At 43.8% G+C, this 72,089-nt stretch overlaps 1 protein-coding gene across 1 annotated transcript; it reads right to left on the bottom strand.

Moving 5' to 3' along the window:
• Positions 1 to 23,579: 23,579 nt before the first annotated feature.
• Positions 23,580 to 57,866, bottom strand: LOC146188661 (cardioacceleratory peptide receptor-like). Its single transcript, XM_084603167.1, has 6 exons — positions 57,743 to 57,866; positions 47,489 to 47,592; positions 30,101 to 30,194; positions 27,991 to 28,242; positions 24,527 to 24,628; positions 23,580 to 23,812 (listed from the first exon to the last, which is right to left on the bottom strand). The coding sequence occupies exons 1-6, from the start codon at positions 57,774 to 57,776 to the stop codon at positions 23,580 to 23,582; spliced, it is 819 nt and encodes a 272-aa protein (XP_084459293.1). The 5' UTR covers positions 57,777 to 57,866.
• Between the last annotated feature and the right edge of the window lie 14,223 nt (positions 57,867 to 72,089).

Consider the following 72,089-nt stretch of genomic DNA (forward strand, 5'->3'; position numbering starts at 1 on the left):
ATTCAGCAAGACCCTCATTGTTAGAGTGAGAAGACTCTCACTAGGGAGTCACATTGCCGTCGTGGACTCCTTTGACAGTGGCTGCATTGCCTCCTTCAGGGTAGTCACCTGGCTGCTTCTCAGAGGATCAGCAGGACGCTCATTTTTAGAGTGAGAAGACTCTCACTAGAGAGTCACATTACAATCGTCGACTCCTCTGAGAGTTGTTGTCTTGCCTCCTTCAGGGTGGTCAACTGGCTGCTTCCCAGAGGTTCAGCGTGACGCTTATTGTTAGAATGAGAAGACTCGCATTATGGAGGCACATTGCATTCACTGAGCGTCGGATAGCTCATGTGAAACTGCTAAAGGCAATCCTTATTCAGAGCTTTTTGCTAAACCCCTAGGAAGTGTTTGGGTGATCATTGAAAGAATGGTTCTAAAATCCACTCCACTAGGATCGCCCATTTAACTGTGTGGCAGTTCCGCGAGTGTCTGCATAATGCAGTGCATGCTTAGATGAACATATTTCTGCAAAAGACGAAGCTGTAAAAAACTGACATCTTTATTAAATGATTATACATACTGAGTGTGTCTAACACACAACATATAAGACGAAAACACACACACACACACACACAAACACACAAGAAAGCAGAATGCCTTCACAAAGGTGGGGAGTGGTGGGGGATTATTCATGCCATTTAGAGAGGGTAATAAACCAGTGGCCCTGAAAATGTGCACTGCACTTATGAGGGCACTTTAATTAAAGCTGTAAAACACACTAAATTAGTCTTATGCTTTTTGCCAGCTTGGGCTCTAAGATTTGTTAGCAGTGAAGGGCTCTTGCACACAACTTTGCGTTTTTTTTATTCCAAGCAGGTGCTCAATCACACAAAACATGTGCTTCAATGCTGGCGCGTACTCAATGCTATATGCCTAGTACATACAGAAAACCACACAAAATTCCTCTGTCAGGTCAAGGACATTAATGCAAAATGTCTTCAAATGCAACGTGCATTGCTTCCGGTGTAAGTGATCTACTCCCATTGTATACCCTGTTGAGTATGGACACCACTTGCCAGGTACCTGCCAAATGAAAATATATTACACTGTCAGTGAAATAAATTGCTTTGGATCAGGTAAAATCAGAAGGTTAAACATTGCTTCACATGCACATTGACATCAACCTGTTAGGCTGGCGCCTTTTTAGCCATTCATTCTTGCAAAAAAATCAAGTGAAAAGAATAAACAGAACATGTAGTACAAGCACACCAATTAAGCTCGTTACACACCCAAAATTGCTACAATATAAGAACTGCTCTGGATGTTAGCAGCATGCAAAGGCCTTCACCAAGTGTTGAAAAAGCTAGCCAACATTTCCAATCGAGATGAGTAATCTGATCAGGAGCATTTAATGACAGTGGAAGATGAGTTTCAGTAGTCACCATGCTCATGCTATACTTTCTGCTGCAGCTACAGTGTGACCTTTTTCTGTTGGTCACATCATGGAAATAAACTTGACACTATAAGCTTCCAACCCTTAACTCTGTCACATTAGTTTCCAAAACAGCTGCAAATGATTTATGGTACATTTTGGCCATGGTGCCTATGGCAGCTAGATATATTTCTCATACATGAGCCTTTACTGTACAACTATGTAAGAATATTCACACTGAAAAAGAAGAAACGAAAGAAAATGGGGAAAAATGAAGTTGTCAAAATACCTAGACAATATTTCACCAAATAAAGTTTCCTATTTCTTTTTGGCTATTGTGGCATTAGTGTAAGGACAAATATAGGTACATTTTCTTTTCATAAAAGTAACACACAAAACATTTTAAGATTTTTTTTACATAAATGTACTTACAAATAATATTCCCCAAAGAAGTTACAGAGGTCGTGTGAACTTATAGCAGTATGCGCAGCACGGAGTTCTGTAAAAACATTATCTGACTTTCTAAGTTGTCTACCAGTAACCAATACAGTGCACTATGTACACTCTTACCAGTGTACACAGTGCACACTCTTTACTCTAGAAAAGAAAGATACAAAACGCTTAGTACAAAATTTTTTAAACATGCAAAATGGCAGAGAAGAGCTTTGTAGTCTTCTTGCAAACATGTATAATCATTGACAAAATTCTGCAGAATGCATGTTTCAATAAAAAAAAATATTTTTCTGTGCAGTCAGGTGAAGCAGGCCAGTAAATGAACTGAATCATAAAAGGACACACTTGTTCCAGTTAGATAAAAAATATCAGCAGACTGACTAGCGAGGCAATGCAGAAATAATTTCTTTTTTGTGAATCCGCATCCTGCATTTTTGTTCATGACTGTACATAGCAGTTAATCAAATTTAAAACTGTATGTGCCGTGCAAATTAAAAGAACAGACATCAACAGTGCATGCCTTTTCTTCCCTAAAGCAATGTATAAAGCATAAAAGATAATGAAGCAATGCACGAATCACAAAGCCAGGGCATTTGCTAAATTTTTTTAACAATATTATTTCAGTTTTGAGCTAGTGCTAGTTGTCTGTCAAACTTTTCTGCCCGAATGCTACACTTACTAGCAGAGTTTACTGTTTTACATAAAAGCTTTATCATGAACAAACTAGTGTTCAGATCTCTCACTGAAGCCACCATTCCCCTAAATTGCAACCCTGTTGTAAAGAAGTGCATTTACACTCCTTGCAACTGTTAGCATCCTTTGGAGCAGAACAGCAGTTGCTTCACAGCTGGATATTGCTTAGTATCACTTTTTCAGTTCATGTTGATGCAAAATACAATAAAAGGCACTTGTAAGCTAGACATTCCGGTTTTTGCACACACCACTGGAACCTTAATTTCTTTGATGACAAAACATTGCTTACATTTTTCATTCAAATATGAGGCTGTTACTTACAGTTCTTGGCAATCACCTCTGCGTTTTTGATTTCAGAAATCACGCCGCAGTTTCCAGACAATGCTGACTGTTTGTATCTTGCCGCATGAAAAATGCCATCACTGTCTTCTCTCAGTGCTTCCAGCAATTTCACATCCACAGAAATGCCCGTGAGTCAATAGAATTCTTTGTAGATCTAGCAGAAATGCAAACAAAATATATTGTTCACATGTATGGCACACAACAGGGGTTTATCCATATTAAACAGTCTCTTGAATAAGATCTGGCCAAACTAGTTACATGAAAATTGTTAACTTTTATTATTCATAACTTAATTTGCATCGTGCTTTCATGCAATTGTACATATTCTGCTTCTTGTTAGACCTAAACGTACGCTCAGCAACTGTATTTTGACATATTCTGTCAACAGATCCAAAAAATACATGCCCAGTGTATTTATGAAAGACATTCAGGTGTAAATTATAACAATATATTTTCTCCACAATGCAAAATGCATTCAGACCAAAATACCTAAATCTGGATGCAAAGCTTGTACTCGGAATTTGAATCTGCAAGATTTTCCTTACCACAGACCCCTCATTAGCTAAATTAACAGGCATGCATTTATTTCCAATCAAAACACTGTACAGCCTGACTACATTGCACTGTACAACACCAGACACCTCAGCACAGCTGACTTACATTTTTTGTGTTTCTAATACGAGCGTGGTAATTCAAGTTGACATTGATGCCATTAACATATTGCAATTTTTTCCACTGTCCCCTCATCTTAAGGCAGTTATACGTATTGGTGCGAGCAGAGGCACTTTATTTTCATTCACTTTTGGGCTTCCTCACCATAATATATGTCCCCTCATCCTACGCAGTGTTCTCAACAATGCTCACAAAGTCCTTAAAAGGAGAGGTATATGCACATGATGGTCGTATTTATCAACCACAAATATATACAGAAGCCTGTGCTCTAAAATATAAAATGAACAAAGGAGCCATAAAATTGCTGATTTTGCTTGAACAAAATATTGGTGCACTGCTGGTTTAGAAACGCCACCTCTTTGTCAACCTTCAACGCTGGATACACTTCTAAGAAGTCATTCAGGTTCATCTTCTCAATTTCGAGAGCTCGGCGCCTTGCCGGTGCAGTCCTATCCATGGCGTCCTTCACCAATTCTACATTAGGCATTGTCTTCTGAAGTTCTTTTTTCATGAAGTTTACGATTTCATTACAAAAATGGGATCGATTTCAAATGTGGATTCCACCACAGTCTGAAATTAAAAGCATCATGATGCAACGCATTGCCTAATAATGTTCTGTCGAAAAGCGGAAAGGTACTCCGTGAAAATGCGCATACTGAGACCAGCCCTAGTTCTTCAGCATGCAAATAATTTTCTTGCATTTCGGAGTAAGTCTTCAATGGTGCAACAAGAGCCGTAGGATGCCAGAGTGTGGAAGCCTATGCTTCATGCACTAAAAATATGGCTTGGAATACATAGCTGTGTAAGCCAGATTGAAAATCAGACGAAAAATTTTGAGTATACAGTAATGAACATGCTGTTGTGCACTTGTATTCAGCGAGCTTCCTCAATTTTACTTCCTCCTTTTGTGCGTCCACTTCTGGACAGCCAGGCTGCATTCTTTTTTGAATGTTTTTGAATTTGTTCCTCAGAGACAAGTACCAGGAGGCCTGCATGAAGACCAACTGACTAGAACTCAGTTTTTAAATGCAAGATACCTTATTCTGAAATATAATAAAACGTAATTAACAATGATAGCAACAGAGTACTTGCTGTAGCTTATGTGAAGCTAACATATACATTACCCATGTAATACTATCACTTCACGTATGACAGAACAGGTGACAGACCTAAAAAGATGCACCACACAACAGAAATGACTTCAAATGATCAGATTCTGCTTTGAACCAGAGCAGTGAAGGCCGCCATTCTGAGTAACAACACGCGAATAAAGTAGAACTTAAAGAGAACATAACCACTTCAAGGTAAACAAAAAACTGAACTGAAGAAATCAGGAAGCTCAAAATTAGAAGAAAAGTCACTTTACTATACTTTAGGACCTAAATACCGAAGGCACGTGTCCTAAATGAGGTGTGTAATAACATGCTTGCTCATATCTGAAGAAATAATGCTCTAGAGTAAAACTATGCACACAAAAGAAAGACTTTTCAATCAAAAATTTTGGAAAATATAGCAAATCCTTTCTTGCATGCACTGCGTATAAAAAACTAAACTGCTGTGCCGTGCATAAACTGCATATGTGCTAAAACAGCATGTAAATAGCAGCAAAAATAACCTTACCAATGCTGCATATTACAATTACAATGCAATATTTCAGAAGATTATTTTACCAGTTGACATCAATAAAACTAAGTAGGTGAATTTGCCTACTCTATTTGTTATTAGAATCACTTTTACAATGCACAAAAACATTCAGTCTAGTGTAAGCACTTGCAAGATGAAGCTGAAAAACGTTTGAAGTGTTTGAATTGCACAACTAAATTAGGCTGTATTTTTTAAATACCTTAGTTAGAGAGTTGCATGCCTTAAGTGGCCTATGTTTAATTAACCATCTGCTTACAAGTGCACGTCTGAGGCCTGGTTTTGGCTGTCATTAGTCCTCACTACATGTCATATTGTTTCAGACTGGTAATGAGTTTTGATTTTAAGCTCTGGTTAGGTTGTTTGCTCTCCACTAGTGACACTAATTCCAATATTTCATTTAACTAACCAAATCCGCTGAATCACAAGAAAGCCAAAGCGCACAGCAGGCATGAGCAACGTATCACCGGCTCGATTCTGGGATGTGACATTCCCAATGCAGCAGGTCCTCTTTAAGTTGTCTGTCAAATTATTTCTTCCCAGTTCTTTCTCTTCAAGAGCATATTTTCAGCTCGTGTGCATGAAAAGGAGGAAATAAACTTCAGGAAGATGTGTTATCCAGGGAAACCCAACCATCTGTTTTGGTAACAGAGTGGATTCTAGGCCAAGGTAAATATAACTGAGGCAGCAGCCAGTACAGGGGAAGGTAAATACAACTACGGCAGCACAGATTCACCACTTACATTAGATGCGTGGACATGTCAAAAGCTGTCCAGTCAACTATTTTCTTCCCGAGTTTGTCAGGCACCTCACCCTGCTTTACGCTTCGAACCTCTGAAGCTATACATAAAGGCATTTGTGACAAGGTGCATTGGTCCGCACTTCTTGCACCGTCCTGCCTATTCTTTGTCTGAGGCAGAACTTGGAGTACTTTGTTGATAGGCCTGAAGTGTGATAGTAAAGATACGGCCATTGCACTAGCTGATAAGATAAAAAACAAGGCTCAAGCAAACAGCTCCACAATTTCTAGGCTCCCTCAAAACTTAGGAGCAATTCATTTGGAAAGCAAGTCACCAGACAAGCAATGACACCAGATCATGAAACATTATCCAAAAGGGAAAAACATATTATTTGTTCCAGGTTACCCAACATTGTGAAGCATGCACTTCTCTAAACATTCCCTTCTTAATTCAGTACATAAATCCTAGTTACTCTCAAAATAGATGAATAACTTGATACAAATGTCAATATCTCCCGCGACAGCTTCCCTTCATAAAAGAGTGCATTTATACCTTTCTACAGGCGGGCCATGAAGAGCTTCACCAAGAAGGCGGTTAATCCATGCCCCGTCCTCCAATACTATCTCAGGGTCAAGGTCAACAAAACACTTGAATCGGTCGTTGTATATTTGAAAATGAGCACTGATTATGGCGAGCTCATAGGATGACACCAAAAGCATTACCCAAAATACTGATGTCATGCTGATGGGGGTTGCCCTTTCCTGTTGGTCTTAAAACAATATATGGCCCTCATGTCAACTATGAAACAGCAGTTCATAGTACATATTTTAGGTCGCACTAATTTTTGACTAGACATTGCTTCCTTGCTGCCACAAGAGAAAAGCAAGTGTTTTAAGGACAACTGAATTGAATATTTTACCAGTTCCAACCTACACCAATTCCACAACAAAAAAGGAGCATCAGCATACATTGGACACACACACATGCACGCACGCGCATACACAGAGAGAGAGAAGAAAAAAAGGATGCACAAGATAAGCTATGATAACAGCCATTAGCTATGTGTTACAATTATTGTTCTGAAAGTGGCAAACTGACTTTCAACAAATGGCTTTTAAAGCAAGCAGTATGCCCGTGCAATAAAATTGAACTATGTGCATAATTTTGAGTGCATGCATAATTTCGAAAATAAAATCTGCAGTTGCATTTTTACAATTCCATCGCAAGGATAGAAAAAAAAACAATTAGCGTGCGGCTGTCACTCAGTGGAAGAGCAACGCGTACGGACGCGAGGGAAAGAGCGCCTCGGTGGATGGCGAGCCGGAAAGAAAAATGACGCTCAGATTAGCGTTTAAAATTTGCGTAGCTCGGCTTCACCGGCTGGCTCAAACACGGCTGATGGTGGCCATAGCCACGAGCATGGAAACGAAGCTCCGAAAATGAAACTATGCAGCTGTAGTGTTTTAGGCCTAGAGGCGGCGGTTCCCCTGTCATCCTAACGCTTTCCGCAGAGTTTCGCAGGCGTGAGTACGCAGTGCAGTTCTGGCTTCAGGAGCATGAAGAAAGAACGCCGAGCGACACCTCGACGATCGAGAACGTGCTCCCCTATAAACCTGTACAAGCTAACCGATGCGAGTCCAACGGCACCCGAATTAACGAGCGCCTGACTCCTTCCTGTGTTTGCTATAAGAACGTAGTACGTTGGCAAAAAATCATCCGTTTCTTAACAGACGGAAGGGGAATTAACAAACTAATTTTTAGTCTACATTAGTCGATTCCGCAGTGAACAAAGAAGGTATCGCAAGCATGCATTGCACGCGTCCAGGTGCACGTGTGCAGGAAAATATTTCGTGCGCTATAGGCACGTACACATCAAGCTCGTACACCCGTCAACGACTGCAACACGATAGTGCCAGTGATTGGCCTCAATCATCTCTCCGCGACGATTAAGCTTACATGTTTAATGCTCAAGAGCATGATAAAAAGAATATGCATGGCCGCGCAGCCGATTACCGAGTTTTAATTACTGACTACCGTACGTGGTGCTAATGCGCAAGCAGTAATCGGTATGCAAAACACCACGTTCATTTTTTTTTCTTTTTTTCTCTCGTCAAACGTATCATGGTTTTATGTGTCTCCCGTGCTCACGATTTGACAAAGATCCGGAACGCACATCACGCACAGCATGCAAAGCGAGCACTCACCTGAATCAGCAGGCGGTCATCTACCAAGTAGGCGAACTCGCTGTCAAGAAGGCTTGCGCCAAGTCAGCGAGCCTCTGGGTGCCTGATAATGTGATTATTTTTCTCGACTCCCCGCACGACACCAAACAAACTACCTGCATAGAAATTTGCTCGGCACCATGCCGCCCTTCGCAGTTCAGCGAATCTGACACTTCTCCCAGCTTACTGCGCGCCTGCACTTCCACATGATGATGATGATGATTATGTGGCAATCCCTTTGCATCGGGGGGGGGGGGGGGGGGGGGGGGCGCACGATGTGCACCCTAGCGAGACCTACCGCACGCCACCGCCGAAATGGCGACCGGCGCAAACAACCCTCGGCTGACGCAATGTTTTCGCGCCTTTTCGCTAGGGAGAAAGGGGCAGCTAGGCAAGGAGGTGTTTGCTGCGCATTCATCCTTTGATTCAAGCGTGCTCTTTCTCTCCTCAACGTGATCACATCCTCCACCCCTCACTTCTTCACCGCGTTGGACTTTCAGCCCGATCAGTGCCTTGGCATGGTTTCGACTTTCCATAGAAGCACGTCGCACAGTTGGCGGGCGAGGATATCGCATGAACAGGATGCGCTGATCTTCGCGCCGCGAAAAGATTGAGTTACGCTATCGGAAAGGCAACAGGGCTGTCGACGCACGGTTCGCGCGGTTCACAGACCTTGAGCGTTAAGACTTTGCAGCTTGGCTTAGATGCTAACGTAAAAACGCGCAGAAAACTGCACTCTCGTCGCCGCCAGTGTTATCCGCGAAATTGCGCTAAGCCGCGCGGTGCTCGATTTTCCCCAGGTGTGTGTCGGTGGTTGTTCCTTCCCGTTCGTTGCTTGGAAGTTCGCAATTGTCTGCCCTGCGTGTTCGCCGCCGATGTGTCGTTGATAACTTTCAGTGACTATGACTTCCGCTTGCTGTTTTCGATGCCCTGTGTGCCCGTTTTCGGCCAGTAAATTCATAACTGTCGTGTGGCATATGGAATATGACCACTCTTCGGATCCAAGTTTCATGATCGTGTGTGGCTTCGATGGTTGTCAAAAACACTACAAAGTTATGGCGAGCTTCCGAAGCAGCCTTTATCGCAAACCATTTCGTCCGGTGACCACCAAACTGCAGCGAAACTTGAACTCGGAGAATCGAGCTATAGTGCTGATGCTGCTGGCTCGGACACCTCAGTGGTGGCCAGCGATGAACGCTCTGCCAGTTTATCAGCTCTGCAAAATAAGCCATTCTCGCCGCAATGTTCAGGACGCAAGGAGGTGTCGGAGTCATTGTCTTTCCATGGCTTCGTGACCTTCTTGAAGGAAAACCTTCCTAAACTCTTCTTTGATATTGGTGGAAGTAGGAAAATCCCTCACTTTGTGAAAGTTTGTTTAGAAAAATCGAGATCATAATTCAGTCGGCCTTGAAGCAATTTGCTAATCTTGTAAAAGGTGAACTCGTTAAGTGCTTTTCTACCGTGCCAGAATGCATGAGTGGAGTAGTGGATTGCACTTCATTTAGCGACCTCTTTAATGACATTCGGTCAGATTTTGGGCTCAGGCATTCCTGAAGTCAACGAGGATTGGGAGATTTACCTCCTCTTCAGAAAAATCGTTGATATTGTGTTGGCTGACGAAATTCCAGTGGAAATACTTCTTACCTAGAGAACAAAATTGAAGAATTTTTGTGCTCTTTTCTCGATTGCCATTCACCTACTCGTCTTTTCTAATAGACGTTTTCTTTGCTCTGTCGAGGGGAGCTTTTTGTTTAAATCGTGTTTTAAAGCTATCAATGCCTAAATTGTATCTCCATGGCCTTTTCATGTTTCCGCATCGTGATGCTTTGGTATGTCTTGCGTGGTTGCGTACGTTGCTTCCACTGCTTCATTTTTAGTACGGCCCCATCTGTGATCCTTTGCGTGCACTGTAGATGAGAACCCACCGGTTACGCCGACGGCAACGCAGCTCAAGCCAAGAACGGGCGCATAGGAGCTGCATTCCAAAAGTAAGCAAAACCTAACAATGGCCTAACAAGTGGCAAGACAGCGTCAAATAAAGTGTTGTCACAAGTTCTTTCTTTTTTTTTCAGCATCCCTACCCGCCGTCTTTGGCCGTGACTCCGTTAAGGCCACGTGGAGAGTCAGACGCCCGCAGTGGAGAGGGTTGCAAGAATTGATTCCTTTTGCGACTCCTTTCGTATAGAAAAGAGACGCAAAGTGGCAGAAAGGAGTCAAATTGCTGTGACTCCCCACACTCGACTCTCTTTTTTTAAGAGTGTGGGGGAGGAAGTAGGTGGGTATAAAAGTTGTGGGGGAGATAGGGATGGGCGAATACAGTACAGTCACATCACGTCACAGTCATATCACGTAACATAAAAAATCATAACCTTTCGATTAGTCCTGTGCTTTTCATAAAGAAAGTTGACAAATACGTAATAGACGCCCCCAAAACAGTCGTGAGACTCAGCTTCCTGCAAATGTGCATATAGGGTGTTGGCAAGATCATGATATTGTGATTATCGATATTGCTTTGACATATATAAGCGGCGCTAATGAGTTTGAAACGAGGCAACGCACCCGTAGGATGCGCTCATGTGGTTTAATCAAACGAATTTTTTCGGCTTCATTTACGCGTTCCTGTATATGCGCATTCACTGCATGTCTTAGTGCCAACTGGTATAAACATCGTGCAAGCGTAAAACTCTAGAACCCTGCGTAGTGCCTCTTTAGAGGGGTCTCATCGCTGCTGAGGCTTATTATCTCGGCAGCGTGAAGCGTAAACCATCCCAAAGCTAGCAAGCGTGCTGTGACGAGGAACAAACGAAGAACCTTTCTCTTGCACTACTAGCACGGAGTGGAGCGCAGCATTAACCGCGATAATTATGACTTTAATTTGGGACAGTTTGGATCCTAGCGAATTTGGCTACCAGCTGCGCCGTTCAGTTAACGCCTTTTAAACGAAGCTAAAAAAACTTGTTTTAAGTATATATTGCAGAAGAGATAAATACAATGTGCACGATGAGAAAGCCGAATGTTCTCCAACCTTCACAGCCCCACTCATAAATAAGAGTGGTCCGCACTCATCCTACCATACAGTACCCAGATGGCGCTCCGTGCAAAGTTTAGCTAAAATTTCAGGCGCTTCAAAGTCTCGCCTTCTGGGAAGCGCAGGTTACCTATATAGACTTTAGAGTTTACACTGAGGTCCGCACTAGCCTGACAAGCATGCGAAGCGTTCAGAACCATTTTCTGGTTCCTTTAGAAGCACTTTATCGAGCCAATCAGACATTGTTATGATGCTTTTCCTACTAAAATACTTGTGATGATTATGCCGCGATGCCGCGAGGCAACGATGACAGTGGGAGTAGTGCGAAAGCAAAAGTGCCGCTTTCGCACTGCGGAAATTTAGCGATGCTAATTTGCTGTACGTGCTGTACGTGCTGCTAGTCCTGCTTAACACGTACTTACATTCACGCGTGCTCTTAGGGTCATTGCGTCAAAATGGAAGCCCGCCAGCACCGCTGCGTACATTTTTGTGACTGAAAGAGATAGAAAAGAACGACTTATTTTTTTGGTCTTCCACCCGCAGCCCGCCGAAGATATTGGAGATCTGAGCGCAGTAGCGGCGCACTGGCCAGCAAATCGCAACATTGCTGCGCGTGTGTTTGCGGCCTTTAAAGGGACACTGCAGCACTTTTTGCAAAAGTTGGGCTTTCAGCAGAAAGCCATAGTTTTTCGTGCTGTGAGCTCGAATAACAGATTAAATTTAGGCAGAAGAAAGCAGAAATAGAGTTTTTTCAGCAGAGGTATGCAGCCCGCGCGACGGGGCTCACCGCGGGTCGCGCCGCCGCCCGTGATTGGCCAAGACGTCGCGTGACGACATTCTGAGGAGCGGGGAAGCTGCCGATGCGGCTCCTTCGCTGCGCCGGGTTGATCGCAGCGCTCTGCAGCTTTGTGAATGTCATTATGGCATGCCATTTCCACAAAAATGACCATCGGTATTTTTACCGCATGTATCCGTACAAGATACGCCCACAAACGATGCAGCACTTCCGTTGTGGGGGGCGTAGATTTGGCATGAAAACTTGCCTTAGTTACAGGCATTTTGAAAAATAGTGTGTGTCATTATTAGCAGAAACTACATGGCCCTCAGCGAAACCTCGGCCCGCATTTTCCTGGGAAGGAAGGGCAGCGAACAATGCCCTAGCCGACTACCTCCGTCTCAGGCCTCTCGCCCCGCCCGAAAGGTCATTGTTGTGAAAAATGAACCCAAACCCAAAGCTTGGTGAACCAAATCCTGCTTTGAATGCCAGTCGTGGTACCTTGGGGAAACGATGAATGTTTTAGAAAGGGTGAAGCAGTAAACAGTTACCACCAGACAAATGAACAATAAGCGAAGCGTGGTTGCGGAGCTCTGCAATGCATACGAGGCATTGACGGGGCCATTGTGCTGGAGACCAAGTCAAATGCGCGCAGAATGCTGCTTGAGTCGTACGACATTTAGCAGACGTTGAAAGCCTTTCCTTTTTATCGTACTGTCACAATACACGTTTAGTGAATTGACGGCTGACGTATGTTGAAAGCCAAGCTGCAGCTCCTGCGCACCCATACCTTCATGAGAAAGCCGTGTTTCGAAATGTGTTTTCTTACAAGAGCTTCGTCGTTTTCATTTACAACTTAATGTGCATCTCCAAACAAGACAGGGCTATGTAAAATGACGAGGCAGCAACGGGTGCAAAATCGCAAGGCCATGTATGAACAATTTCGGTGAGGGATTGCTTGGACGAACCGAAGGAAACCTCGCTCTTTGCGCTCCTTACCTGAATGCGCCTCTACCCAGATGCATGAGCGCTACACTCCTTACCTTCTAATAATGCTCCCGTAAGGGTTCCACGAACATATCAGGCACGTACTTGATAGCTCGACACAGCAGTGGGCTCTTCTTAATCATCGGCCAGTTCGCAAAAATCATCAGCGCGTGCTACTGATGCGGTGTCCATGTTTAGCACAGAAGTCGTTGAGCGATGCTTTTGCGCAAAAAAAAAGAGACACGCGAATACAACCATGCGCCGATGCTGTCTGATCGTCCCATCTTGAAGTAATAGTCCATGAACGGATCGCAGATGACGGTCTCGACTCTTTTGTACAAGAAAACAGAAGGAACCGTGTCACGATTCAGCCATGTCTTTTTGTCAAAGCCCTATGGAAATCGCTATAGAAACAAACTTTATGTGGTCACAGTTGCGAAAATGCTTCGAGTAAAATGTTTCCTTTGGTCAGCTTGAATTTATTACCCTTCTCAGCAACGCCGCATTGCGCCGCGATCTTTTATTACAATGGAAGATCACATCGTCGCGTCCACAGCTGCTCGTGCATCCGTATACATGCAGAGCTGTGTTGTATGAGGTGCACAACACTAAGTTGACGTGTTTTGTACGTCCGCAACGTATGCAAAACGAGGAACAGCGCACGCCGAAGACCCCTTCCGTTGGCTCTGAATGCCTCCGGCTCCTCGCGGTGACATCACGACGGACGGAGAAACGAGGTTTCTCCCTTCGCTTTCCTCATCTGTAACTGTCGCGCGAGGCGCGGGAAATTTGAATTGCGCGCTTTTAGTCGATGATTGCCCAGGTGTTTTAAATATAATCGAAAAAATAACTTCACAGGCATGATCAACAAATAATCTACTTCAAAAGTCTCTAGTATTGTTACATTTGAAAACCGCTGCAGTGTCCCTTTAAAGGGGGGCTACCTTATACCAGTGTCACGAAATCGGCGCACATTTTCATCAAGCCGGCACGGCGCGAGGCCCGCGCGGCGTCGCTTGGAAATGATCTAGAGAAAAGCCCCCTTCCCCGCGCGGGAGAGCGCGTAGCTTTGTACGCGTTGCCGTCACCCTCTTTCCCATTGCCCGGGGAGGACGGTGGTTCATCGGACTGGAATCAGCCAGAAAATTCCAGCATCTTCTATGGGACCTAGCCAATGACGACGCGCGGCTCGACGGGAGGAGAAGAGGGAGCTATAACCAGCGAAGCTATGTGTGTGTGCGCGCTAGCTTTGGCGCATGTTAACAAACAGACGTGACGCGCCCTATTTAAAGCGACCGCGCCGCTTGTTGAGTCAGTCAGTCAGCCAGTCAGTCAGTTCGTCAGTGTTTTGCGACGTGCTCGCTTGTGCTTCGGCTGGACTCCCGGGGATCACCCGCTGCTGGCAAGCCCACGGACTTTCAAGGGAGCGGCGCTCGTCTCGTATGGCGGCCACATCGTGACTCTTGAGGCGTCGGACTGCAACAGTGCCCGGTGAACAATTTGGTGTTCGTTTATGTAACTCTCTCGTGTTTGATCTGTTGTAAAGTCTGTATTATTGGATCATTCTGTAGCTGCATGCTTAGCGTTTGTATTCTGTGAACCTCTCGTCTGTCGTATTTCAAGTGATCTTGTGTATTCCTTTGTATCGTCTCTTGCTGTGCATAAATTGTGTTTGTTTGTTACTTCTGACTCCGATCCTTACTCTGGTTTGAACCGGCGACCGCTGGGCACCAAACGACCACCCCCTTCTGTCACCACAATGTAGTTGAATTCCGGCTGAGCTTGCCACGCAAGTCGAGGGCATCTCCTTTGCGACCGGAACAGCTACCCCCACTCACTCTTAGCGTGTCTGGTAGTGTGCGCACCGTTAAGGGCGTATCGTTAATAATACCCCCTAGTTATTAACGGGTGACAACCAGTTAATGACATGGTGTCATTACTGCTTCATTTTCGCTCCGTTAGGGCACGCTCGTTACAATAACCGCTGCCTCCGCAGCGATGCATCCGCAACGCTTGCAAAACTGTATGGAATAGCGAACACACTTAAATTTAACATGCTGGCATTTTCTTTTCTTTATCTGCGCTGCACAATTTCGCGGTGGGATTTGTTTAATTTGAATACTTGTATACCACTTTAATGGCAGAAAGTGAAGTGGAACTCCAGAGACTTCTGATGCGCGTACAAGAAGAGAGTGAGACGTTTTGGGCTTAATCTGAACATTAAAAAGACAAAGATCATGGCGTCTTGCCCTATCAAGGCCTGGAGCATCAAGGGACAAGAAGTGGAAGCTGTGACAGATTTTCTCTTCTTGGGCTCCAAGATTACCCCGGATGGATTCTGCAGCCATGAAATTAGGAGAGGCCTGCTTCTGGGAAAGATAGCCATGGCTAGCCTTGACCACCTACTAAAGAGCAGAGACATTATACTGCTAACCAAGATCCGTATAACTCGTGCTATGGTCTTTCCAGTTGTGATCTATGGATGCAAGAGTTGGACTGTGAAGAAGGCTGACCGCCGAAGAATTGACGCGTTTGAATTAGGGTGCTGGCGGAGACTCTTGAGAGTTCCTTGGACTGCAAGAAGATCAAATCAGTCGTTATTGTCGACCATAAACGCTGGCTGCTCCTTGGAGGGTCAAATTCTAAAGTTAAAGTTCAGCTACTTTGGTCATCTGATGAGAAGAGAGGAGTCGCTGGAGAAAGATGTGATGTTGGGAAATGTTGAGGGTCACCGGAGAAGGGGTAGGCAGCGAACGCGATGGTTAGATGGCATCCTCGAGGTGCTACAGATGAAGTTATGTGATGTTAGGATGATAGTGAGAGATCGGAAAGCGTGGCGTCACATGGTCCAGTCAGACACGACTGAACGACTGAACTGAACTGTTTTGCAGTACAATATAGAAGTGAACAGACCGGAACGGTGATCAGACTAACACCTTTGAGATACTAGGAGCCAGCGGCAAGAAGGGCCAGATGGAGGAAGACGTACCTTTGACCAGCGCGTCTGATAGCCGATGACACAGCATTGCTGTGTACGTACCACTTTCTACGGCAATTATGTATTTCGATGTGTATTTGGGCTGCGTATTGAGCTACGGGAGATGGCGCATTTCTCCTCGGTTCAGAACAGACAAGTTCTTTCTTGAAGTTGTAGCTGCTAGCACAGCACAAAGACAATTGGGCCTTTATAAAATAGGCCTGCAACGCATTGGGCGTGGAAATTACGTGCCTATACGGATATTATGGCAACCTTATACGGACAACACGAAAAAAGTCACCAAACAACCAACTAGGCCGAAATCTCGCACTGTGAGCCTGGTGTGTGATTTAAACGCGCGATCGAGTGCTATCATTTCCGCCTTCTTGCCTAGCCGCCCCATAATTCGCTCAAAACGCGTTTCTTTACACAGAATTCAGCGCGGCTGTAGAGGCTTGAAGCCAAAGCAGCGACTGGATATGATGCATACTACGCACGAGCAGCACGCGCTTTATAGTAGCCGCGCATGCGCGCGGGATGCATAACTAAAACTAAAAGCCTAAGGTTACATGGCACTGATAAGTTGCACAGAGGACCGTCGGTGCGGCACATTATAGGCAAGGCTGCTCACCACTGTTCACAGTCTCTTCCTGGCAGTTATGAGTTCCCTTTGTTCTTTAAGATGTTTCTAAGAGGTTTGCACATTACGCATACCAGACATGTCTATTGCACGTACCTTAGGCATGAAACATTACCTACGAAGAAACAATTTTCTGTGATAAAACACAGCGAGAGAAAATTTTCGACGTCGCCAGTTGATGTCCACTGCCGTAACGCGTGGTGATGCATTTAATCCCTAACTTTTCTGACCTGCTTTATTTGCTGTCCAGATTAGCTCGTTATTGGATTTACGATATCCCTGATTTTATCAGCAGTTAGGTCATCATAGGCTTCGAGTGAAGTTTATAAAAAGAAGGCCTGAAAGGTGCCATTTATTAATCGAACTGGACGTAAAGAGAATACAGACCATCATATCGGCGATGAAATTAGCCAGGTTTAGTTTATTTAATCGGGATTATCGTGCCAAAGTGACTCAGCGTGATAGAGATTCTGCGATGAAGGTATCTAGAAATTTCGGCCGCCTGGAATTTTATACCATTCCCGAGATCACTCAGTCAATGAGCGAATTGCTTTTGTATCCAAAAGAGCCTGCCGCGATTGAATATAAAACCCGTCCTCGGGATCATCAGCCAAGGAAGGGTCTTAACCAGGAATTAACCTCAAGGGGCAGAGTAGGAGAGTTTTATCCGAAAACCGCATTTCGTAGGGCCGACGAAAAAACAACATCAGGATCGAGCTTCGAGGTTGCAGTGCTCAAGAGTCGCTTTATGTAAAAAAAAAAAAAGAAAACGAAAGGTACAGCACTCCCGTGGATTCGAAGGACACATATTGGAAGTATCCTCTTCTTGTGTGGAAGCAGTACAAACAACTCAGCATTGCTATATCTTTCAACCATGTTCTAAAAAACATTTACTTACAGAATGCAAGTTAAATTGATTTTTGTAAATGCATATGTGAAAACCGTGAACTGCCTTCCACTTTATTCCTTCTGCCCTCTCAGAAATGGTGAGTCGGCTTAGTAGCAGCCTGACAGATAGCATAAGCAACCCGTTTTCTTAGTGATCCACGTCGTGCATTGTTTAGTCTGCAAGGCGTATTCTACGTATAGGTACACCGTCAATACCGGGCAATACAACCGTCAATACAACCGGGCAAAGTGTAGCCAATTTAAAAGAAGCTGCTTGTGAATGGTGGGCAGTGTAACTGGTTCAGCAGTTAGGATGCTTTATTACTGGACCTGAGGAGGTGGTTTCGGTCCCGGGTGCTACGACAGCACTTCGATGGGAGTGTAAGGGAAGGTGCCCGTGTTTTGAGCGATGTCAGTGCACACTGAAGAACCCTAAATGTTAAAACCCTAAACCCCACAGACCAGACCGAAACTTGTTATGTTCCAGCTTGCATCAGCTTGCTGCTGTCTGGGTGATAATTTATGTGCAGAGGGTAAAAAAACAATACATCATTCGGTGACATTCAGTCGCAAAGGTTTGACAGGAAATAAATTTTCCCTGCTTAAAAGGAGCGATACTTATTCATCGGCGTTTGTGAATAAAGCGCAACAAAACTTATCTCTGTTAGCACTGCAGCTTAGACCAGCGTACGATTATTTGTTGATATTAGTGGTACCCCACAACCCAGGAGTGGCCTGCCCCTCAGAAATGCTATCAATGCTTATACTGGTTGAAACACGTTTCTTTGTAGTAGGTTACCGACACTACAGCGTTAGCAAGACTGCGTGCTGAATGCGAACACCGTAACCTGAATGGCAAATAAATAACCTAACACGTTAATTTTGGGTCTATTACTGCGCAAAAAAAAAAAAAAAAAACTTGCTGTGACACAGATATGCGGGAAAAACATGTTTGAAAATTATTTGCAGTGCCCGAACGATAACAAATCATTGCTAAAACTCAGTCGCGGCTGTACAGCGGCCGCGGAGATATCCCAACTACGCAGTCCCCAAGAAAACGGCCGCACGGCGGCACTCCTATCGACGGAAAGTGTTCACTTACGAAGAAGATTAAAGAATCTAGCATATTCACGAGTCGGATACTGGCAGCACACTCTGGTCGTCTTGACGTTTTTTAATTTTTTGGCAAGATAAAGGGACCGCTAGCACAAAGTCTCTTTCGCCAAGATTTAATTTGGGAGTATAGTTAGCAGGTTACAGCTCGTTGTGGAGATTAAAAAAGTGAAGGCACGCCTGAATTTAAGTGCGCCCTCGCAACATGTATGCACCAGAACAGTCTGCCTGTGTTATAGCCTCGTCTCCTGTCCCTAACTCTACTGTCAGACTTTGCTGAATCTTCTTTAAAATAGGCTGGCAGATACTTACACCGCTTCCAGCACCGAGGAACGGCAGCACGGAAACAGCCGCACCAAGCGCATTGGGTGTCATACGCAGCCGCTCTTGTACGAAAGCCGGACATCAACCAGCTCCCTAACAGGGGGTAATGCGTCTACTAACCAGAAGGCCATTTTTTGCCTACTAACCACACGCCTCTTATAGGAAGACGCTCTTGTAGTTCCTTTGCTGCAGTCCACAAGTGAGGCTGTTTCACGTGCGCTGGGGACGGTTGATTTCTTCAGTCACTTCTCCTTTGCCAGACGTCGGCAGATTGGCACGAAAGCGTTGGAAAGAAAGCCGGTTCACTACACGGGCGATTTAGTACTGGTTGGTAACCTTTACGAAAGCAAGGCGCACAATCGCAATGCCAAGTTCTTCGCCATTCAATCCCACGAGCGGCGAGAAAGAAACAGCGAAAGAATGACTTTTTTCCTCCGTTCTATGCCTCTATTCAAAGCACCACGTTTACTCAAGGATGAAGTTAAAGGCTTCGGCCATCGCTTTGCAAAAAACCTCTACGTTGCTCAAGAAAGACAGAGTTCATCAGCCTACCATCTGTATTTGCATGGTTCCGCAGGTGGTGAAATCCCAAATGAAGCGATCATTCTATAGATAGACAAAATAGAGCGAATCCAACTACTTAATACAACTCAGAGTAAGGCCGAAAAGCATGTAATTAATCAGTAATGATTGTATTCAGCCGCAAACTAACTTCATTGGAAACTTCTGAGTACAGGAATAATTTCCACTTCTATTCACTGACCACTTGGTAGCTTGGAGTTGGGGCCCTACCCCTTAATTTGTTGTAAACGTGCCAGCAGCAATCCAGCTAACAAGATCACATTCGCTTCTTCGTAAGTATGACAATAAAGAAATAAGGCAGTTCACTTATTTGCTATGCGATTGGGCATGTTCGGAAAATAGTCAGTAAAAGTTAAGAACAAATCACCTGCGGCTTTTGAAATATTTTCAAATTCTGCACCACACGTGTCTCTATCCTGGTCGAGTCCATTTTCAGATATGAAGGGGTCCTACCCGGCAGTCCAAAATGACTTTCGATACTGCCACCGCAGCACGTATTCATATAAGAAAGTTCTAGGTCGTTCGAATTTTACTTCTTATTGTATCCCTTCAAATATTGAACAATGTTTACACTTTGTTGTGTTTACCGTTTATTTTACTCGACACTCATTCTGAGAGACAACATTGTACCTATTCAATATGGTCTACATGGACTTGTTGAAAGCCAGAGAAAAAAAAAACATATGTGGACCGCAGGATCTAAACTGTTTTTTCTTATAGCGGTCTAAAATTTACGATTCGCAAATCGAATGAAAGTGACACGTCGACGAGTTTGCGATATTTTTCTCAAAATATGCTGAGATTTGCCCATGCTAGAGGACTTACATTATTATATTTTTATCGTTCAAATAAAAACGTTGATCGTAGATGTCCGTTCAAACTTCTATGCGCATCACCCGATAAACATACACAAAATATTTTGCTCAGCTCATTGTGACAAAATCGTCATTAGTGACATCTGTTTTATTCCTATACAGCTGTACGTTCATAATTGTTTGATAATGGGTGCCCACAGTACATATATCACCACACTGTCCTTGGAAGGCGGTTTTGTAAAGTGATTTCTTTCATGTAAGGGACTGCCGAACACAATGAAAAGAAGCAATAAATCGACATTTGGTGCATCAAACACAGTGCATTGCGTAGTTCTGTCGTAACCATCAGATTTTGCTGTAGTTCTGTAGTTTTTCTGTAGTATATTGTGAGCCCTCCGCGGATCTTCTTTCATTTGTACATACCATGATCTTCTTCCTCTTGTACATACCATCATCATCGTCCCGCGGCGACGGCTCCGGCACGCGCTTGGGTTTTGTCCATCGGAATAAACGCCAGACACGGCATCCCTTGCCTTGACGTCTCGACTTTGCCGTCTCGACCTGGCCTTCTTACACAATATTTCTGTTGTCTGTAGTTCTGTAGCACTTTTTTGTTATAACTACAGAAATTTTTTATGTTACTACAGAATCATCTGCTGCCACAACAAGTTTCCCGTCAAAAACTGCATAGAAATTTTGTTGTAACATCAGAAAATTTCCTGTAGTTTTTTCAGACTGGGAGACAATAAAGAGGCCGATATGAGTGGCCTACTGTCCGATGTTTACTACAAGAAAGAATGTTCTCTCATCGCAGATACCTTAACGCGACCTTTACATTTGCTTGCTGAGGGAATTCGGTAAGTGTTGATCTCGCAAAACAAAACAAAATATACTAAACAAGCATCAAGTCCTTTAGGTGACGCACAAACACACACTGTATGCTCACATTTATATTTCAGCTCTAGAACTCAAACTTAGCAAAGGTTATTATTAGATCTCTATCCTTACTGAACAGAAGATGCATAAAACAATGTTCAAGAGCCCCGCTAACAATGAAAAACCAAGTTTATCACAATATAACGATTGCGTTTCCCCATATTCGAAGGGCTCTCAACACCTGGTTAATAACATCGATTGATCACAACGCCTGGTTGACAAGATCGATTTTGTTTTGTCTAGAGTGTTTTATTAGGTTCCAAAGCGACTCAAATTGTGAGGGAATCTATACTGGGAGACTCCAGAAGTTTTGTCTATTACCTGTGGTCGTTAACATTAACTAATCTTGCACAATACCGAGGCAGTCTACATTTCGCCTTCCTCGTGAAGCGGCTGCCGCGGCCGAGACTGGAGCCGTATACTTGAGTTCATCCGTCAAAGTGTCCTAACTGCACAGTCAACTCAGTTCGGTTGTTTCTTAGATTGGGGTCACTGGTCAAGGATATACTATTATCCTGAAAAATGTTATTTGCGACGATCATTACCTTGACTATGCTGGCAAGAATTCTGATTTATTATTTCTATAAAAATTTGTATGACAAATACTACTTGTACAACTTAACACCGGCCGCTAATGTACACGAGTTTTCAAGAAACTGCAAAATTGAATTTAGTGAATTTGAATGGGGTTTAAACTGTTAAGTACGTTTTCGGCATAAATCTATTATCACCCTTAAGTGCAAGCCTGGCCTAGAATGAGAGGAGGGAATGATTGTAAACCTTGTCATGACTACTACTTTGGTTGTGTTCTGTTACAATTTCTTTATAATTCTTGTTCTCTTGTAAGGAGTAACAATGAAGGGAGCTTTGCGAATTTAAACATTGATTTTACCACAGTCTCATCTGTGTCAGATCGTCAGTTATTATAGGCGAGAATCCGCTGGCCTTTCTGCAGAATAAAAATATTCTTTCAAATTCTAAGCTCTAAACGACATCACAAAAGCATCAATAGCCACTTTTCTATCATTTAAAGAAAAACATGGTACCTGCTACTTTGGAGAAAAGTATTCCCAGATTGTCAAACAAATCATTTCAGTGATATGTAAATTTAACATGTTTACAAGACGGTCACAAGATGTTCTGGCAGTTCTGAGACAGATATGTAGAATAAACTCACTTTAATACGAGGAGTAATACAAGAACATCATTTACAAGGACATTACGATCCGAGTAGCATTCGTACTTTATCATATGTAAGATTAGCACTCAGTCATTTATTCAAAATCAAAATGTTGGCACTTATGTATACATCTTGCAAAGGGAGCGGTCGCGTTCTGGAAAGGAAAAGGTTTGAACAATGCATGGCCCTTAACTACTAATCAAACATTTGACTAGAAAACCTTCCAAACAGTGACACAACTTTCTTGGACAAACCATCTTCATATTCGAAGCCGGCGCAAAAAAGTTTGAAGTTGCTTATTTCATATAAAGGTTCTAAAAAATAAAGCAGTGTTTCGTTATTTCTATGCATCATGAAATCTATTTTACCCTTTTTTCTCAAAATTTTGATAGTTCCTTTCTACTCAGAATTAACACGTTGCTTAAATCTCGTTCACATCAAATGAAAATGCTTATTAATTTCATTTTATTCTTGAGCTTGGCACTGCTTGAAAAAAAGCATGCAGATATGTAAATTCGGTGGGCCTCGTAATGCTTGCAGAAAATAGAAGGGAAGAAGTTTATAATTCACGTTATTTTTCTGCTTTCTAATACAAATACCTGCGATATGTACCATTTCTTTCCTAGAGACGTTCAAGTATTTCATTATGGCTGGCCAAGCTTTGTTGACATTAAAGTAGATGTTTTGGCATCGAAAGCTACCTGGAGCAAAATGCCCTCTACTCCTAACCCGGCCGCCCCCTCCCCTCCCCAAGAAAAAATTGTAGAGGCGAAGATCATAAGTTAAGTTTGAAATTCGACAGTTCTAAATATTTTATAATTATTTACACCTTACTGCACTACTACAAAAAATATCATAGCTAGCGATAACACAACACACCCTACGCCATTGATTCACCAGTAGTGGCGTGACAACGTTGAGGAACAGTTGACGAGAATTTCCATAACAATACAGATATACGTTTCTTCTTGAGCGGCAGTAGAGCTTCGTAGGTTCCAATACACGGCGCTTTCGCCCAAGCTTCCTGCTTCAAACTGGTGCAGACAAATGTGCCAAGCACAAAAAGTATTTTTTTTCGCTCAAAGGACAGAGTTTGATACGGCCGAAGACCGTGTAACGCATGAGCGCACGCCCGACCCCCGGGCAGGGCGCACGGATCATAAGGACGGCTGTTCATGTGGTGACAAGGTGAGCAAGGCTTCGTGTCGCAGGCGGCGACACATGTTGTTGCTCGAAAAAAAGCAGTAAATGAGCGGATTTGCGACGCTGTTGAGCGGTGCCAGACTCTGGATGAATGTGGCCACGGCGATGGCTGCTTGGGTCTGCGGCGTGGCGCCGTAAACTTGAAGCAGGTCGAACACGAAATATGGACTCCAGCAGAGCACGAACGCTGCAACAATAAAAACAGGAGATAAGAGAGTATGCTCATTTCTTACCCTCCGTTACTGAAAAACAAGAAAAGCTCTGTGGAGCAATAACCTCACACAATCTGGTGTAAATTGCATAGAATCTCATATCGTGCCATCAGTGTCATAAATTATCTTCCATAATGTTTGCTAATCTAAGAGACTCTATGATATATGTAGGTATGCGATTTATGGAAGATGGTGCAAGAAAAATGTGGGGTTATTGCCTGCGATTTGCGGGAGAAAGCTGTGAACGTATTGCATCAGCAGACTTTTTTTCACTAGCGATGTTGTGGTACTTATTAATGATACTCCTTTGTATTGGAGTAGATAAAATATTTCTTTTTGTGTCAGAACACTGAATGTTGTTTAGAAAGAGACGTGTTGTTTTCTCGTTTTTGTGTGTAAAAAGGTTGATTGAAGCAGAAACGCTCCAAGTACAGGAAAGGCAGGACGTCTTCGTTTGCTTGTAGACGGCAAATTAGACCGCGTTAACGTGATTAATTCTGCTCCGACTTTTTCCAGCCTTATTTTCTCGCAGGCTGCTCTAATACTAAACGTCCCATCACACATAAAAATAAAAAAAAACATACCAAGTCACAACATCTCCACACAACTTACAATTCAAAATTCCAGGAAAATGATTCTATTTCTTCATTATTCAAGTTTTTACGGACGTTGTTCCTAGCTCTACATACCTAAGACTATAATCAGGGTCATCTTCACAGTCTTTACTTTTGCTTTTGGGATGACACCTCTAGAACTGGTCCGCCTCGTGTCGATGTCTTTGCCGTTGATACCTGCACAAATATGTAAGTGGGATCACTTTGAAAATTACTTTCGGGGAAAACATTAGCACGCACATTTATCGCATTTGAAGGAAAATATATGGATTAACATAACTAATAACAGGAGACAAAAATGAAAAATGACTGATCTTCCTACTAGTTGGGGCAAAGGGCTAAGTAGTGTAAGCACGTTATAAGAAAGCGGGAACGGAAGAGGATGAAATTGTAATAGACATCTGAGTACATAGAAAAAGGGTCATCAAAATGGGTTTAAAAAACAAACTAGGGGACCTGACGGACAGCTTTCTATTGCTTAAAGACGGAAATGCGATGATTATGCTTGGAAAACTAGAAAGGCTATATCTGATTGACGCAGGTTGTTGTTTTTGAATTACTAGTTTATAATCCTCGTTCAGCTAGAAAGTCATGGTCGTTTTGTGCATCTGGCGCCTCCAGCCATAGCGCCTATAAAATTGGCACATTTTCCTCAATGGCGCCACCCGCAACCCAAGCACACTTTGGCCAGTTCATCTCATTACACACATTGAGAAAATGTATTTGCAACCAACAATTCTCTACCCAATTCCACGCTTCAGACGCCTCTATCCATCAGACGCCCGCAAAGCAGAGGAAGAGAATAGCGATGCCGAATTTATACTCAAACAAGCTAAAAAAGGCAATAAGATTAAAATAACAATATCCAAGCAATACTCTTAGCTCTCAGGTATCGCATCAAAATATACTGCAACAGATCAGATGGGTTTATTGAGGTGAATGTTGGTTCAACTAGTAGTGAAACAGGAAGCCATGCAAACATTCTCCTCCTACCCCTCTCTTCTTGTTCCCAATCCACTCGTGTTTGTTTGTTCAAATTGATCGCAGTGTGGCACGTGGAAATCACTCTGGCGACCTTCGCCTTCTATTGCGACCTTAAGGAAACTTTGTACCATCGCCACTGCATATTTGCTTAGTTCTTTGAGAGCGCAAGTCGACCTGAGTTCTTTTCCAAGCAAGGGCCTAGTCCTCTGCCTACACCGTTTGTCGTTCTTCGCCCAATATTTGCACAATGCCGTTCTGTCATTCTCTACCTACTAACCCGTAACAAAACTCTCTTTTACGTCTCAGTCTGCACCTCTTTTATTCCCGGCGTCTGTTACCCGGTGCGTCAATACCAAGCATTCAACAACAGGGCTTTCAGGCAAATAAATTAGTCTATAATAGAAAAGGGTTTCTCAGTGGCAATTACCTAGGCATCGCGAACGGCTAGGCAGGAATGCTTATACAGCGTTTTCAGAAACTTCGCTGTTAAAAAAAAGTTCGTCCTTGTCCGGAGCTGCAATCCGGTAACACCGTCTTTCAGAGGTTGTTCCTCTATCAACTAAGCAAACAAGCAAGGCCACGACATGGGAGAGAATTGATCAATACCTCAAAGTGGGATCTGTGTTAGCCCACATTTTACGACAAGTTTCAAAGAAATCAGTACAGCTTTCTTCTGTAGCCGTTTCACTACGACTGGGTTGATGGCAATGAGTTTACATTCCTATATTAGAAATCTACTTTACTTTGGGGGATTCCTTTTAAACAATTCCTGTCAAAGTAAGATCTTAATGACATAAAGTTATCCCGTCGTGGCTTCATGCACATAGCAACTCTATCAACAGCCGTTATTGAGCCACAAAAGCGGAGAGTGAGAAACATGCATGCACAGTAGAAACTGCTTCGTACCCCTCGTCCTGCCTCCCTCTTGCGCACGATGTGGAGCTTCATGTGGAGACATATTATGGCAACATGTAGAGCAATATTTGCCCTCTTTGATATCGAAATTGGGACAGTTTTTAGTGCATCGTTCTGGGCGGTTTCACACCACTTCCCTGCTTAATTGTAATTCATCTACTTGTCTCTATACTTAAGCGCTATCGTTTCGAACCGACTTATATGCCTTCCCAATTTTATACTCTAAATTCTTCGGTACGGCACGTTACCTCCACAGTCTTTGGAAGAAAAGAATGCAGCCTACTCACATCCTTGAATATGTTCGCTCCGCGCGTGAACATTTCATTCACAGTATGAAGGATGCGCGGGATGTTCTGAGAGCTCAGCCCGAGTCGTGGGAATGACTTAGCCTGTTTGAAAATAGCCTGCAATGAAGACTTTTAAGCTTTATCTGAAAACGCATGGTTTACGTTATACCCTCCGTTCTTTGGTGGTTATACTGCATTTATGTTACAGCCGAATGTACCGAAAAAACAAAACCTAGCGTAGCGGACGTTTTCAAATCTGGCGTGGCTGCGCTCGCCACCTGTTGTTTTCATGCCGTTGTTTTCATTGATTTTCATTCCAACTCACCATCGCACGTCAAATGAAATATAAATAGTTTATCAACATCCTACGAAGCTTAGGACAACGGAGAAAAAGTCATCGTTATTGTGTTTATTAACTTACATTCATGTGTGATGGCTTCAGAACTCGTTGCTATCGCACTGCTCAAGTAATATACCGGCGTAGCGCCATAAACATGGTTCATGTATTTTAGGCTTAGTCTGGGTCTCTAATAGACTTCGCACTAAACGATTCTGGCTCATGCTGCCAAAATATTTCATCGATGTTGTTTTGCTATGTCTTTAGAAGAGCCGATCATAATTTCGGTCCGTTCTGTATGTGCTTAATCGCATACCTTGGGAGTCTAAACACCGTGCTATATGACGGAGATCATAATTAACTCAAAATACACGAAACATCAACGTATCGCCATGCACGAAGAATGAAAACTTGATAAATTGATAAATACCTATCTAGCTAAAGGACTTTCTGTGAAGAAGAGTACGCCGAGCTCGAACGTTTTTCAAAAGGATCTAAGAACAAACATATTGAAAGCCGCATAATTTTGGATAATGATTCAAATGTGATCTGCGGCTGAAATATTTCGGCTGGACTATTGCGGCCCTTAATGTGATAGTGCTAATTTTGAAATGAGAGTTTGCTGCAAACTGCAAATGCGGGTTAAGTGTTGGTACGCTTGGTACCAATACGCCAAAATAATCACTACGAGTACTAAGTAACGTAGCATACCATAGTGACGATAAATGTTCTCTATCATCCTGAGTTGCTGTTCGTCCCCTTTTCAAAGGCTTTCTTGCATTTTTTTTTTCTGAAAAGTAGGGCCAATAATTAGCTAACTGACGGCGGATGAATGATTCCTTGACCTGGCTGAGCAGCATATTTTATTTGGGGAGTCGATGCTATAAACTGGAGTGTCATGATTCGCATGTGGGATGGTGCAATACTTTTATTTATTAATCCCGCACTGTTTCTCCCAAACGTGTTCGCTATTCAGCTTTCTGATGAGGCTCAACTATCTTTCCTGCAGGACTCACTTCCGAGGACCTTGCTCCGCTTCCAGATGGTGTACACAATGACGCTGTAGCAGGCGGCGATCAGCAGAGCGGGCACAAAGAAAAGTGATCCGGCGACCAGAGTCATGTAGAGCTGCCACTGCCACAGCTCTAGCTCGATCCAGCACTGGAGCCGACCATGGACCAATGCCTCCCCGTTGAGGAAGATGGACGGCAATGCCATAGCAACTGATAACCCCCAAGCCAGGGCAACCAGCCACCGGGCGCGCTTCCCTGCAGCGGGCACCGAGAATGAATAAGAAACGTTATTAAGCATAATGATAGGATCATGAGCGCATGAAGATTAATTTGTAGCATGCAGAGATCGGGGTGGACTTTGCCGCGGAGTAATCAAAGCTTTCTGAAACATTTGCACTAAAATCAGGCGGAACAGATGCATACAGCATAGCCGGAGAAGCTGAATTTCAGGCTTTTCCACCTATATCAGTTTCGAGCTCGCAGGCATCGATAGATATAGACGGATTTTTGTTACAAACGGTTAAGTAGCGTTAGTAACGAATGTATAGTTTTGTCTTTCTATATCACCTATATGGAATCGACTTTTATCAACCCTTGTTTAATCTAAGGCATAGTTTGGGTTAGAGAGCTTAAAAAAAAAGCGACTCAGGGCAGGCTATGATGAGAGCCGTAATAAAGTTATCCGGGAATTTAGATGGCCCAGCATTCTTCACTGCACAAGCTCCGAGGCGCCGGTATACTGCGCGAAGTCAGCATACGGGCGTCGGGTTGCCCGTGTACTCACATCACACAGTACACCAGCGCCTTCCTTTTCGCCTCCATATAGAAGCGGCTACGGCGGCCCGGATTTGGTACCGCGTCCTTCGGCTCACCAGGCTAGAGCCATAATGACTGAGTCAAAACGGCAGGCCAACTATGGCACCAAACGATTTCAAATCGTCTCACTAATATTCTGCAGTCCCGATTTAAATAACGTTGCCATTTTATTCTTCTTTTAAATGCATGAATGGTATCATTATTGTCCCCTCACATTCTTGAATGAGCATATAGAAGGCCAATAACAGGTGAGGTCACGAAGGCTACGATGTAAAATATTCCGCTTCTCTCAACGGTGGGGTTCCATGCCAATCAAATTGGAAAAAAAAGAAAGTTAAATTGATGGCCGTTTAGACGTTTTACTCCCGGGAGGGGAGCATTCAAGCATACATACTACTTGCGCGCGATTCCCGACTAGAATATAAATCTCCTTAACAAAACGTTCTCAAGAAGACAATCTCCCTGAGTGTCCGGCATGCTTTTCTTCATCGCTTCTGTGAAGATAAGCTTCTGTGTTCAAGATCAGTTTAATCTTGCCACTATCTCTCTATCTAATCTCTAATATCTGCTACTATAGTGGCCAAGACCAGGCGCATGACCACTGTCTTTTTCCTAACCAATATTTGCCTTTTAATTTATTGGAGAGACTATTTTGTGCCTTTTACTGATGCTCGACCATCTACAAATTAGAAGCGAGGACCTGTCCAGATTCTCAAAAAATTATAATATGCATTTTTTTATCAAACTGATTGCATGACGTAACAGAGTTCATTGAACACTTCGCGGCTCCCCTTGCGGATATTCGTTTGTGTACATGCACTTTGCCCCTCCTTTATGCACCAATCTATTAAACTTGCCTCTGTTATATCATAACCACATTGTAGTATAGAGTAGTAGCATACTAAATTATGTGGCCTACCATGCGACAAAAGGAGTTCCGCTAACCCGTTTAACCAAAGCCGTACGAACACTGCTGTATTGCCTGAACGTCGCATGCCCGACACCGAATGCAAAGATTTTCGAACGTTCAGTTATATCCTTCGCGTTGAAAAGCCCGAGCTGAGAGTTTCTGTTACACAGCTCAAACCACGTGCTCGCGAAATCTCGCCCAATAGTACGAGCAATCAGTAGTAACCGGCAATGTCAGAGGCTGTCACCTTCCAATACATAACCATGATTTTTCGCACACAGTATCGAAACCGATGCTAGATTTTATGTGCCGAACAGAACCACTAATCCGATCTCATTGAAACTTTTTTTTTCTTCAATCCGAAGGTACGTGAAGGTAAGTACTTACAGCTTCCTGAGAAATTCATGGGCTTGGTGATGGCATCGTACCGGTCAATGCTCAAGGCCACCAGGACGTAAGTAGAGGAGTATGTTACGAGAACCTGGTGAGTAAGAAAAGTAACAAAAAGAAAAAGAATCTGATTTGTTTACGTATTGGTGAACTGAAAGGGAGCCTTCGTACGCAAAGGCACCGTAAAGCGTTAAAAAAACAACAAAATAAAGATAAGACAAAATTTTCGTTCCGTGACAGCAGACACTAAGTAGCGTAGTGAGTCGAAACCAGTCATTTCTCTTGGTTTCGACTCACAGCATTCTGAACGCGAAACCTTATATTGCTTATCAGACTTCTGTTAGTTACTTTGCTACCATTGTGTAGCCTTAAATACTCAGATGACATAGATATGCGAATCAGATTATTATGGTATTTAAATCATGTATTTTTGGTGGTTTGGTTTATGAGGGTTCACATCCCAAAGCGACTCAGGCTATGAGAGACCCTGCTGTGGAGGGCGCCAAAAATTCCGACCCCCTGGGTTGGTTTTCTCTTGGTTTTCGCTTTCAAAAAAAAAGCGGCCACCGCGGCCGAGAAGGCAGCCTCAACAAATTATTTCAGGTAGTGCACTCTATATTGTATATGTCACCTTTTCTTATGAATAACACATGACCACTAAACTGCCATTCTGCTAGCAACGGCAGTTAGGGTACACTCACCTAATGACATCACACATTGTTGTAACCCTATTTATTTTTTGTAAACTAATAGGTTTTTCCTTACTACTCGTTTTACACTTAGTACATTTGAACTGTACGTGGAACAATTCGCGTACTTCGGATGCTAGGCGCATGTCGGTTCTCCTACCTGACACTCCACAAATATGTTAGCAGTGACATGCTCTTACCCCCTAAATTCTAATTTAGAAAACCCCAGATAACGTATAGTTGTTTGAAAGTGTAGTAAAATATTCTAATACGCTATTCGTATGCTATTTTCTTAAGCTGCAATTTAACCTTGAAAGGTATAGTAAATTATTGTAATATGCAGTTATACAATCGTTTACTTTCGGGCCACTTCGTGCTCCCGAAGATTTTCAAGCAAAGTGTCAAAAGACACAGTGTTCACTTGCAGTTAGAACAATAGCCCTCGTGCATCCCACCCGTAGGGCTGCCAAAGCATATCCTCACATTTAACGCACGTCCGTTATGACTGCCCCTCAAGAGCTCCTAGGACTTTTCATGACCGCACAGACTTCACACACAAACAAAAAATGCAACAGACGAAGACAAGGTGCTATGCCATCTCTTCCCACAAAAACACAAACAAATTCAAACGACACAGAGCACACATTGGACGTCTTTGGTACTTTTTCCTTCAGACGTCCGAATAGGGGATTTTATTTGTCCCGTTCTTCAAATATTGTGACTCGAGTACGTTACAGACAGATACAAATCCTAGGCAAACGTGATTTCAATTATTCTTATTCATGGCTCTGCCGTTCGCACCGCCTGAGCTTTGTGTGTTGCGCTACAAATTGCAGTACACAGTCAACATAAATAGGGCTAAAAAGGAACTTAAATGGTTTAGGTCACCTCTTATATTCTTTAGCGCAAAATTCCAAAATTCGTAAACTCATTATAGAAAGTCAAAGGGGAAAACTGGTTTTTTTAAGGTCACAATATTAGGAAGTAAATTAGGACCCCGATTTGATTATACTCCATCCTAAAACAGGAGTCCATCGGCATGAGTATTCCATACATTCAGGGAGTTTACAAAGTCTTTTCTCAGAGTCTCGGCGTGCTCACGCCTAGCGGCAGCTCTCTCTAAGGCGCCCCAGCAGGTGACAACTTCCTCAGCGCTGCTGCTTGTTTCTCGCATTTTGGGTTTCTTCAAGCGCGCTCAACGTGGTGCAAGACACAGGGTTAGCGACGAACTCTGCAGCAGTGTACAGCGTAGACTGTGCCTTGAACACGCCGACCAGCTAGACGCCTAGCGGCGCCGGACTAATATGGCGGAGTGCGACGCATCGACATCCCTCCCACCATATGCTCTCCACCCGCTCCTTTGTGCGCGCTTGCTGTGGTAAAAACGACTGCACTCCTTCGAAGTGTGTGGCAAAGTGTTTATGAAACTTGGTTGAAGCAAAGCCTAGGACATCCGCACTCTGTTGACATGGCGAAGGGTGTTGTATAGGCCTTTGCATCGAGTGAGGAGGATGTTGAAACGTCTTCTCACTTGGCTGTTACAATCGATTCCACTGTCGCTTCCACCATGCTCGCGAAATGTGCGCACAACAGCCCAACAATGAAGAGACTAGATCTTTGCAGGTCAACTGGGGAGGATCACGTGACAACAAGGGTGACGTAGAACCTACGTCCCGGCTCCAATCCTGGTTTTCCTTGCCCTCTCAGTAGGCTTTTTTTAACCTTTCCATCGCCTGTCTGACGACCCAGTGGCGTGAATGGGGGAGTATGCGCATCCTTGCGCTCTCTGCACCCTTTTTCTTTCGAACTTTTTTTCCTCGTCTTTGTGAGACCGAGTGTGGGGAATGGAGGAGTGCTCGCCTCGCGTACAGGAAGAAGCCTACGCGACAGCTGCACACTCATTGTTAAAATTTATTTTCTTCGCTCCTCCTCCCCCTTTTTTTTGTGCGCGTCCTGAAAAGCTCACTCCCTGTAGTTGTTTAATTATTTATTTATGGCGCTCAGTTTGCCACACGGCATAAAAGGTGGTGGTAGAGTCACAAGAATGTGTGGAGTGCCGCCATGTGCAAGAAGTCACATAAACTGAGTTCATAAATGCTCTTCGTTATCCATAAGTGGAAATGAGAGTCATTAGTCGGTGAAAGTCTAGCTTTTTGTAAAATGGTCTTGCGTATATGCGAAGTTCCTGGGCATGTCCATAATAGATGCCGGACAGTGGTGTCGCAAGCGGGTTCTTCGCAGTGTGGGAATTTGTCGGGAACTGGAATAGTAGGACTTTGCCACTGGTGTCCAACGGCGGGCGTAAGGGCCACTCCGACTTTCAGCCATCTCAGAGATACCTCCTCCACCCTTGTTAGATTGGGGGAAGGGGGTACGTACACGGGGGAATTAGAGCACGTGTACGCTGCCTGAGGGATGCTGATGATGTCAAATGGGTCAGGAGTGGATCCGGTGGCAAGGAATCATGAATAGGTTGCGACACATCTGCTGCATGATGAAGCACGTCTGCTGCTAAGATATTCAAATTTGTTTTGTTTTGAACCCAGTGAACGATTATAGTCACTGGGTAACGGTGACAAGCAGCATGTATAGTCTGTGCGACCCTAAGAGCGCCATGGACTTTCTTTAGATGCTTTAGGGCTTCTTTAGAATGTCATTATAGGTACTTGTTTAAACGTAGGGTCGGCAAGTAACACTTCTATGGCGTTTAAGATAGCTTGCAGTTCGAAGGCAAAAGTTGATTTGGCGTCGGTAGGGCAAGTTCGATTGGTGTTCAGGTGAGGGTGGATTGAACTTATAAAAGCAACTGAACCACCTGTAAGGTTTACGGCTGTATCTGTGTAAATAAAACAGTCATCATGTGTTGCGCAAAAAGTTATTGGGAACGATGATGAGAGTTGCGACTTTTGGTGAGTAGAGGCTTATTAGAAATAAGGTGGTAGTAGTCCCATGGAGGTGGCTGGTTCTCTAATTCAGGACGAAAGGAAGCTTTTCTTGCTCTGTTTGTCTGTCTTTGGGCAGTTAATTCTGCCAACGTGTTAAGGTGGGCGTACTCCTGGAGTAGCCGGATAGGAGTGGATCGAGGCAGTCCCGTAATTACTCGCATGGCCTCGTAATTGAGTGCCTCGAGTGTGGATCATTGCCGTTTTGTCAGTTTCTGAAACTGTGCCTGGTATAGAATCCGCCGTTGAAAGACAGCACGAACAAATCGGCGAGCGGTATCTGATCGTGCACCACCAGAACGATTTGCTATTTTCGAATTAGTCCCACTGTGTTCATGGCACTTTTGCATACATCTGATAGCCAAACTGTGCCTTTTCCTGAAGAATGTACATGAAGGCCCAACACCTTGGTATATTCCACTTCAAGGAGGGGTGTATTGTCAATTGTCAACGCGAATGGGTTAGCTTTGAAACTTCTGCGGCCGGTCTTATTGCCCACATGGACATAGCATGTTTTGGTGAAGATGAGGGATAGGCCTGTGTTGTTGAGATATTTTTGAAGGAGATTTATGGCATAATGCAGTGAGTCTTGCTGCACCTGCATTGAGCGGTTTGTAGACCACATAGTAATGCCATCTGCGTCGGCAGGCACATTAATATCAGGAATTGAGGCAAGTTCATGTGTGAGAGGAATACATGCATTATTAAACAAAGGGCTAAAACTGAGCTCTTCGGTACTCCACGATTAGAAATGAAATGTCCAGTTGATTTCCATTTACACGGATAGCAAACGTTCGGTGGGAGAGGAACGCGTGGATTGCACGGCAAAGCTGTAAGGGCATTCCAAGTGATGACATAGTATTGAGAATCGCTGTGTGGAGGATGTTGTCGTAGGCTTTCGTGATATCTGTTGCCACGACTGTGCGGAAGAGACGACTGTGAGATGAACAGTATATTACTTCATTGAAGATCATCTCCAGATCCGTACCCAGGCCGAAAGCCAATCTGTGAAGACAAATATTTGTGATGATGGTCAAGCCACCAGGATATTCGAGTGGCAAGTAGCTTTTCGTACAGTTTACAGATAGTTGGGGTAAGAGAAATCGGACGTAGAGCACCAAGGGCTGTGAGTGGGTTTCAGGGCTTTGGCATGGGAACTACTACAGAATGTTTCTAATATGGTGGCATTTCACTGGAAATCCAGATTTCATCAAAAATTCTGAGAATTGAGGTGAATGATTCACCTTCTAGATTGCGGAATAGTGTATAAGGCACACCATTATGACCGGGTATGGTGTTCGGGCGGATGTCCTCAACCGCAGCGATCAGATCAGCCATGGTGAAAGGGCTCGTCATCTGATCTTCTGGGTGATGGTTGGCGAGACTAAGTGGAACCGGTGCAGGCTGGCATTCATAATTGGGGAAGAACTGAAGAGCTGCTTGTTTGGCAAATTCTTACGGTGAAAGACGCAGGGCTATTCGAATACTCTCGGCGTAGTCTTTAACTGAGGGTTTTCGTTCCATTGAATGAAACACACGTCATAGGTGGCGGTTTCCAATCGGAGTACTTATGTGAGAACACCAGTCTGTCCAACGTTTGTGTAGAAGGTGCTTAGAATACCGACGGGCTTTAGCGGTTAGTTTATGAAGTTCTGCTATGGCAATATTATTGGGCGGATGCTGACTTACGTATACGTTCATTTACTTGCGCCGTGACCAGAGGTTAAGGAGGTGAAGGTCAGGGTTTGGTTGGTCTTCATTGATGGTTGAAGACAGAGTGTGCTGATGTAGAACTTGCAGGAAAGTAGAAAGTGCCGAATCAGGAGTTGTTGAGATGAGGCGAGCATGTGTACCTAGAGTATCCCAAGAAGTAACGTGAATTTTGCGGCGAATTTTACGTACTGTGCTTGAGATAAAATCGATTAGAATGGGGGAGTGGTCACTGCCCCAGGTTTCTGGCTCGCAATTCCAGTGAGGATTCCCAAGGCCCAGCCACCACGAAAGGTCAGGAGTCGACGCCGGTGCACGCGGGCGGGTATATTTTAACAAACTGTTGAGAAGTGTAAACGACTGGTCACAAAATGTGTCGTAAATTTGACGTCCACGCTAAGAGTCTTGTATATATCCCCAGGATGTGTGCGGCCAATTGAAATCTTCCCTAACAAGTATGAGTACACCTGGGTATGAGGTGCGCAGATGTGTGAGCCATCCAAAGTTGAGCACAGTAGATAGCGGTCGTGCGTGAAATGATACTAATATAACTGGAGTACGTTGGGGCATAATAATAATGGCTGTCACTTCTTGACGGGTATTGCACCAACGGGATAGCTCTGTTGGAGAATGAGGACTCGATGAATGAACATATCTTGCCGCTTTACCGCGCTCAAGACCACTGCGGCGGTCGGGTATCGAGGGGCAGTGGTATATGCAGTAACCAGATAGAGGTGGAATAGCGTTCAGTTCAGTCGTATAGTCGTGTCCGACTCTTTGTGACCCTGTGGACCATGTCACGCCACGCTTTCCGGTCTCTCACTACCTTCCTAACATCACATAACTTCATCTGCAGTGCCTCGAGGATACCATCTAACCATCGCGTTCGCTGCCTACCCCTTCTCCGGCGACCGTCAACCTTTCCCAACATCAAATCTTTCTCCAGCGACTCCTCTCTCCTCATCAGATGACCAAAGTAGCTGAGCTTTAACTTTATAATTTGACCCTCCAATGAGCAGTCAGGGTTTATGGTCGACAATATCGACTGATTTGATCTTCTGGCAGTACATGGAACTCTCATGATTCTCCGCCAGCACCACAATTCAAACGCGTCAACTCTTCGGCGGTGAGCCTTTTTCACAGTCCAACTCTCGCATCCATACATCACAACTGGAAAGACCATAGCACGAGTTATACGGATCTTGGTTGGCAGACTAATGTCTCTGCCCTTTACTAGGCGGTCAAGGCTAACCATTTCTCTCTTTCCCAGAAGCAGGCGTCTCCTAATTTTATGGCTGCAGTCTCCTTCCGAGGTAATCTTGGAGCCCAAGAAGAGAAAATCTGACACAGCTTCCACTTCTTGTCCCTTGATGCTCCAGGACTTGATAGGGCAAGACGCCATGATCTTTGTCTTTGAAATGTTCAGTTTAAGCCCAAACTTCTCACTCTCTTCTTGTACGCGCATCAGAAGTCTCTTGAGTTCCACTTCACCTTCTGCCATTAAAGTGCTATCATCCGCATATCTAAGGTTGTTGATACGTTTTCCAGAAAGCTTCACTCCAGCTGAAGACTCGTCCAGACCGGCCTTGCTCATGATGCACTCTGCATATATGTTAAATAGGCAGGGTGACAGTATGCAGCCTCGCCTCACTCCTTTCTCATTCGGAAACCAACCAGTAAGACCATGCCCAGTTCTACCTGTGGCCGCTTGCCCTTCATAGAGGTTCCTGAGGAGACAGATGAGGTGAATCGGAACTCCAATCTCTTGGAGAGCTTGCCACAATCTGTTGTGATCTACACAGTCAAACGCTTTCGCATAATCAATAAAGCGGAAGTAGATGGGTTTCTGGAACTCTCTTGCTTCTTCCATGATCCAGCGAAGGTTGGCAATTTGGTCTTTAGTTCCTCTGCCCTTGCGAAACCCAGTTCACACGTCCGGAAGCTCCCGATCCACATACTGCTGCAGCCTACCTTGGAGGATTTTCAACCTCGCCTTGCTAGCATGCGAAATAAGCGCGATCGTGCGGTAGTTGGAACAATCTTTGGCACTGCCTTTCTTTGGAATGGGGATGTAAACTGACCTCCTCCAATCCTGTGGCCACTGCAGGGTGTCCAAATATAATGAATGCAGAATGTTAACAGCGTCATGGTTGAGGTTTTGAAGCAACTCAGCTGGAAGGCCATCAATTCCGCTAGCTTTGTTCTTAGCAAGGCTGGCTAAGGCCCATTCAACTTCACTCTTCAGGATGCCCGGCTCGAGATCAGTAATCACAACCGTCTTATGTTGGGTTTGCACATTTGGGTCCTTCTTGTACAGTTCTTCTGTCTATTCCTGCCACCTCTTCTTTATCTCTGAGGCTTCAGTGAGGTCCTTGCCTCGTTTGTCCTTTATCACGCCCAGCTTAGCACAGAAGCTTCCTTTGATATCTTTGATTGTCTTATACAGAGCTCTTGTGTTCCTTAATTGGCGGTTGTCCTCAAATGCTTGGCACTGTATGTTCAAGAAGACATTCATATCTCTGCTTACTATTTTCTGAAAATCCGCATTGAGAACCTTGTATCTTTCTCTTTCCCCCATAACGTTTGCCATCCTCCTTTCCTAAGCTATTTGCAAAGCCTCTTCAGATAACCAGTTTGCTTTCTTGCATTTCTTTTGCTTTGGAACTACCTTAGTAGCAACTTCTTGTATTATATCACGAACATCAGTCCACATCTCTTCGGGCTCGTTGTCTTCTAGATCTGATTCTTGAAACCGATTCCTCACTTCCACAGCATATTCTAATGAAATTTGATCTAGATCATACCTGAAAGGCCTTGTAGTTTTCTGCGTTTTCCTCAATCGAAGCTTAATTTTGGCAAAAAGAAGCTGATGATCGGTGCAACAATCGGCCCCAGGCCTTGCTTTTACTTCTTGTATAGCACTTCCTCATCTCTACCGGCAAAGAATATAATCGATCTGATTCCTGTACAGACCGTCCGGTGAAGTCCATGTGTACAGGCGCCTCTTGTGCTGTTGAAAATGAGTATTCGCTATGGTCAGGTTGTTTTCTTGACAAAACTCTACCAGCCTCTGCCCAGCTTCATTTGGCTCGCCAGGACCGAACTTGCCTATAATTCCCGATATTTCTTCACTCCCTACCTTAGCATTCCAGTCTCCTATGAGAAAAACGACGTCTGATGATGGGGTGCGGTCTAAAAGGCATTGTAGGTCCGCATAAAATCTCTCAACGTCAGCTTCTTCAGCAGTAGTGGTCGGTGCATAGACTTGGATAACTGTTATGTTGAAAGGGTGACCTTGGATCCGAAGCGAAATCATTCGGTCGTTTTTGGGGTTGTACCCTAGCACTGCTTTGCCCATTCTTCTGTTTACTATGAGAGCGACCCCATTCCTTCTCCTGGATTCGTGCCCACAATAAAAGACATAATGGTCGCGGGAGTTAAATTCTCCCATTCCGGTCCACTTCAGCTCGCTGATACCAAAGATATCAATGTTCAATCTGTTCATTTCTCGCTTGACGACATCCAGTTTACCTTGCGTCATAGATCTTGCATTCCATGTTGCTATGTGATATATCTCCTCGCAACATCGGACTTTCCGGTCGCTTCCCGACACATCCACAACTGAGCGTCCTTTTGGCTTTAGCCCAGCTGCTTCATTCGTCCTGGAGCTACTAGGAATCGCCCTTTGTTCATCCCCAGTAACATGTGGGACGCCTTCCTACCTGGGGCGCTCATCTTCCGGCGTCATATCATTAATGGTATTGTGACTCACCATAGGGTTTTCTTGGCAGGAAATACTGGAGTGGGTGGCCATTACCATCTCCAGTGAATCACATTTTGTCAGAACTCTCTGCCGTGACCTGTCTATCTTAGGTGGCCCTACACAGCAGAGCTCACGACTTCATCGAGTTTCGCAAGCCCCTCCGCAACGACAAGGCAGTGATCCATGAAGGGGGAATAGCGTAGCGTTATGCTCTTGTAAAAGGAAAGCCCACGCCTTAAGTTTTCCTTCTAGAATACGGAGCTTCAATTCAGGGCGTTTGTTAGCGAGACCCCTACAGTTCCATTGCATTACAAAGGATTTATGGTTAGTGGCCATTAGTTTGCAGAACAGATGCTATCATTTCAGGCAGTTGCTGCAGCAGTGTAATCAGTGATGTTATTGAAGTTGTAGCTGCAGATTTCTGAGGTAGGGCATATTTTGACTCAAAATGACTGTACCCATTAGAGTAATGATGTACTTGTCGTGTAGGCTCAACAGGCGATTGATGCGAACGTTCCAGTGAGATTAACCGACGTTTGCAAAGGTGATCAAGCTGTTGGCGGACTTTGGCAATCTCTTCATCTATGACGGAAATATCTTTAGACTTAAGGGAACTAATTGGTTGAAATTTATCTTCTGTTTGACGAAGAGTACGGGAACTATGCTTCGAAACAGATGCATAAGATGGGCGGATTTGAAAGGGCGGAGGTAAATATGTTGGCGTCAAGTCGGTAGCATACTCCTCTGTGTGGTTTGATGAAGCAGCAAAGCGGTTTGAAATCTTGACTGCATCATAACTAGGCTTATGTACTACACGCCGTTTCTTGCGAGGGCACTTGGGATACGTAATGTCGTGATCGTTTGTTTTGCAAAACGGACACCTGAAGGAGGGGAGGCCGTCCGCTGATTCTTTTGGTAAAGTATTATCGGATGCAGGGCATACTTTTTGATGTGGCTTTGTCGAAGGCATCGGTAGCAAAACACTGGGCAGTACGGAAAGGCTTCGGATGAACGACCAGCCCGTTGTAGAACAAATGGGTAGGGAGTTCTAAAGGACCATTCAAAAGTAGAAGAAATGTGCCTGTAGTTGTTGTTGATTGTAAATTCTTTTTTCATTGATTTGAGACAGAATTAGCGAGCTGTGCGCGCTGCTCCCGGTCATCCTTGCGCGTGCGGCTAAGCACGCATACATTAATTAACTCGAATTTTTTCATACTGCGCAAGGTTAAACAGCCCAAAGACGTAGGCTCAGAAGGTGCCTTTACTGGGCAAAAGTTTATTCCGTATGCTCGAGATGGGAAGCTTGGTGGCGAAAAGAAAAAGAAACATGGGAATGGTGAATACGTTAATTAGCATTACGCTTCTTATCCTCCGTTCATATTTCCGTGTAGGCTTTTATTGATTTCATTTCTCATTAATGATTATTCGCTCAAATTTGCTGAAAAATAGCTGACGAACTGTACTTGCTCTTCGCTGAGTCACTGTAAGGTATTTTTAATTTTACGTTCGTTTAATGACAGCCACCGCAAGGCCTGCAAATCCTCTCCATTACATAGGCCCGGGACCAGAATTTTCGCTCTAATACACGGAATGAAACGTGAACACATATTTTACCTGATCGTCCATTTTAGTTTCGGCGATCCGCTTTGAATTTCATTGAAGTCCACGTTGAAATATGCTAAGTTAATTCTACTCCGTCATTCTAGGTGCAAAGCATACTTTTTTTCCTGTTTTACTTACTACAATTATTTTGGCATATGTAATGCCCAAACGCAATTTTAGACTTTGATAGAGAAAAAAAAAAACGAGCCGTTTTTTTTTCCGCGAACTGATAGTTGCCTTTCATACTCAGAGACCTAGTTCGAAGTACCAAGCTCGGAGAGCAGCGTCAGAAATCGAGCAGCGAGCTCATCTCGAGGAGGTGGCAGGCCTAGGTGCTTACTTGCATTTTGTTTTTCCTCTTTTCGTTTACAGCGGCGAGTCGTCAAGGTTAGTTTCTGAAAAGAAGCGGCAGCAAATTATTTTTAGGGGGAGGGAAAAAGAGCGTTATACCCCCAAGTATCGAGGCTGCCCATCTGCAGCAGTTAGGAAAGAAAGGAAAAATTAGTTGTGGTTAAGCTCAGGTTAACCCTTTGAATTGCGAAAGCAACGTCAGAAGCTTCTTTCCCTGCTTAATTATTCCCTTACCAAGTCCTAGCAGTGTAAGGTGCGCAATACTGAGGACACGTAGGGTCGTCCTCTTAGGGTATGACGCGAGAACGTAAGCTACCAGCCCACAAATAAAGTCACGCTTCAACTAAGCCGTGTAGACGTGCATGCGTGTCGTACGAATAACGAGAATGCAAACGGTTCTGGCAGACTAATTTGATATCACACTTCCATATGTTTGAAGCTCGAGTTAGCAGTTCCTGGCCAAAGCATGGGGCTAACGTGAATTCAAATGTCATGGCAGGCTGATTTTTTATGAGGAGACCGTAGCTACGCCTCTTATCGGCGTATATCTCCTCTTCACGGCGTACCTGCGGCAACCGAGGTCTCGCTTTAGCTGTCGTAGTTTGTTTACATGTTAAAAAGTGAAGGAAAATAAAAAAAGCACGCAGAAGAACCACAGCCTACACCGCGGGAGCGGCCATCGCTAGTGACGAAAGAAAACTCGCCAAAGAGAAGCGCGCACGGGCCAAGGATGCGCTACTCCCCCCCTCTCCCCACTGAGTCATCAAAGCGGTGGGATAAAAGATTAGAGGGGAAAAGTTAAAAAAAAGCGTATTGTGAGGGCAAGGAGGAGAAGATTGGCAATACGTAGCCTTGACGTAGGTTCTACGTCACCGTGGTTGTCACGTGATCCTCTCTAGTTTAAGTGAATAATTTAGTCCCAGCGCCCAGGGAGCCCTCGTTGCAAAGGCCTATAAGCAAGCGGCCACTCTTCTGCTCGGTGTTGCTTCATGTGCAGCGGCAGCATAGCAAGTAGTTTCATAAACTTTCAATATACTGTCACATATGCCATTATACCAGTTACTATTCATGTGCGGCTGCAAGCTGTGAGCCCGGCAAAGAATTCGGGGGTGCTGAGAATTGTTCCGTCGTCACCCCGTGGACCAAATTTATCCCTCGGTTGCTAACATGAGTACCTGGGAAATCTACTTTTACACGCCGTATAAGGAAGACAATGGCAGTACAATCATGCCTTATTGCGCTAATACTGCTTGAGCACGAACAGTTCTCCTGGGAAGCAAGCCTCTATTTACGTCCTATAATCTATTAATATGAAAATGGCGTCCAATCAATGATCGCGGTAAACATTCAGGAGCCCATCGTGCTTCGTGTATTTTGATACAGTCATAAACGGTAACAATAAAAAATAAACATTTTAATAAAACAGTGTTTCCTTTCCAGTGTGTTTAAAAGGCACTCCGATGCAACTGAAGTATGCAGGATTTATTATTTCTTTTAGCAGCTTGGTAAACGACAATGCGCTAATGAAATGGGGCATTTGAATCTCCGGCTACAAAATGTTCGCTTCGGCCTGTTGGTGTCGGAAGGCAGCAAGGATTTTCTCCAGCGGGCATGAAGTGGCAACATGACTGCACGCGGCCACTTTGGTTAGTTCTGCGTCCAGATGAAAAAATTGTCTGCTTTGAGCATTACAAGCTATCGCATTACAGATATACAAAACGTTGGACGTTCCGTTTCATTTCTTCGCTTCCGGTTCCCTAAATCTTTGGGGGAGCAGTTAGAACTGCCAAAACTAAGAAGGAAAAAAAAAAGAAGATAAAAACTAGTCGACAGACTCCTTCGTGATTGCGAGGGCATGATAGAAGACGAGTTGAAAGGCAGGGCCCTGCCTTTGAGAACCCCACATGCATTACAATGAACCTTCAATCTTCCCCTGCTGTCTTGTCCTGTGTGCCGTGTGTACGGGGAACGACGACGCTATCACAATTCACTGCCACGGGCTGCTCAATCATCCTCTGCCGGTGTACAAGGCACGGATATTTTGTTCGTTTAGCTAAAATTTTGAACCTGACGTGCAAAGGGCATTAGGACATTGTTAGTTAGCATAACCTGCAGTGCAAAAACAATCACAGTGTTCCTTTAGGTATAGCAAATCTACCGAAAGCACTGCAAGAGTGGTAGTATGTCAGTAGCAAAACATTTTTTTTTTACTTTTATTCTTCATATAAAAGAGGTTGCCAAGTGACGTACGCTTGTTTCCATTCGCGGTATTGCATCAATTGCTGTAAAAGAGACCACCTGTACAGCTTCTATATTGCTCAAAACCATGTTAAAATGATTTTAACCCACTAGGAATGGATAGGTATTAGTATGTTAGCTACTAATATTGCAGCTATTCAGGTGATGTCATCCCCAAGGAACTTAGGGCCAGGGAACACGAGAAACGACAGTCCTGGTAAAGGGTTCGACTTTGTGAAAACATCGCCTCGTGCGACTGCAGTAACTTCGCCGTGGTGTGCGGCGTATTTGACAGCCACTGCTTCGTGCTGAATTCCGCAACATCGGGACCTGGCTTGTGAAGTTTGTTCTTAAGTTTTGCGACAGGTGAAGAAATAAAAAGTCAAAAGCGTTTTTCTTTTTTTGGCAAGCGGGCGAGACCAACAGCCACGCGTGCGTGACGTCCTCGAGGTGAGTTTACAGTTCGACGTGTCTGTTCGTTTAGCCAGAGCTGTCACCTTTTGCGACTTGCAAGTGACGTGTTAAAACAGTATTAAGGATTATCGCTGCATATTGCATTGTTGCGAAACTAGGTTCCATGGGTTATGTGCATTTCAAGCATATCTACGTTGCTGGCACTAAATTTGAAGATCATTCTCTTGGGGCATGCCGCTTATGCTGCCAGCAAGTGACAGTATTTGCTCGACCTTCTGTCAGCCAATTAATCATCTGAGACGCTTCAATTTATTGCTGGGACAGCGCCCGTAAAAACTTCAATTGGAAGTTTGCCGACTACTGCCACTAGAAACGGGCGTTCCGCTGCCACGCAGCTTTAAAAAAGGGCCAGTTATTGCGATGTCTCTTCAAGATGTGTTCTGCGTTATGTAGCAGCTAACAAATAACGGATTCGATGAGCGGCAAGTCATGTTGCCTGCAAATGGCAGCCGGCCACTTTTGCTGCCAAGCTGTTGCACGAGTGAATGCCTAGTTGCAATATCGAACGGGCAGTGTTGTGTCGCGGAGCATGAAAATACCGCTTCAGACTCCATAATGAAAAGTGAACATGAAAGTATTTAACAACTTGATAAAAGCTAACTGATCACTTCCAATATACGGAGCGCACCTTAGAGCGAACCTGAACTGCACGAGCCGACACGCGCCGATGCAGCTTACGGCCTTCGACATGGCAGAGAAGGCGGGACGATTCTTGAGTCCTCTTGTATGTAGACGCCCTCGATGAATGCCTCCTATAGGTATCTAGTACTTTTTAATCACTCATAGCAATAAAATTTAAACCTCAACAATGGGATTTTCATTTAAAAATTTAATCTTGAAACTTAACTTGAAACACCTAATGTAAAGCAAGTTTAAATGTGTGCAACTTATTTCATACCTTTGTTTCTGGTCTTTATTGCAAATGGGACGTCCTTTGATGTCGTGCGTGCCATGTAACTAGTGATAACAATACAATCCTAAACGCCGACAAGCAATTCGTGTCATGTGGCCACCACCCCGGTTGAAGTGTGGCACGTCTGTGTTCTTTCGTTTTCATGAATTTCATCTTGGGTACTCACAAAAAGCGGAGGCAGAGGCACTCCACATTTGGTTCTCTACAAAGTAAGGCTGTGCTTGTGTTGCTTTCCAATCTCCGAAGTCTTATTCGATGCCTCATTTTTGTTGGAGTTCTTCGTGTTTATTCCTACCATAATGTTTATTTTCCTTTTCCCACCTTTGTGCTTAACCCAACTGCCGTTTCACCTCTTTGATCTTTTATTGTATTTTCACATCGCTGTTTTTCTTCAAATTACATCCCTTTATTTTGCGCGCTTAGCTCCTTTTCATTTGTCTTAAATGGGCTTACGCCCGAAAACGCATTCCTGTTCCAGTCTCGTTCTTTTTTTCCTTTTTGCTTCTTGAGTGGACAAATAAAATGCTATAAAAAGGTGGCAGTGGGAAGGGCGTGGTCACGTGCGCAATAGCGACCACATAAGCCGGCGTGAGCACGCCACCTAACCCGTCATTACGGCCGGTAACGTTTAGCCCAAATTTCTTGGTTTTAGGTTGGAGCACGTGGTAAGGTGTATCATTAGCTACTGTTTGGATGAGACAGTTATGGTTATGTCGGAAGGTGACAAAGCTACAAGAGTTCAGGTCCTGTCTGACAAATACGGACGTGAGTTTGCGTCCGACAAAAGGGACAGACGTAAGGTTTAGTGTGTATAGAAAAGATCCGAGCTTAACCTGTGAAAAAAGGGCAACTGGAAGTTCCTACTTGCGGTGACAGTTCAATGGTTTTGACGTAAGACAAACGTCAGTCATGGACTTACAGTTAGTAACGACCTCACACGTACGGCCCTGTAGCAAATGGCGAAAGCATTTTATACGAACGGGAACCACAAAGTTTTTTTGGACGAATGTGCTTTATTTGGTTCCAACTGCTTTCCCCTTCTAAGAAGACAACTTTGAGGCTGCCATCCAGACACGGGCAACCTAAGAAATGTGTGCCCATTTCAGCGCACGGTGCGCCGGTGAGGAGATGAATTAAAATGTCAGGAATGTAAAGTATAAGCATTAAAGCGTTTGCCACTTCCTTCTCATCACCAGAAAATGATTATGATAAGCTGGCCGCCTGACAGTTGGTGAGAAATTTTACGCTTTCGCTGGTTTAAAACCTGAAATCGATCGCAGATTGAACGACTTTCTGCAGTGATAATCTAGTAAGTTTTCTAGAAGTGTGGAACGATTAGGTTGTAAGTGGTTTCTCCGGGATTGGCTCCTCGCATTCCAGAGTGACTCTACATCATCTTTCAAATTAAGAAGAATATTGACGAGCAGCGGAATTTCCATTCTATAAAACAAGTTCGCATAACGTTTGAGAAAAACGCCTGACAGAGCCTTAAGTTTAGTGTGGCCTTAGTACTTTCATGGTGTAAAGTATACTTTGGAGCCACAATAAAAAGTTAGTAATATTTTGTGCACCCGGGGAAATATTTAAGGATCGAAAGTAACGAATAGAAGAAGAGTATGTTTAAACTAATTGCCGCCACCTTTCAAATTAGACGACGTACGCACAACAGGTTGACAAATCCACTAGATGAAACATGTCGCAATAACATCGGTGCAGCTCTCTTAGCTCACTGCGCACAGTTGGCGCAAGAATCAACACTAACGTAATATTACGAACGGACTGGGCGGTGGTGAATGGCTTCGCAATACTTTGTTTCTTCAGCAGGAGTGGGAAGTTGGTTGCACATGCTCTGATGCTGAAGCACTCTTGCTGATAACAATTATGCCTAAGTTTGCTGTCTCTGACATTAGACCTGATCCCCCCTCGGCACGTGTAGGTCCTGTTGACAGTATATTTCTTACGGGACAGGGAATATCAAATTGTTCTACGTTGGCTCTCCACACCATGACGGATACTTTTTTTTTTTTCAGTGAGCCGTTGAGCGGCCTTGTTTTCTGTGGTTTCCGCCATAAGGATGCACTAAAACCTACTCTCATTACCCGTGTCCTCAGTTTGGAACACAATCGAAGGAAAGCGAAGATTTTGGGTGGCCTTTTTACGGCCCTCAGCTACCATTTTCTTGGATGCCTTCGTCCCTGACTGGCGGCCTGATACCAGACAAGATGAGTCTCCGTGCTTGACTAAGTGCTTATTTCCGGGGAGTGCAGTGTCTCCGCGTGGTGGGTTTGACTATACTGCTTCTTCCGCTGATGGCATTTACTTGTTTACCCGGTTTTTTATGCCTCTCCATCGAGCGGCAATAAGCTGAGATGAGATCCCTCGGTAATGGACCGGAAATGTAGGATTATTTTCAAGGGCACAAAAACAATCGCACGGCCACGCTGCCAGATTCCTCTTTGATCACAGAATGCGCCGCATAGAGACAACACATGTACTGGAATATGAAAATATAAGACCGGAGGCAATCTTTTATGTACAGTTGAAGTTTCATGAATGCATACTTGCCCAATAGAAAGCGCGCTACAGAGCTAAATACTCTCGTCTTCAAGCCTCGAACGAATAAGTTTAGGATATACTTCTATACGCTCCCCTTCTTGCAAATAGAGATGCAAAATACATGAGAGGAAATGAGGCGTCTCTCACCTGGGCAAATTTGACCACTTTGCACCCTAAGTTGCCGCCATGCCAGTCGACGGTCGTCTTCCAAATGATGTCCGTGAGTACACTGACCAGCCCCACGCCCAGATCTGCGGATTATATCGAAAAAATCAAATTAGCAAGAAACCTTTGAAGAAAGAATTGAAATCTTTAACATATTTTGTCCTCCTAAGACGAGGCCAAAGAGACGTAGCTTTATTGCCTGCCCTTTGCCGAATGCCCTTTCATCAGAACAGATAGCCTAGGAGTATCCAGTTAACAGCCGTGAAAATTGTGCGTTATGTCGTGAGAAATGTGTTCACATTACAGTAGTGCAGTGTATAAGTATGGTTGAAAGCACATTTTTGTGGGGACCCTCTATTCTCACTTGATATTCTTCATCAGTTAGTTTGTTAGCAAAGAAGTAGGAGGAACGAGAAATCGCGTTGTAGAAGCGCCCCAATCAGCTAGCATAAGTTTACCAATTATATCGCAAAACAATTGCGTATACTGCATAAACACTAAATAATCGAAAAATTGAAAGTGGGGCACAGTTCACGGAGGAGTTTCTGACCAAGTCGAAGAAATTCGCAACCTGCAAACGACACTGCAAAAAACTGTCAGCGGCTACTGTTGAACTTGAAGGGCCAATCGGCCGTTGTCAATCAACTTCAGCTGATGATTATGTTGAAGAGACAGCCTTAGCTCTTGATGCAAATAGAAGCCTTAACACTAACGTAATCTATTCGCATATTAATATTTAAGTACCCTAGTGATATCCTGTATTTCAGAAAATTGACGCCATTTTGTGAACTGCAAGAGATGGCTTTTGAATTTTTTAGCCTTATGCAGGCTGCCGCGCCAAGTTGTCATGTGATAAACAACGAGATATTTGTTGTTATTATCCGTGGTGCTTTATATGTCGCCCAAATAAAGGCCTCAACAAGGTCGTTCATCGCTTGCTTGGCGCTGAGGTTGTTCTAAGTACGCGTGCATAGAAGCCAGCGAAAGCAATTTAAACTTGATTGTTCAGCCCTGTCACTAAAAAGCATAACGCCTAAAAAGCGCCATTGTCCCCATCGTTGTTTAGGTAGCAATATTTTTAAAAGCTTTCTTTCTTTTGAAAGTAGCATTACATGCCTTTCAATTAAAACGTTAACTTGTTTTTGTTCACTTTTCTGGTCCCATAGTTCAACCAAGTGGACAAAAACAACTTTTATTGCGTGGCCTTAGTTGTTAAGAGGTTGGCTGGATCGAGGCCTTTCAAGGACGAGATTACTGTTGACGACGGTTTAAATAGGCAGTGGTAATTTTAACCTCCCTTGTTACGACCTCTAAAAAGTATGTGCTTTGGATTCGCAAGAGAGCTTGGCAATTTTGGATATTCCCATCCGAGTAACGAGATGATAATAAAAAACAGCATTTTGGAGAGTTTCCAGCACCTTGAAGGGTGAAACAATTGTCTCTGCAGCTATATCTGCTGCAGCAACCAGGAGAGATATAAGCCTACACACATCAGGCGCCACGTATTTACGGAATATTACAGAAATGTCGAATAAAAGACGGAAAATACGTTGAAGCGGATTATGGGTTGGTCTTCCGAATCACACCTGCTGTAAAGACGAAAAAGAAAAACAATGTACAAAAAAAAATACAGAAAAACGCGCTTACCTTGAAACTAATGAGACTCAAATGGCCCTGCATACTGCGGATGCTGTATAATTTTATTTTAACATGGATGCTGCTTGTATGTGCCCTCCCTTGAAAACGTTTTCACAATCCGCCGCGCCATTTATTCCAGCGACTCATTGGCTTGCAAATCTTGGCACCGGACGTTACACTGCGTGTCACGAGAGTATGCTAGCGACACTTGCAGACATCCTAAGCCTAGTGCGAGGCGGAGTGCTTGGCCTCGCCAACGTACCCTAGGGCTTCCGAAAGAATTTGCGCGCCATCTTTGTGGCGAAAGAGCTCCATTCCAATAATGAAACGTCCCAACAATCCACAACTGAGCTGCCGGCAGGATGTTGCCTAGTATCTAGTTATTATAATGTTCGCGCACAGTACACTTTCAGTGGCTTATTGTACCATTTATCTAGCGTAATTACAACGTCGCCTTGTCGAGTTGGTGAGAACGGCGATTCTGTTGAAGGCTCCTAATTGCAGCCACCTATTGGTGAAGGCCAGCATAGTTTTAAGGCAATGACAATTGTATTCGACGGTGTAGTCCTTTCCACTACTGTTAAAGCAGAATTTTGTTCAAATCTCCTGCGGATAAACTCATACGCACAATGTCATGCCCGTCTTTTGCAGAACTGAGAGCAAAAGTAAGATGTCTGCAGCATTGAGTGGATTTTAGGCCTCTCTTGGGGATGAATAGGGTGTGTCCCTATTGAACCCTATTTCATAAACACTTTCATTTAAAAAGTAGAGGTCAGAATTGTTTTCACAGAAAATATTTGCCAGTGAGGGCATTTTTGTTCGGGCGACCCCACCTTACATTGTCCCCTGGGTGCCTGCAATGCTTTCCGCGGTTCAGAATGTGAGATAATTGCAAAGGAAAGGAACCTAATCAGCTTCATGAAGCTGAAATTGTATTTATTTCAGTTTCCTAGTGATGTTGAGAGGAAATGCCGTCGGGATTTTGATGCCTTGATGGTTTTAACTCGCAAACATTCATATTTTTGAACACTGGTAATGTTAACTATTTTTATTACGACAATAAATAGAACACGAAGGAGCAAGCGAGACACAAGTATTTACGCCATTACTAAGCCTTTGATCAGACGAATTATACGCGGGTTATTTAATATAGAGCACTTACTTTAAACAACCTCTCTCTCCACCCATAGCGCAGCCAGCAACCAATAAAACAACAGTCTACGCTTCTCACCAAATAATATTTAGGGAAATGAAGAATAATGTTTCCGCCAGCTGGTCAAAGCCTAGGGAAAGGATATCTAGCAACCAACGATCGGGAAAAAGATGACCAATTTTTCTACAGTTTCTTTGACCAATCGAATTCGGAAAGGTAGAGGTCGGTCGGGACCAGCCAAACATACAAACCGCATATTGCAGTCACTACATGCATCCCATATGCTCTTTATGTAGAACTAAAGGAAGAAGAGGGGTTGCACGGTATAAAAAAGAAGAACCATCTCATATATATCTTCGAAAGTCATAACACCCGCCTTTTTTTTCCGCACATGCCAATACCAGACAGAAATGTGCAGTGGGAACAATCACTTCAATATGCATACCTCTCAGCAGTTGTTTACAAAAAAAAAAAAATACCAGTCGCTACAGACAACGCCTTATTCAGAGTACATTGCGGCTATCCGCAGAACGAAACAAAAATTTTGTAGTAAAGTACTCAACTAAATTTAAGGTTGAGTTTCGTGTTGTCACAACAGCTTCTGAAACACAGCCGGAAGGTAGCCGAAAATCAGTTTTTCGATTTCTGTTGGGGGAACTCACACTGGCAAGAAATTAGGAAGTGTAGCGACCGGTATGGCGTGATATAACTAGACATTTCATGTATTAGGTTTGATTACTTTATCTTCATATTCTGCTTAAATATTTGTTCACAAGGCATGGAAATAGCGCCAAGGACAGGAACGGAAAGGATAACAATACAAGCGCTGAGTATCCCGAATCGCCAATCTGCACCATATTTCACCTGTATTCACATCTCCCGATCTGCTTCAGTCCAGACAGACAAGAAACGCGTGGCATGCCCATATGTGGTACCTGAAACCTAATTATACATACTGTGAAGAAACCAGCCGCAAAAGTATGAAACTAACCTCCAACCTGACTTTTGACTAGGCCAACAAATTTGAGGGAGTTGCTGCCTCGAACTCATTCGCTAACGCTGCACACGGACTTGACTACACTTTGAGGCCTAACAACAAACTTGTGTTCAAAATGTGTGTCATCACTTTGTATGTCACAAGGCCACCTGACAACACGCATCGAAGAGTTCGCCGAGACATCCCTGACGGCCACTCAGTCGGAGCGAGGTAGCGGAAAAGAAAAACGGGGGGGGGGGGGGGTGACGGAGCTTTCTGTCAGTTTTTGACTGAATTCTTAATGCATTGCTGCCACTTGCACCCATATGTATTTCGCTCCAGCGCCTCAGGGCAGTTATTGTGATATAAGCAGCGTTGCTAGGAGTTTATAGGCTGCCCACCGCGCGTAAAGTTTTTTTTTTTTTTTTAGTCGAGGGGGGGGGGGGGGCTACTAGCTGTCGTGGGTGCACCGCCACTGGAAATAAAACCGACCGCACTTGTTCCCGCTTTGTATTTTTTTTACCATCTTCCATTGAAAGCATATGCTAGTGAGCGGAGTCAAACTGTTGAAACGAAGCGCCCGTGCGTGGTGGACGAGACGTGCTTCCAGCCAAGAACGAGTAGCGGACTTGTTTTGTTTTTTTTTTCGGTTTCCTGATTTTTTTTTTTTTTTGCAACACACAGATATAGTGTGTGCGTATGCGGTGAAAGACACAAAAGCGGCAGTAAGAAGGTCCGTTTTAGCACGCTGACGCTGTTGGAAGGCAAGACCTTCCAAGCTTCTTCCGCTGCTTTACATGAGAAGAGGGTATCCGCATATCGTGCGCGCCGCGCGTGCGGTGCCGTTCGCTTTTTTCGGAGCAGTGGTGCCTCCATACCAGAGCACCTTCTTTAGCTGCTTGTAGCTATCTGCAGCCCAGACAACCCTCCGGTGTCGCGCGCACGTCGCCCACCGCAGGTCGGGTTCTTTAAACCGAACGGCAGAAGCATGTGCTTTCGAACAATGCGGCTACTGCAGAGAGCTGCACGCAGAGAAGTATTCGCGACAAGAAGGGGAAAAGGGACGGAAACGGGTCCTTTGGCTGCGGTATCGCTGACCCTTTATCGTGCGGCGCTTGACGATAATATGACAATAGGACTAAAATCTCAAAACAGACCTCTCGTGTCATGAGGGGGTGGAATAGCACCCGGAAAAACTCCGCGAACTTCACATCTGTATTTACTGTTTTATATCCATATATTCTCTTGCTTTTCGCATTGTTTTAATTTTCTCTTTAGATCCCTAACATGTCCTAAGCATTACCATGTATTAAAACGTTTGAAGTCTGAAAAGAGTCCTGAAATGGTACTACATTTGCCTCGACATTCGGTTAAACTAGCCGTTTATTCGCAGGCCCGAGCCCTGCCCAGGCCCATCTCTTTTCAGGCTCGAGCCGGGCCCACGGCTCAAAAGCCCATGCCCGGCCCAGGCCCGCGAACAAAGTGCTTTACTCGGCCCGGTCCGGGCTTTCGGGTAAGCCCGATCCCGTGCAGTGCTACAAGCGGCGCTGGATGTACCGTGTGCGACAGCAACGCAGCAAAAAGAAAATGTAGAATAATTTTGCGAAGTTTAAATGTCTGGCAGCGCCATTGCGTTACAGCATTGAGCATAGTCAGTCAAGACTAAAATAGAATAAAGTACTAAAACCGAAAACGTAAGAACCAAAAGAGAAAACAACAGAATTATTTAAAAAACACAAGGGAAACGAGAGAAACAGGAGGGGAAAAAAAAGAAGCAAATTAGTGAAGAAGCGGCAAATGAGTCGCAGCAAATTTGCCAAACTACACTTGAGAGAGACCGAAGAGTCCCCGAAGAATTTTATTTCAAAGACCATGAAACAAAAGTGTTCATATTAAAAGTGCAGCGCAAAAGGAGAGTATGTGAGAGGAAAAGCTATAATAACGATTATTTTTATGTGTATGGCTTAGAATACCGCAATAGACAATCGAACCCAAAATGAATCGACCACTCATGTATATTTAAAATAAAGAAGGCGCTTCCTAAATACAGCGCGAACATAAGAACATTGCTGCTGGGACTGACGAGCCAGTCACGACGTCGCGCAGTTGACTCTACAATAGAAGCCGTAATGGAGCCGTAATGAGAAGCTCGCGACTCTTCTCCATAAGGCCGACCGCGTTTCTTCCTAGCGCACTACGCACAAACAGTGCTGCCGCTGCGCAGAGACCTGTCGAGGCACAATCGGAGCGTAACTTATAAGAGCCTCACGATTCCGCATAAGCTTTAAATTATTATGTTCGAAATCGCACGCTGCCATCTAGCCGGAGGGCAGCTATGAGACATTCCGGGATAATTCGTGACGCCGTGAAAGCTGCGAGCGTCTCTGCACGATGCTGCTGCAAAGCTGCAGAGCAGACAGAGGTAATCTACGGCCCGACATCACCACACACGGCACGCGTCCCTCGTTGCTATAGGCTCACTCGTCGTTCGGAACTCGAGAAATAATCGAGAGTTGGCGGTGTGTCAAGAAGCCCGCGCAGTTTGAAGAAAACGCACTCCCCTAGTTCAATGCGTAGGTCCTGGTTTTATGGACGGATGCTATCGCGAATCATCGCTCTGTCTGGAAGCGGAGAAGAGTAAGGGAAACAAGCATTATATATATTTTTGCGAGCCTGCGGTTTCTCTCTCCAGTTCAAATTAGGCCATTACCGATGTGCGCTCTTTGCTTTGGTTCAGGCTCAATGACTGCGCCGCAATCAGAATGTCTAAGGGAAGCCGAATAGAAGATCAGAATCAAACCGGAATAAAAAATGAACCTTGTAGATCTCAGGAACTGAACATTGAATCTGCTCCAACTATGTCACGCAAATCAATTTCACTTGCCTATTGCTCGATGACGTCACAACGTGTCGCCAGGCACCTGTATGGTAGCGGCAAATAATGTGGCGCGATGGGCGAGGCAGAAGAGACACAAACGATGGGACCAGTTGCATTGTTTGTGTATCTTCTTCGTACTGGTCCGATGCGCTGCATTCTTTGTAAAGTATGTGCTAACTGCACGAAACAACAGTTCTGATATCATATCAGCCGTATGCGACAGGGCTCCAGTGAATGCAATCTGTTTTCACTGAAACTTCAAAATGATAAATGAAGGCTGATGCTCAAAAGGCTGCCTTGGGAATCAATTCGTCGGTTCTATCTTCGGTTGTATGTGTACCTTGGGCGAAGATGATTTCTTGAGTCGATTTCTCTTTCTGTCTTCTCTTTTCTTGAGCGAAACGTGCGCAGCTCGTAGAAAAGCCGTTTCGGTAATCCAAATTGAGAAACACCGTTTTGAAAAAAAATATGCACCTGATTTCGTACCTAAACTGCCAGAGAACGGTGCTTTTTTCCAGCGTTCAGGGATGTGTGAAACCATTTTATTTCGAATTTCTCATCAATTTTCTATAAAATGTATTGAAGCTAGTTTAACAAAGGCGGACGGGACAAAAACATGATTTTTGGTCCGTTCCTGGCTCGTCACCGCGCAACGCGTAGAACAGATTGTTGGATCACTACGTATTTCGTCAAACGCACCGAAACAACCCACGACTGTAACAAGTCATCAGCAAATATTATATTTGCACTGAGTTCCACTGCGTGTCACGAGCGCCGAGATTTGATTTTAAGCGTGAAGAAAGAGCCGCATTGTTTCATGCTCGAGAAAGTCAGAAAAGAACATATTTGCCGCTTGAGACACTAATCTAGCATCACCTTAATCATGGTTTCTATCCTCTTTGGCACTGAACACGCGATGCTGTTAACCCCTAAATAAGAAATCTGGAACTATTGGCACCTGAATAATAATTCGTTTATATAAAAAAGCGTCACGATGGCTGACAGTTTGGTTCTCATTCATTTTTCTGTTTCCGGTAAAGCTTCGCATGTTTAAATATACATAAACTGTTTGCTGGGTATCCCGGTGTTCAACCATATTAAATATTCAGATATATGTAAGAGAAAGAGAACCACAACAGATTAAGTACCTAAGACGTTTTTTCCTGCCTCGAAAGCATGTACGAAAAAAAATATATAACAGCCTTCCTGCCCGAATTGCTTAGTGTTCCTGATCTGCCAATGTAGTAACTGTTTGTCGTATATAATAGCCTTGCGATAATCCAAAGATTTTCTTAAGAAATGATGCTATAATCCAACGTTATAAGATCAAACTAAAATAAAGCAAAAAGAATTGTGAAATTTCAAGGCCCTGAAAAAGGTGGCAAGAAACATCTCATTTAAACTTGTTTTTATCGCGTGACAACTTTGGCCGGCTATGTGTCAATGAAAATAATCACAGTGATTTGTTTCCAATCCTGCACCATCATCGATCGCTCATTATAAACACCTACACATGTTTCTCCGGTCTGTGCTGTCCACTGGACACAGTCATAACATCTCAATACAAAATAATATACGGACTACTATAACAAGTTTTAGCTCTAATTATGGAATGAAACCCGGAAAAAAGCGCAGTATAAAAAAAGGAGTCCCATTTTTTTTTTCTGAAGTTTTTCAAAGCGGCTAGAACCGGTTCAGGCAAGGTCGAACCGTTTGAACCAGAACGGACTGTCTCCAGACCTGAAACCAATGCAGAACCAGAAAGGCTTGAATCCGAACCGAACCTGAAAAATGTTCTTTTTGGCAACCTGGTTGCATTCCTTTGTCGGAGCTCCACTGGCTAGAACGGAAGTGGGAGAGCATAGCTTTATATTTTTTTTGGGTCCTCATTTTGGACCACTGTGTTAATGGCCACTTTGAAAGACATTGCAGGTTGAAGCTGTTGGGCTCAGGTAGCAACGCGTATTGCTGTAAACATGTGCTTCCAACACACATTTCAGCCTACTATAATGGGAATATTTAACGACGTCGGCAGAGACCTAAAATATGGTTACAAGCTACCTCATGTCGAGTAAAATTTGCGGGATCTCCCCGCTCCTCCTAAAATGCCCTCACATTATTCTCCGGTTCAGTGACCGGAAAGCGTGCGCCATTGACGATGGCGCGCAGCGCAACCAACCGAGGGGATGTAGAGGTAGACAACATCACGACCGCCGCTGTGCGCTCTGGGAAGACGCAGTCTCTCAGGCAACAGCCTAGTACCCACTTTCTCCGAGAAAGAAGTTGTTTTCATTGAACCCGAGAGCAACGCATCATTTTCTGCTCATCTTTTTTGCGGCTGCCGCTAGCGATCAATTCTGCGACTACGACGCCTCACCGAACTGTGAGCTGTAAAAGAATCTCTTTTGCCACAGACTGCCGGTTATTTGAAAAATGTTTCGCCTTTTTTAAAAACTAATCTAGCTTAGTATTTTACGCCGTGCATTTTGTGCAGCTCTTCGTTCCTACTTACAATATCTGTAATACTTTTTTTGTGGATCGTTATAGTCTTCTTTATCAAAGTATTTGTAGATTGTCGGTAATCTTTTTTTGTCATTTACCGGTCGTTTTTTATCACGATTGTGTCGTGGTGTTTTTTGAGCGTCCTGTTATGGATGTAGTGTAATTTGGACTGCTCGCTATAAATGTCGAATTGTTTGTTGAAAAAGTGACTCTCTTGAACTTATTCCTCAAACACACACCGACGCACCTACTACACGTGTTGACTGGCCTAACCTTCAATTGTATGCTTAAACCTCATAGAGGGACATGGGGTAACTATAAAGCGAATCCCGCGCCTCTATTCACCTTAACGGCAGGGAAGATAAATGATAACTTTGAAAAAATAAGTGCATGTGTAAGTTCCATCTTGAGATCACGGGGCTCTAAAAGCGCCTTTTCATTCTGTGATAATTTATTTTTGTTTAATTATGGGGCGGGTGGGGGGCAGAAAGGATATGTGCCTTATTTCAGAGCGGCACCTACACGTAAAATTACCAATAGGCAGATGGTAGGGCGTATGTCCAGAGTTCGATTGGCTATCACAAACAATCCTCCAACTTGACTAGCAGATGCTTGCAATGTGGAAAGCGGCATATTATGATACGATAATGAGCGCTGGCATAAATTACAGTGGCGTCAAAGTTCTCACACAAATTTATGTGCAAATTTTCGCTTTACAACGCCAATAATGACTCTGGCTAGTCTACGACACGAGGCGCTATCGCTATCGCGTAAAATGTTCAGAAGGCCGGTAGCAGTCCCTGGAGTGACAATATCATGACTATGGAGATCAAGTCTACGCACTGCACCACTCAACCGATCGGCGATTAATCGCCGATTATTTAATCGGCGATCACTATGCTATCTAATCGGCGATCACTATGCTATCTACACTATCAGCGCATCTCAATAATCTCACTAGATATTCACATCTTTCCTGTAATATACAGGAGTGGAAACCGTCGCAAACTGCTTCCACGAGAGAGCGCCGCTGTTTCAAGTACACAATGGGAGTTTGCCTCTGTTTACTGAACACCCGTGTTCTCTCACCTGCGATGGCCAGGTGCATGATGAAAAAGTTCATGCGTGACTTGCGGCCTTTCGGCAGCGCTGCCAGTACCGCACTGTTCCCCAGCACGATACATGCGAAGAGGATCCACAAGAAGGTCAGTGTTTCCACCTGCAAAAAGCCCACAAGAAAATACATTTAGTCATTCAGTGGACATTTAGAGAGCCCGAGAAAGTGATATTTTAATTCATTATTTGTCTCTGCTAGTCATACGCAATCCTAGCAACGATTATTGGAGGATTTAAAATGGTTATATATATTCAAACAAAGAGAACTATGTCATCTGTGTGGAGACACGGCCGCTCGATGGACCATCGTCGGCCGTGGTGGAGATAATCGTAGCTTCAAATGGCTAGTAAGCCTCACAGAAGGACCATAATATATAAAATACTGTCAGAAAAAATACGCCATCAGGTACTTCAAAGATGTCGTGAGAGCTGTCATTGATTATAACCCTAGCGAACTGGAGGCGCAGCATATCAATGTCACTTCATACACTGATTGATTTATAGGAAGGGAAAGGCGCAGTAACTGTCACACTTGCTCTGTGGGCACCCGAACCGCGCCGTAAGGGAAGGGAGGAAGGTGGGAATGAAAGTGGAAAGAGAGAAAGAGGAGCCGTAGTGGAGGGCTTCGGAGTAATTTCGACCACCTGGGGATCTTTAACGTGCGCTGACATCGCACAGCACACGGACGCCACTTCGTTTCGCCTCCATCGAAACGCAGCCGCCGCGGTCGGGTTCGAACCCGGGAACTCCGGCACAGTAGTCGGGCGTCTTACCACTGCACCACCCCGGCGGGGCCACTGTCGTTTTGCACGTATTGCTTTTGAGGGCAGCTAAGGGACGTCCCCTTCTGGGAGAAACACTGTTTTGAGCCGCGATAGTGAGTGGTCGGCTGTGCGTGCGTGCGTGCGTGTGTGTGTGTGTGCGGGCGTGCGTGCGTGCGTGCGTGCGTATGTGTTCATCTGGAACCTATTCAGAAGGATAGCTGTTGGCAAGAGGTAGTTGGAGGTGGTGGTGGTGGCACTTCTGGAAAATGACCATGGTTGGGTGGACAGCACACCAATCATCCATAGCAAATAGTAGCAGATCATAACTTCAGGTCGGAAAAATGTCGATAGTTGTGGCATAGGCGGATGATCCGAATAAGTCAGACTTCACTGTGTATACATTTGGGTAAGTGCCCAATATTACGAAGCACGCAACGGACCTCGTTTAGCAGGTGCCGCCACAAATGATGTCTCGTTTTAAACCTTCGTTATTCATGAACAGGAAGGCTGCCTGAACGTAGTTGGTCTTGACCTCAATAGCAATAACTTGTCGACGCTTTCCACGAAGGGCACGGACGCAGCAGTGCATTTTTAAGGAAGGCACTCTACTTTTCATTAGCACGGCTAATTAAACAACCAATGTTTCCACTAAAACATATGCCAGTATTCTAAACGTAGGTTTAAAATGCAATCCTGATATATTTTCCGACATAATTCATCACGAAGGGATTGCTGTCTAAGGTGTTCCCACTGGATTCATCCCTATCGGCCCTTATGAAAGGACTGCTAAGAAAAAGGCGCTTAGATGTAACGGTAAACTCAACTTCGACGCAATTAACTCCGCTGCTTTTCAGTATCGTCTATCTCATGATTACTATTGTCACTCAATCGAAAAAAACCCAGGCCCAACTACCACCGGTGATCTCACTAACGTTTTCGATCCTGTGTTTTATTGTTTAACCGTTACAGCGCTTGACTACTGTTCCCAGGGACGAGGGATCGAATGCTGGCCTCGGCGGCCGCTTTTCGATAGACGCGAAAAGCAAGGCGCCCGTGGGCTGTGCGATGTAATTGCATGTTAAGAATCCCAGGTGGTCGAAATTTCCGGAGTCCTCAACATACTCAACATAGCCTGAGTCGCTTTGGTAGGTTAAACCCCACAAACCAAACCAAACCAAACCAGCATTAGCATTTCTCCTTTGTTTAGCAGGCACGATTGAGGGCTATGTAAGCAAATAAGCGAATGCAAACGACTAATTCGAAGCGTGTGCTGCTAAAGGCACTGCAGAAGTATACCTGTGCGAAATGTATGCAACCCGTTCGACCGAAACGTCATCGCCGTCGGATTCGAGTTACCCAAATTGTAAAAGTCAGCATTAGTGAAAATAGGAGTACGCTTCTTTCAAACATTTCGCAACAGTTTATTGCGAAGCGCAAAGTATGGAGCAACACCCATCCGCTAACCAAAGTTCGAGGCTAGTTGGATATAGGAATTCGGATCAACAACATATGCATCCTGAAAATTGTAGGTATCCACTCAGAGTGAGATACCAGCCAACCCCCCCCCCCCCCCTCTCCCCCCAAAAAACCTAAAAATAAAACAAATTTTCGGAGATGAACAAATGAACAAGAGGTGTTAAAGGCGTTTCGAGTTTACATGAAAGGCGAAGATTGTGCGTGTTCCTAAAGATGACTATTCATGAAAAAATATAATACCCCGCTTTTTGGCCTATGGTAAAGCCCAAATCTGTACTTAAACCAGCCTTAATTACAACTAGCAGCGCTGCTTCTTAATTAAAGTTTTTAAAATCTTTTCTTGCAAGGAGGTATACTCCAGCATTTCAATTTAACGTGTACATCGGACTACATTCTAATGTAAAATTCACTCGTTGCTTCAAATTGCAGCGATGTGTAATTCCTTCCAGCGTTTTTCCCTAGTTTTTATTGTTTTTCACTTATCATGGTATCCACTTATACTTTGCTAAATATTATTCCTAATTCGTAGGTGTATCGTGTTTGACGGCATCCAAGAGCACCTGGGAGGTTGATTCTTATTTCACCTTGCTACCTCAAATTAGCAATTCGGGTTGGCTATTCCTAAAAATATTGTGACCACATGCACTCTTTTTTTTTGCTTTCTTTTCAGTTTAGTGCAATATGAAATCAGTGGGAAATACATGCGAGTCCCTCCGTAGTTGTACCCAACATGAAGGTCATCAGGAGTATTTTGAGGAACTAAGTAAACACCAAGGGTTCGGAATATGGCCAGTACATTGGGCTGATAAAATTAAAGCTAAGTTTATTGGCTATCCATGGCACCAAACTAATAAAACAAAACCTTAGCGTAAACAAAACAAAAGCGTAGACAATGACAATGAAGACGACGACATGTGTGCATCTGTGTCGACGCACATGCTTTAATTATACACCCTCTTCTTTTCACGTTAGACCAATTCGCCTGAAGTTATGCCCTGAAGATGCTCTGTGGCATTATGCTGTCCTCAGTCTTTGGAAGGTTAGTGGAATCGTTTATCTAACCTAAACTTCTTGTGGGGAACCTGAAAAAGCGTGCTCAAAGGACACAGGAAAGTTCCACTGAACTAAACTAAAGTTTCTTAATTAGCCTTTTATAGGAGTGAATATTGGCAGCATTCTATTCAAGGGGCGTTGAAAACAGAGTGAACAGACAAGCAAGGGAATCCCTAACCTCTAACGGTTAGGAATACACAGAAGTTTCTGTAATTGTATTCTGATCTGTCTCGGAAATTTCCGCAGAAGGTTCTGACTTTGGTGAATGGAGCAACAGCAGGCGTTGGCTTTTTCAAAACGTCTTTGTACTGAAAGTGGCACGTCGCTCGAAGCACGTCGCGTAGGTCTCTGGAAGTTCCAGTTTCGGCAATACTCTGCAAGCGTCTCTAATACCTCTCCTGAATAGGCTGACTAATTAAATTTGGGGAACGAAGTAGCGGTAGCCGGCTGCAACCACGTGTTCTTTCTGGCACGTTCTCAATGGGAATGTAAATGCAGCCGAAGCATCTGCTTTATCCTGAGTCGACGCCGTTTCAGAAAGGTTAGGTTAAATTCAAGCGGCCGCAGTGTAGCGCGCAACTAAATTTTGCCGAAGAGAACAGCAGCGGTTATGCTCAGCCACGACTGACATAGCCCAGCCCTCCCTTAAAATGTTAAACTGGACGCTAAGGCGTTAGGAAATATGCACCATACATCTTCTGGCGTTGGTTCACAGGAAGGGAAAGGCGCAGTATCTGTCACACTCGTGTTTGTGGACGCCTGAACCGCGCTTAAGGAAAGGCATGAAGGTGGGAGTTAAATTGGATAGAGAGAAAGAGGAGCCGTGGTGGAGGGCTACAGAGTAATTTCGACCACCTGGGGATCTTTAACGTGCACTGACATCGCACAGCACACGGACGCCTCTTCGTTGCGCCTCCATCGAAACGCAGCCGCCGAGGTCGGGTTCGAGCACGGGTATTCCGGACAGTAATCGGGTGTCTTACCAATGGGGCTGGGGCAGGTGGGTAGCCGCCGCTTGTGGTGGGGGCTAACCTGCCACCGAATTTTTATCTGTTGTAGGCCGTCATTGCACCCGCCACCGCTGGTGGTGGACGACGGCTGTTGTTGCGGCGCGCGTCTTTCCCTCTTCCTTTCCTTTGTTCTCTACTTTCTCCTCTGTCTGCACGAGGCAGCGGAGGTGGCCCAGCTGCAGACCCAGTAGCAGGCCCGTGTATTTTCTTTTGCTTCTTCCTACAGCCACAACAACAACAACCCCGGCGGGACAGCTCCATACAAAATTTCTAGCCTGGGTATTGTGCGTCGAAACGAAGTGGCGTCCGTGTGTTCTGCGATGTCAGCTCACGTTAAAAATCCCCAGGCTTGTCGAAATTAGACCGTAGCCCTCCACTATAACTCCTCTTTCTCTCTTTCTACTTTCACTCCCGCTTTCTTCCCTTCCCTTGCTGCGCGGTTCAGATGTCCACATTGCAAGTGTGACAGATACTTCGCTTTTCCCTTCCTGTGAACAAATTACTATTACTATTATTATTTGCTTTTGCTTTTTCTCTTGTGAAATTCTGTCTGTATCTTGAACTGCTTTTGATCTGTTTCTTATTTATATTTTAACTTTAAACTTTATACTCGTGCACCGCCGGGGAGGTACAGTGGTAAGACGCCCGACTACTGTCCGGAGTTCCCGGGCTCGAATCCGACCACGGTGGCTGCGTTTCGATGGAGGCGAAACGAAGTGCCGTCCGTGTGTTGTGCGATGTCAGCGCACGGTAAAGATCCCCAGGTGGTCAAAATTACTCCGTAGCCCTCCACTACGGCTCCACTTTCTCTCTTTCCACTCGCACTCCCGCCTTTATCCCTTCCCTTACGGCGCGGTTCAGTGTCCACAGAGCAAGTGTGACATATACTGCGCCTTTCCCTTCCTGTGAACCAGTTACATTACATTACAACTTTATATTTGAATATTACTGTCCCGCGTTTTCTTCTATTTCTTTATTGTGTTTTCCTGTATTTCTAGCCTGTGTTTTATGTACCACGCACTTGTTGCGCCTGAAATGGTTGTTTATTTTATGTATATCTTTATAATACTATAATCAATGTTAGTTATTTGTTGTTGTTTTTCTCTCTATCGTTTTTCTTTTTCTCGTGATGCGCTCAACAACTCTCTCGTTGTGTATATGACATGCTACTCATTGATTTCTTTCCTGCCCCGCCGGGGTGGCGCAGTGATTACGGCGCTCGACTACTCTTCCCAAGGATGCGGGATCGAATTCCGGCCTCGGTGGCAGCTTGTCATTGCAGGCGAGAAACAAGACGCCCGTGTGCTGTGCGATGTCAGTGCACGTTAAAGAACCCCAGGTGGCGGAGTCCTCCACTACGGCGTCTCTCATAGCCCGAGTTGCTTTGGGACGTTAAACCCCACAAACCAAAACAAACCAATGAGTGATTTCTTTATTTTTGTGACACTTTTCGTCTCAATTTCATTTCATGTGTTATTTATTTCTTTTTTTGAGTTCTATTTGACTGTGTAAAACTTGCGTGTGCTTATTTTCTTTTATTTTTTTATTTGTGCTGTAGCACCAAGACTACATGGTTCTTCCTGTGCACATTAAATAAAGATTGACTGATTCATTATTATTATTATTATTATTATTATTATTATTATTATTATTGTTGTTGTTGTGCGTCGCTTTATTGTTGCTACTCATTCTCTAATTTTTTTGTGCACAAAGTTATTTCGACCCATACCTCTAATGGATAATAGTATGTCCAAATCTTCAACAAACGCAATAATATAAGGCGTTCTTATGTATACGGGCTAGAAACCCACGACGATTTATTTATAGAGATAAAGCTACAAGGCTGATGCGCCTTACGTGGCGCAATACAATTAGCGTTGACCAATTATTTTAAATCCAAGCACATATGCTGTTTAATTACCACATTTCAATGTATACAAGACGTCTCAAAAAGTGAGAGGAGCTGTTTTTTGGTTTACTTCATTTGACCCTGCTTTTCATTGATGAGTCAGAATACAGCCTCAGACCATAACGCAGCATGCCACGGTGGTAAGATAAATAGAATGTTAATAGCCGCTCTTGTTTGTTCTATTGATAATGGGATGAATTTGGGAACAGAGAATCAATAGCTATTATGCAATTTCTTTTTTGAGCAATCTACCATTTTTTCTGCGGCATGGGCAGTGATGTGCAGAATTTTAAAAGCACTCTACTGGCTGAAGTGCTCTTTGAGGGTAGTTCGATATGAACACTTTTTTTTTTCAGTAAAAAAATTGCACCCTTATTGGCGATAGCAAGGCTAAGCATGCAAAAGGGGTGATCACTGAGTTCATGAATTTCAAAGTCCAAACCATTCTCTGGCTCTGAGTAGTGTGTGAATAGCGGCCATATATTAATTGATTCTTGCGGAATAGTATTCATGTCTCCCTCCAGTGAATACGAGATCAAACAAGGCCCTGAGGTAGTTGCACTGGGACGCGCAATCCAAGAAATTACGTGGGGTCAATTATTTTGTCATTCATGCGGTATAACTATTTTCAAACCATCAATAAAATACAAGTTCTATATTACATTAAAATGTGTATAAAACTTTTGCAAATAATTGGCAAATTTCACCCTGTTTCTCAATATCAGCATTTTAAATCCCATAAATTTTGCTTATGAGATGTAATGACGTATCATCCGCTTTTATTATTGCTTGAACACCTTCATCGCTCATTGCAGACCCATTTAGACGAAAAAAGAAAACAGCTTTAATTGTAGAATCATGCAACACGTGTAGCCTAATGTTTTGCGGCATTGAGTTAATCTCAAGTTAAGAAAGGATTGATTTCCACCAAAACTATTTGCATCATAAGTTCCCTCTCGAAACCTAAATTTTCAGTTTCGATGCAGATATTGTGTGTGCTTGTGCTACAGTGTCGATGCCTTTTCAGTGAGCATAAATGGTGTATTTCCTAATTATAATGCTCACTTTGTCACTGCGGAAAGCAGAATTGTAGTATGTTGCATTCTTTCAGCTCGTAATTGTTTTTTAGACAAATGAAATAATTTGCTAACAAGTTTCGTGTAGTTATGGGCACTATTTCGATCACTGTATGAAATAGGTTTATAACTAGAACAGATCTATGACTGGTAGAAAGAATGGGTGGCTACGATAGAAGAATACCTCGGAATATTACGCAGAGGCCATTCGGAGAATGAAGTGAAGCTTCTCAAGATGTAGCGACGTATCAATGGAAGCGTCTATTCATTGCGCCTAGGTCTACAGAAGCTGCTTTTAAACACTGCTGCTTGTGCGTCGTGAATCACTAAATGCTATCACTTTGGATACTGTGACTTCATCAGTAACTCCCCTTGGCACTTAATCTGCGCAACCAACACCAGTGCTAGGATATCATTTTTTTTTTTCAGTTAGCGGGTTTAGAAAGTGCATGGTCGTAAATTGTAACAGCATAGAGTTTCCAGTGAGTCAGGAACTTAAAATGTTATTCAAAGCGCACAGAGATTTACGTGACTGGGAGCTTTTTTAGTGAAGGGAAAAATAATGTCTTCAGCCTAACTGGTCCAAATAAGGAAATAGGAAACGCCTTACGCCCATATCGTCGTCACCGTCGACTAAATGCGGCCATAAAACAGTCATCAGAACGCGATGCTGAGTTCACCTCAAATTTTCACATATCTCGTGTAAGAGTGACCTGGAGACTTCACACCATAATAAATATCCAAATAGGTTTTGAACTAGTGCTGGCCGAACTAAGCAGTTGATTGCCAAATGAGTGATATCCCCATAACATCTATAGAGCAGGTTCTTTAGCCATATTTGCTGCTTTGTAACCTCTTCTGATGTGTGTGAAATCATTGTTCTTATGTTTAAATAATTTATTTATTTATTGCTCGAACATCTCCTGTGAGACAACATGAAGAAGTGGGCGTTACAGGGCAAACAAGCATAACGAAAATCACAATGAAATGTTTTCGTTGAGCCGCTTGAAAACTTTGTGTTCTATTCCAGTCCTGTCCTGCGCAGGGACAATGACAGCTTAAAAGGGGTCGCATGCGCCTGTGGGGGATACACTGCATTAATGTTGCTGGAGCGGGCTATTCGGCGGGCTCTTTCGTGGCGAAAGCTGCACTGCGCTAGGCTTTCAAGACTTCAGCGTGGTAGTGTGCCACGTGATCGTTGCCTAGCAACTGTCACGTGGTATAGACCGAGAGCTAGGCCAGAAGTTGGAAGAGCGAAGGAGAAGTAAATGAAAAAGTAAAAGGAAAAGAAGAAACAATAGGAGAAGAACAAGAAGAAGATGATGATGAAGAAGAAGATGAACGATAACTATGTAGTTGGCAGCGGCGAATGACAACAGCGAGTTACTAGGACAGAAGTTCGTTCGAACGTTGTGACTGCGGCCCATTATTTCCAGGTGTCCGCAGAAAAATTCGCTGCAACACTAACAGCTTTTGCTCTATCACTAGGTTCAAGTGATTCTTAAACATCCCCAATGTTTTATGTACGCGTTATCAGAGGGCAAAGAATGTAAAAATTTATGAAAAAGGTTAAGATGCGCATTCTGATAATCATGAGTTTCTAAATCAGTATCGCCTGTAGTGAGACAGCCGATGATGGCAGCTTCCCGAGCCACAAAAAAAGGCAGAGAGAGAAGCCAGCCTCTGCATGAAACCTACATGTGGACGACACCGGAGATGCATCCAAGAGTCAAAGAACCTGGTCAATATTCAAATGCGGCCTCTATCCGGTAAGACGCGTCTTTGAGAGCGCTACACTAGTCGTTGCAGTGCATTACCTCAGCGATGGAAACGAAAGCACTGCGCTTAAATCAAAGACGCGTTTTACGACTCACTACGCAGTATAATCAAGTTCTGTTCTTCAACCTTTAGGTTTTAAAATAGTTATCACGCCACTTCATTGCATGCCACACGTGATCGGTTGAAGCGCACTATCTTCGCCATTGTTTTTTCTCAGCCGCTAAACATCCACGTTCACACGCCTTCCTAACCAGGTGCCATATTGGCGGAATTAAGAGCACACGCAGCTACACGACCCTGATGACGTCCCATTCTCTATGAAAACGCCCACTGCAACTGGGGACGGAAATTACCTGAAGACTCATTCAAAGCCGTAGAAGCTGTAAAGCAGAATTGCTGTTGAGCAAATGTCAATGATATATGAAGCGAAATAGATATTGCAACGACGATAGGAATCGATGGCGTGGTTTATCGTCGCTATGCGACTGGCTCTACATTACTATAGTAAATTGTCTTATTTATGGTCCATGCCACACGAAAAGGCTTTTCTTCACCGTAGTCTGAATCACGGTGACAGGAAAAAAATAAGTTGAAGTGCAAGTATTTTCGCAGTTTGTATATGTCTCCTTTTCTGCAGACCATCAGAATGTGATCGAGGATTTCGGAAAACAAATTACAGCCTAGTTGCCAGTTAGAGCAGAAAAATACTGTGTCCTGCTCATTCATGTGCGGTCTGATATCGTTGAATTGGGCCAGACACGATGATGGATATTGTCTTAATGTGATATTTCAGGAGGCCCCATCGTGGGAAGATATGACTTTACTTTTTTCTTTAGCTAGGCATGCATAGTGTGCATTCCTCTATGGAAGTATTGCTCGTATGTCTTGTCACTCATATGATGTAAAACAAAAGCGTCAGACTTTAGCTAAAACTTCTTACTATCGACCGGCGTAAAGCTTGATATAAACGTATTTTTTCGAGTTACTGAGTTGGTTCCTTGGAAGACTGTCATGACCAATACATGCCGATCAATACCAATATAAACACCCAAGAATATTCAATAACTGCACAAAGAAACGCGGCAAAATAATTGCGTAGCTACAAATTAGGGCTGAAAAAAACTAGCCTTGAGGGCTTCCGTTCGAGAAGCGAAGTCTAAATGTTGATCGTCTGAAATATCATTTAAGCACGATATCTCTTAGAACCCTGAAATGAATAATTTACGGTACTTTTCGGTATTTAAGACGTGGTTTTATAACAAAAATGTGTTAAGGCGTCCAATACAACTGTGTGTCTTACATGAGCATTTTGTTGGTTTTGCGCAATGTTCCTATGCGCATTTTATCGAGAACCGATGGCGATAACGACTTTAGATATTACGAATCATAATGTTTCTCAGCCACAAAGATGTTAAAGAAAATAAATGATGATGCTGCTTTGCGAGAGTTTTTTATGGGCTTGAATGTCGCTTCTTTTTCTACCATTTTTCGACGCGTACAGATCATCATCACAGTCACCAAGCATTTCTCTATTGACGTCCTAGCGCGCATAGTGGCGTCCAATTTTCATAACTAGGCAAACTGAGGTGCTTCTTATACTAGGATGCGTCTTTTACACCAAATTTATTATTTACGGCCTCAAAATGACAAGGTGAATGTCATGAAAAGTGGTAGCTATACAACGGGAAATACATTACTGCTCATTAGGAACATTCAAATTTGAGGTCTAACCACAAATGTTTTTGCTTTATCGAACTGCAAAAATATTAATCACTGGTCACTCTTATCCTTGGCTTAGGTGTGAAAAACAACTGGATTGGAATTTCGCCCGAATGCAGGGATGCGCATACACTGCAAGAGTGCAGTGACGTGATACGGGTATCTGTTACACTTGCGCATCGGCAGACATCAAGCAGTGCGTCTTCTTCTTAGAGTCCCAAACATAGTCTTCCAACCTTTTTCTGATGCATTCTCGCTTTATTTCAATCGATACATCCCTGATGTGCACGCACAAGAATACGATTCGTGCGGTTCGAGTAGTATATAGTGAAGTTAACTCTCCCTCTGCATCCAGAAAGCTATAGCGAGTAGGAAAACACCGTTCTAACAAAATTATGACTGCGCGTAAATTCTATTCATACTGCTAGACTTGTCGATAATTCCCCAGTGTTTACTTTTTTTATCCTCATCTGCTAGTATTGCTCACGCATCCTCTTAACGCAGATATCGGTTTTCTTAATGCTGTCTTGTAAAGACAACCGTAGCAAACACTTTCCTACGTTCTCTTCATTTAGGTAAGTAGCACATGAGTTATCAGAACTCATCAGCCTCAGTGTGTGTGTGTTTTTTTTTCTGTGAGAAAAAGAGCCTGTAACGCAGTGTCGTCTTCCGGGGGTAATGCGCGCGTTAGAATATATATAAGACAAATGCCACCAAAACACGCATTACTTACATCAAAAGTGTATCATCAATTTCAGCTGGGCTTCAGCATTGTGAGGAATTGAAGTACTTGTTTATTGCATGATGTTTTGTAAATTGAGCATGATGAGAAATAACACATTGTAACATAGATTTCTTCCTCAGTCAGAAATTTCTTCAAAATTTCCTCAGGAAATTTTCGATAGCTAGCGGCGATACCTTATTAGAACAGTATATTTAAGTCAAAGTGTAGTGTAGAACGTTTTACCCCGAACTATACAATTAGAAAATGTCGAGCGGCAATCATTCTAGCGTTATTGTTTTTTCAGCTCGTGTATTGCGTCAATTTCTTAATCTCATCCGCCCACCTAACGTTCTGCCGCCCCCTGCTACGCTTTCCTTCCCTTGGAATCCAGTTTGTTACCCTAAGCGACCATTGGTTATCCTCTCTTCGCAACACATGTCCTGCCCATGCCCATTTCTTCTTAATTTCCACTAGGATGTCGGTAACTTGAGTTATTTCTTTGACCCACTCTGCGCGCTTCCTATCTCTTCATGTTACCCCTACCATTTTTCGTTCCATAGCCCTCTGGGTTGTCCTCAACCTAAGTAGAACTCTCTTGGTTCTAGGTCAAGTGGATGCAGCTAGCACAGAACCGGGTTAGGTGGAGAAATATGGGAGAGGCCTTCGCCCTACAGTGGGTATAGTCAGGCTGATGATGATGCTGATGATGATGATGATTGCGTCAATTAGCATATTGATTAATAGTGAAATATAAAACTTAGATGTTGTGTAATGGCAACGTGGAAAAGAAGGATAAAGAGGCATCTGTCTATTTGCGGTAGCCTTCAAAGTTCCACGACAAACGGTTACTTGTAACTGGCCCTGAATATGTGAACAGGTTTCCAAGGGCACGAAGAAAACAAGACATGCTCGATCTCCACAAATCTTTATCGACGAATTTAGGGCACACCGCAAGACTTCAAGAGAGCGTTATTAGAAAGGTTTTATATGTCTCCCAGACAACATATTGCTGTATTATTAAGTAATCTATCTATAATGCAGACAAGTGAATTCAAGAATGAAGGTCGCAGCCCAATACGAGGGACCAGCTCTTTGTTGCCAACTATACCAAGCCTTCCGATGCTTATGGAAAGAAAGTGTCTTCCCCTTAGGGAAGAAAAGAGTTATCAGCGCCCTGCCGGGAAGAGTGGAATGAATAGTTTGGAGCATAGACATTTGCGAGGCCTGCCCCATGGAGCCTCTCCTGTAGATTGAAGGGCAGGGGGATTGTAGGGGGGATGTGTAGACATCATTAGCTTGCATTTGCTCCTATAGCCTATTCTGTGCTATTCCATCTCGTCTCTTCACTCCTTTCTTCTTCGTTTTCATGGTTTCCTGTCGGTACTGTAGCTTGAGCACTTCTGCCTCTCTCCGTCTTTATAACTCCTGGATTAGCGTTCCTTCCTCAATTATACTGCACTGCTCTGGTCTCCTCATGAGGGGCAGTTGTGAACCACTTTTCAGGACTTCACAGTCCATGCAAAGTGCACTTTAGGCCCACCATCATCCTAATTTCTTTGCGCTCTGGGTGCCCATCTGAGATAACACAATCCTCAATGTAACGTGCTCTTCTGCCTTTTGCATTAAGCCACAGCCCATCTTAAACTCGTACCTGCTTTTGACTTTGCTGAGCAATACATTAGACCTGCGCATAACAAAAGGCCAAAACTATCATAATGGCTTGCCCCTAATGACAATCGATAATGATTTTAAAACTGACGCGAGTTACCAAGGCGACGTCATCTGCAAATAGAACCACGTTAAGGATTTTTTTTTCACCTGACATTTATTTCTTGCTGACCCGGCTTCTTGACTTCTTCGTTTAATGCACGTGAAGAGTATATGTTATATTTCCAGTTTCGATTTCGTCACAACCCTATTAAAGTCTATGATCACTCGCAGCCGCTCTTGATATTTTTATGTAACGTTCCGCATGCCCGTCATTTATCTTCAGAAATTACTGGGTGACTGAACTGGTTTCGACCGAGTCAAATTATTTGTTGTAGCCTAGAAATTCTCATATACAGCGTTAGCTAGGTTTGTTTGTAGGGTTTAACGTCCCAAAGCAACTCAGGCTATGAGAGACGCCGTAGTAGTGGACTCCGGAAATTTTGACCACCTGGGGTTCTTCACCTGCACTGATATCGCACAGCATACGGGCGCCTTTCTTTTCGCCTCATTCGAAAAGCAGCCGCCGATGCCGGAATTCGATCCCGCACCCTTGGGAACAGTACTTGAGCGCCGTAACCACTGCGCCACCCCTGCGGGGCGTTAGCTATGTCGTGCAGATATGTCTAGCATTACTTGGAGAGTATTTAAGTATGGCCTACTGACGACCAGTCTTCCATAAGGCCAGCTTAATCCTTTGATAAACCAGAGCAACATGTTTACATGAATTGACTTTTGATTACTTCAGTAAATATCTTTCACCCAAAGTACAGTAAGCTGGAAGGTGAAAATATTTTCTAGGTCTTGATGCCCCTTTCCTAATAAATTATTATGTTAGCGCTTTTGTAATATTCCGTTCGTGTACTGGGAAGCTAGTTCTTCAAGCTTAAGTTCTATTCCACCGTACAAATTTATTGTTGCAGAATCACGGTCCGCGTTTTCGTTCTTAATACAGCTCGTAAAGGACTTTTCACGTCTCCTTTAATCATGTGTGAGATTTCAAATTCTTCCACACTAAAAGCATCATGATTACCATCCTTATCATTTCAGATTCAGTTCGTAGCTGTCCAGAGGACCTTTTCATAATTCCGCAATGTAAGAAA

The sequence above is a fragment of the Amblyomma maculatum genome, chromosome 5 (genome assembly GCF_055883805.1).
Source record: "Amblyomma maculatum isolate TAMU_Amacu chromosome 5, ASM5588380v1, whole genome shotgun sequence".
In the NCBI taxonomy this organism is placed as follows: Eukaryota; Metazoa; Arthropoda; class Arachnida; order Ixodida; family Ixodidae; genus Amblyomma; species Amblyomma maculatum.

Bases quoted from the DNA above. Each gene is read 5' to 3' on its own strand.
- LOC146188661 (XM_084603167.1), bottom strand. From the start codon at position 57,776: ATGAACTTTTTCATCATGCACCTGGCCATCGCAG. The intron at 30,195-47,488 runs GTGAGAGACGCC...CTTACTCACCAG, and splicing joins AAGTGGTCAAATTTGCCCAG to GTTCTCGTAACATACTCCTC. The intron at 28,243-30,100 runs GTAAGTACTTAC...TGCCCGCTGCAG, and splicing joins CATGAATTTCTCAGGAAGCT to GGAAGCGCGCCCGGTGGCTG.